General features: G+C 41.7%; 2 protein-coding genes across 2 annotated transcripts in view; one reads left to right on the top strand and one right to left on the bottom strand.

Moving 5' to 3' along the window:
- Positions 1 to 12,297: 12,297 nt before the first annotated feature.
- ASIP (agouti signaling protein) lies at positions 12,298 to 41,222 on the top strand. The gene is made up of 4 exons (XM_003211924.5): positions 12,298 to 12,536; positions 34,260 to 34,414; positions 36,958 to 37,019; positions 38,505 to 41,222. Exons 1-4 carry the CDS (start codon positions 12,457 to 12,459, stop codon positions 38,679 to 38,681), a joined length of 474 nt encoding a protein of 157 aa, XP_003211972.2. The 5' UTR covers positions 12,298 to 12,456; the 3' UTR covers positions 38,682 to 41,222.
- Positions 41,223 to 51,121: 9,899 nt separating this feature from the next.
- The window catches only part of AHCY (adenosylhomocysteinase), a 22,585-nt gene continuing 1,617 nt past the window's right edge, over positions 51,122 to 72,089 (bottom strand). The window contains exons 2-10 of the mRNA XM_085241372.1: positions 71,860 to 72,050; positions 69,082 to 69,157; positions 67,302 to 67,454; positions 63,542 to 63,654; positions 61,841 to 62,048; positions 60,904 to 60,991; positions 59,862 to 59,979; positions 54,933 to 55,127; positions 51,122 to 52,141 (exon numbers count right to left, since the gene is read on the bottom strand). Of these exons, the coding sequence (XP_085097498.1) occupies positions 52,010 to 52,141; positions 54,933 to 55,127; positions 59,862 to 59,979; positions 60,904 to 60,991; positions 61,841 to 62,048; positions 63,542 to 63,654; positions 67,302 to 67,454; positions 69,082 to 69,157; positions 71,860 to 72,050 (1,274 nt within the window). The 3' untranslated portion in view covers positions 51,122 to 52,009. The remainder of the gene's footprint in view (positions 52,142 to 54,932; positions 55,128 to 59,861; positions 59,980 to 60,903; positions 60,992 to 61,840; positions 62,049 to 63,541; positions 63,655 to 67,301; positions 67,455 to 69,081; positions 69,158 to 71,859; positions 72,051 to 72,089) is intronic.

Raw genomic sequence — 72,089 nt, 5'->3', positions numbered from 1 at the left:
AGGGCTGCTCTCAAGTCATTCTCTGCCCAACCTGTATCTGTGCTTGAGATTGCCCCAACCCAGGTGCAGGACCTTCCACTTGGCCTTGTTGTTCTTCATGAGGTAGGCATGGGCCCACCTCTCAAACCACAGCAAACTCTTTCCTGGTGAAAACAAACTCTGTCTTCAGCACTGTCTGTCACTACGAGTGATTTGTTAATTTTATTGTCTGACTTGAGCAAAGTCATTATCTCTGTAATTAGAAAAGAGAACAATAAGCTAGAAATACCACTAATCTACTAGCAACCAACTGTAATTCCTTTGCAATCATGAATCAAATTGAGGCTTATTTTATTCAGACTCTGTTCAGACATCACCTAACATCTGTGTAGGCAGGGATATTCTTCTCCCTTTTCTTACAGATTGATGACCAGAGCAGTAAGAGATAATACTTACAAAAATTTTAAATTACTCTTATCCTAGACTTCATATTTCTTGCCCAGTTGCAAGCAAGTGTGATTACTTCTGTTTCTGTCTACCGCCTTCTCTTCAGAGCTTGCATTACCTCCTTCTTCAATAAATCATGGAATGGTTTAAGATGGAAAGGATGTCTGGAGTTCATCTGGTCTAACACCTCTGTTCAAGCGGGGCCACCCAGAGCTATGTCCATACAGCTTTTGGATATTTCCAGGAACATTCGCTATGTAGTCAACATCACAGTGAAAAAGTGTTTCCTGATATTCAGAAGGAATCTCTTGTGTTCCAGTTTGTGCCCAGTGCCTCCAGTCCGAGCACCAGGCACTGCTGAAAAGAGCCTGGTTCTATCTTCTCTGCTCCCTCCCCTCAGGCATATTATAGGTGTTGATATGATCTCACTGAGTCTTCTCCAGGTTGAAGAGCTCATGCTCCTTCAGTATCTCACAGCAGAGGTGCTCCAGTGTCTTCAGGATCTTTATGGCCCTGCAGAGGGCTCTCTCCAGCACATCCATGCCTCTGTTGCACTGGGAGCCCAGAGCTTGGGAACAGGTGCCAGGTGCTGCCTCACCAGTGCTGAGTAGAGGGGAAGAACCATTCTTTGACCTGCTAATAATACTTTCTGCATTTTTTGCATATCTGTTGTCTAAGATATCCAGACATCTTTGGACATCTCAGTTCTCTCTCTGCTCCACATTCAGTGAACCAGTATGACTGATTTGCCTTTTGTACATTCTGCTGTATGATCTGGGCCTATCAGTCCGATGAGGAATACCATAGTTTTCTTGCTCAATTTGCATTTCTGATTATCCTGAGTTTCTAGTCAGCAAGAATTTACCTACCCAGAAACCAAGAATTCCTTAAATACCAGGAAATAATTCCTACCCCAACCTCCATGTGCAGTTCACAACTGCAGTACAACCAGTATAATTATTCTAGCATGGAAAGCAACTCCCATGCATTCCTGGATTTTTATTTTTTTTTTGTAAACCCCTACTTCTAGTAAAATTTAAAAGCATACGCACAAAAAAACACTGTTCCAAGCAGGGAAATGGTGGTGGGCTCTATGGGCTTTTATGGTAAGTGAAAACCAACACCCACATGAGGATAAAGAGGCAACCTAGACAAAGCATTGCAGCATTTGACAAAATCAAGCCCCTAAGGAAGAAGAAATTAGGAAAAAAAAAAAAAGTCACTTATTAAAAGAGCAACAATAAAGCACTGATTTCTTTGCAAAGAAAGAGGAAAACAAAGAGTATTCTTAGTCTAAGAACTGTTTCTCAAAGACTCACCAGACTTTTGCAATGAAGGCCTCCTCTCTGAGTCAAAATCTACCAATTCAAACTGACAAGTTACAAGGAGTTGCCACCTCTCATCTAGAAGTCAACTGAAAGAGTTTAATGTACCATCAGGAAGGGAAGCCCTCCCCACAGCAGGGTTTCAAACACTAGAATCTATGCCTCCTGGTTCTAAGAGGATATCAAGGCCTGGTACTGTTACAGGTAGTCCATGAAAAAAAGCCAATATGGTTCTCCTTCCATAGCACTTTTCAAGTATTTCTGCTTTTCTATAGACCTTGATCAATTTAGCCTTATGAAACTCAGTCCAAAGACATGAATATTCTTTTCAATTTAAAGAATAAATTAAAGAATAGAGCAAACACTGTTCTGGATCCTGGGAAAACAGAGCTAGCTATAGACCAGGACAAAAATCAAGAAGTTAACATAGGAGTTCCACTGTCTGAGTGCTTACTATATATGTTCCAACAAACGAACTCTTTCTGTAGCTTTGTGCATTATTTGAAATATTTGAATTGTTCATTGCAAGCAAGCAGTCTGTGCTTTTTTTTTTTTTTTTTGAAGATTCTTTTAGACATCTGCAAATACATCTTTTTATCTAATACATCTTTTTCTTTCCAAGGTGTGAGTCAGTGTCAGATGTTCCTTTTAGCAAGAGATACTCTATGGCAATTTTCCACTTTTTGAGTGTAAAAGGATTATGGGATGATTGATTAGCTTGGACACTGATATCAGCATTTAGCTACATTAATTTTATCCATATGGACCACAACTTTGGAATGAATCCTAAATATTTCTACTTAGTTTTAAAAGCTTCCTGATAGAGACAATAGTCTGCAACTCTCCTGTAGACACCATACTCAAAGCTAGCAAATTTCATTCAGGCATTCAGAAGTTGACCTCATCTCCAGAATGATAAAATTCTTACTAAGAAGCTTAAAGAGTGACTTTGGTGAGGGTAACCACTAGCCATGTTATTGAGGCAGCAATTAAAGCATGCTATTCTCATCACACTTATGTGAGACACCCAAGAATCAGTTCCATATGGAATGTATAGATAAAGGGGAACCAAGAAACTCAACTACTGAGCAGATCTCTCATACGTGGGGAATATTGCCTGGCCAAGACATAGCCTTCCATATTTATGGCCTCTTTATTTAGCCAGACATTAACAAAGCTGTACTGAATTTGTTGTGAACTAACAAAAAATCAGAGAAAAAATAAACGGAAATAATCAAATTCTCCGATTTTAAGGAAGCTCTACCTTCATATAGTCTGGTTGTATACATTTGTATGTAAGGTCTTTACAAAACTAAATCAATGTCTTCAAAAACTGACCTGTTCTTCTTTCATATTTTCCCACAGAAATAGTGGTACTACTGGGGTGAAACATGCTTCAAACAAAACAACAACAACAAAACAACAAAAAAATCCTTATAGCACTTGAGTCATATGCCTAGAAATGGGAAATTTGTCACAGACTTAAGAAGGAGGAACAGTAACTCTGTGATATATTTCTAAGAAGTATACATTTTAGACTAATAAACAGATGCAGAAGTATACTGATGAAAAACAAAAGTATCATGTGGATTTAATGATATCTACAAGTGCAGGAAGTAAGATGTGAAGTCTTTCATTCCTTTCAATGACATTAACCAGGCTCTCCAGTCACTGTAACATGATAAAAAGAGGTACTATTTTAAGAAATAGAATTCCTAGCAGAACTGATAGTAAGAAAACATAGTCCTTGAGACTCATCTGTTCCTCAACAGGAGCTGGTGTAAGAACCATCCCAGCACAAAGCAACCATCAGGGTTGGTTGGTTTTTTAACCTACCACAGTGGGTTAAAAAATCAAACTGAATACAGTTTGATGCTAAACAAAAGTACTTGTGTCACGGTTTTGTGATTCGTGTTATCAGTGTTCCATAACTGGCTGCCTGTGGCCTGGATGGGTATACTCTTCTTTGGATAAGGAACTGGGTAGAGGGCCGTGCCCAATGGGTAGTGCTTAATGGAGCTAAATCCAGCTGGTGAGCCATTACAAGTGGTGTCCCCCAGGGGTCGGTACTGGGGCCCATCTCGTTTAATATCTTTATTGAAGACCAAGATGAGGCAATTGTGTGTACCCTCAGTAAGTTTGCAGATGACAGCAAGTTGGGAGGTGGTGTGGATCTGCCTGAGGGTAGGGAGGCCCTACAGAGGGATCTAGATAAGGTGGATCGCTGGGCTGAGGTGAATGGGAAGAGGTTCAACAAGGCCAAGTACGGGGCCCTGCACTTTGACCTCAACAACCCCATACAGCGTAATAGGCTTGGGGACGAGTGGCTGGATGACTGTGAAGAGGAAAGGGACCTGGGGGTGTCAGTTGATGCTCGGCTGAGCATGAGCCAGCAGTGTGCCCAGGTGGCCGTTAGGGCCAACGGCATCCCGGCCTGCATTAGAAATAGTGTGGCCAGCAGGAGCAGGGAGGTGATCATCCCCTGTACTCAGCACCTCGAGTAATGTGTTCAGTGTTGGGCCCCTTACTACAGGAAAGACATTGAGGCCCTGGAATGTGTCCAGAGAAGGGCAGCAAAACTGGTGAGGGGTCTGGAGCACAGGCCTTATGAGGAGTGGCTGAGGGAGCTGGGATTGTTCAGTCTGGAGAGGAGGAGGCAGATAGGAGACCTCATTGCACTCTACAACTTCCTGAAGGGAGGTTGTGATGAGGAGGGGTTTGGCCTCTTCTCTCAGGCCACAAACAGGACCCAAGGAAATGGCCACAAGTTGTAGCAGAGGAGGTTTAGGTTACATATAAGGAATAATTTTTTTCTCTCAGAGAGTGGTCAGGCACTGGAATGGCTGCTCTGGGGGGTGGTGGAGTCGCCATCCCTGGCAGTGTTCAAGAGGCGTCTGGATGAGGAGCTACAAGATATGTTTTAGTGCTTGTGGTAGCAATAGTAATGGGAGAGCGGTTGGACTAAATGATCTTGCAGGTCGTTTCCAACCTTGCCTTTCTATGATTCTGTGATATCAGAACATCACATAGTGCACTGGGAGTTAAAGATTTAATGCTCCAGTTCCATGGATTATTGATAGTTCTGGGTATACCTTTCTCAGAAGAAGAACTACAAATGCTGGAAGACTTCACTGCTCCATTTCCATTTTCCATTTGGAAGGAAAGACAAACTGCTCATTAGTCACAAGATTGACCCTTCTTTTACTGCTCATCACTGTATGTTGCTCCCTAGCTGTGTCGCCTTCAGCAAGGCCTTCAGTTTTAGACACTCTCTCTCATTGTATTTGATTTGTTAGCTTCAGTTCCAATTATATTGTATTATATTTCTAAGAAGTTGTGTATATTTTAGACTAAGAAACAGATGCAGAAGTATACTGATGAAGAACAAAAGTGTCACGTGGATTTAATGATATGTACAAGTGCAGTAACTAAGGCCAATCTGGTGGCCTTCTGTGATGGAGTGACGGCATCGGTGGACAAGGGAAAGGCGAATGATGTCATTTAGCTGGACTTGAGCAAGGCCTTTGACATGGTTCCCCCCCACATCCTTATCTCCAAATTGGAGGGATGTGGATTTGATGGGTGGACCAATCAATGGATAAGAAATTGGTTGAAAGGTCATCAATGGCTCTATGTCCAGGTGGAGGCTGGTAACGAGCGGCGTCCCTCAGGGCTCTGTCTTGGGACCGGTGCTCTTTAACATCTTTATCAATGACATCGATGACAGAATTGAGTGCACCCTCAGCAAGTTTGCTGATGACACCAAGCTAAGTGTGCAGTTGACACAGTGGAAGGAAGGGATGCCATTCAGAGGGACCTTGAGAGGTTGGAAAGGTGGGCCCGGGTTCAACATGGCAAAGTGCAGAATTTTGCACTTGGCCCAGAGGAATCGCAGGCATCCATACAGACTGGAAGGAGCAGTCCTTGAGAGCAGCCCTGGATAATCTGGAGAGGGACCTGGGGGTCTTGATAGATGAAAAGCTGAACATGAGCCAGCAGTGTGCCCTTGCATCTTGGAGAGCAAATGGTATCCTGGGCTCCATCAGAAGAGAGGTGGAGAGGTGGCCAGCAGGGACAGGGAGGTGATCATCCCCCTCTCCTCTGCTCTTGTGAGGCCCCATCTGCAGTGCTGTGTCCAGGTCTGGAGCCCCAGTACAAGAAAAGCAGAGAGCTGTTGGAGAGGGTGCAGAGGAGAGCCACAGAGATGATCAGGGGGCTGGAGCGGCTCCCCTACGAGGACAGGCTGAGGGAGCCGGGCTTGTTCAGAAAAGAAGGCTGCGGGGTGAGCTCATTGCAGCCTTCAGTACCTAAAGGGAGCCCACAAACAGGAGGGGAATCAACTCTTTGAGAGGGTAGGTAACAGCAGGACAAGGGGAAATGGTATGAAGTTGAGGGAGGGAAGATTGAGGTTGGATGTCAGGGGGAAGTTCTTTACAGCGGGAGTGGTGGGGTGCTGGAACAGCTGCCCAGAGAGGCTGCGGATGCCCCGTCCATCCCTGGAGGTGTTGAAGGCCGGGTTGGATGGGGAGCTGGGCAGCCTGGTGTGGTATTAAATGTGGAGGTTGGTGGCCCTGCGTGTGGCAGGGGTTTGGACATTCATGATCCTTGAGGTCCCTTCCAATCTTGGCCATTCTGTGATTCTGTGATATTGTGTTGTCTCACATCCCACTATCATATTTAGTAAATTAGTTTTCTCCCTTAGCTCGTTGCATCTGTTTTCTTTTTAGGCCCATCTCTTTACCTTTACCCTTTTTTCCCTTCCCCTTTTTCTGGGTCAGTGTGTCCCTCTGACACAACTGTTGTGGATTTGGACTGAACTGGCCCAAGAAACCATTGACAAATTGCCATAATTGGAAGAGCACAAAACATATGTGTTTTCTTTGAGCAGGAAGAGATAATAAAAAATAATTCAGTCTATCAAACACTATGCAGATAAGGTATAGTGCAGCACAAAAAGCTGTGTGCTGTTATATAGATGTGATAAACATCACATTTCAGAGAGGTTCATCAGAGAACACTTTACGGAGGTTTTGATGTTAAACTTCACTCAGGTAAAATAAGAGTGTCTCTGTGAAAATACTCAAAACTGCCCCAAAACCAGGGAGAGAGCTGTGCCCATGAAAACCCACCATTCTCATTTGAAATTCATGAGTCCCTGTGCCTTACTCCCAGATTTCTGCCTATGACAATCCAGACCAGAATACACCCTGTCCTAAACAAAAAGAGAAGAATGTTATCTTTAATTCTTCTGCTCAGCAAAATTGAGAAAGCTCCATTCAATGAAATCTATTTTATGGTTTCTACTCATTTTCAGAAAGAAAAACAATATGCTTCACAGCTCAATAGTTTGATCACTCAAGCTGGCCTATACAAAGCTCAAGTGAGACTTTTTTGTTTTTCCCAATTCTCAACAAAGCACTGAGGGAGGATCTGCTAGCAGCCCCACAAGCATCCTAATTGCTTGGCTGTGGCTAACATTTTTTCCATACTCACAAAAGAAACCAAGCATTCATTTTTCATATGTAAGATTTTTTATTAAATGAATGTGATTTTGTGGCTGACACTAGTTATAAATAATACCTAAAATCAGCTTGGAGTCCAGAGAAGCAAGTTAAATTCAATGAGCCCTTGTGGTAATAAATCTAGTTATTTTTTGGTTCAGAGGGACAGCTCATAGACTAGATGAATGTGATATTCTATTAATAGAAAATTGATGTAAAGTAAATTACTAAATGGTTAGGGAGTTAAAAAATAGTTCTTAATCCCTAGGATAAAGTAAATAGGAATATGGTAAATAGAGAGGAGCTGTAGTTGCTGAACCTTGTTTATTGCACTTGTTTATTGCTCTGCAAGGTGCAGGAGAGGTCCCTGAGCTGTGTAGACTAATCTGCCCATATTATTTACACAATCACACAACCATTTTACAGTGCTTCATGCATTACTCCTTTCAACAATGCAGCCATTTTGTCCTGCTGGCATTCTGGTCGAGTGAGCAGTGTCAGGGTCTGCCAGCTGCTTGATGTCAATTAGCAGAGAAAATATCAGACATCTTTGGCCTCTACCAAGGACAGGTATGTTTCTAGGAAGAGTTCCAACTGGACAAACAAAAGTCTGGAATTACCTCCTCTGCACTGGGGCAGTGCAGCCATAGGGAAGACAGAAGAAGACACTTAGGCTCTCATGTACAGTGCCATGACAACATGCTGCATTGGATGCCGAATAAAAATTCCAGGTATATTTGTTTGACAAATACACAGACATATCTTAGTTTTAAGGAGTGTATTGGACCTTCACAGAGCTGAGGTTCTTCCACTTTGCAGAAGGTGATTTGAGTGATGAGTGTCCAATTCTAGAACTGGGCAGCTGAACTGATACAAACACTAGCTTGTGAAAGTAGAACTTATTCTGAAAATAAAGAAAGAAAGGGAGGGAGGGAGGAAGGAAGAGAGAAAGAAGGGAGGGAAGGAGGGAAGGAGGGAAGGAAGGAGAGAAGGAGGGAAGGAAGGAGAGAAGGAGGGAAGGAGGGAAGGAGGGAGGGAGGGAGGGAGGGAAGGAAGGAAGGAAGGAAGGAAGGAAGGAAGGAAGGAAGGAAGGAAGGAAGGAAGGAAGGAAGGAAGGAAGGAAGGAAGGAAGGAAGGAAGGAAGGAAGGAAGGAAGGAAGGAAGGAAGGAAGGAAGGAAGGAAGGAAGGAAGGAAGGAAGGAAGGAAGGAAGGAAGGAAGGAAGGAAGGAAGGAAGGAAGGAGAAGGAAGGAAGGAAGGAAGGAAGGAGGAAGGAAGGAAGGAAGGGAAGGAAGGAAGGAGGGAAGGAAGGAGGAAGGAAGGAGGGAGGGAAGGAAGGAAGGAAGGAAGGAAGGAAGGAAGGAAGGAAGGAAGGAAGGAAGGAAGGAAGGAAGGAAGGAAGGAAGGAAGGAAGGAAGGAAGGAAGGAAAGAAGGAAGGAAGGAAGGAAGGAAGGAAGGAAGGAAGGAAGGAAGGAAGGAAGGAAGGAAGGAAGGAAGGAAGGAAGGAGGGAGGGAAGGGAAGGAAGGAAGGAAGGAAGGAAGGAGGAGGGGAGGGAGGGAGGGAAGGAAGGAGAGGGAAGGGAGGGAGGGAGGGAGGGAGGGAGGGAGGGAGGAGAGGAAGGAGGGAGGGAGGGGAGGGAGGGAGGGAGGGAGGGAGGGAAGGAAGGAAGGAAGGAAGGAAGGAAGGGGAGGAGGAGGAGGAGGAGGGAGGGAGGGAGGGGAGGGGAGGGAGGGAGGGAGGGAGGGGAGGGAGGAGAGGGAGGGAAGGAAGGAGGGAAGGAAGGAAGGGAAGGGAGGGAAGGAAGGAGAGAAGGAGAGGAAGGAAGGAAGGGAAGGAAGGAAGGGAAGGAAGGAAGGAAGGAAGGAAGGAAGGAAGGAAGGAAGGAAGGAAGGAAGGAAGGAAGGAAGGAAGGAAGGAAGGAAGGAAGGAAGGGAAGGAAGGAAGGAAGGAAGGAAGGAAGGAAGGAAGGAAGGAAGGAAGGAAGGAAGGAAGGAAGGAAGGAAGGAAGGAAGGAAGGAAGGAAGGAAGGAAGGAAGGAAGGAAGGAAGGAAGGAAGGAAGGAAGGAAGGAAGGAAGGAAGGAAGGAAGGAAGGAAGGAAGGAAGGAAGGAAGGAAGGAAGGAAGGAAGGAAGGAAGGAAGGAAGGAAGGAAGGAAGGAAGGAAGGAAGGAAGGAAGGAAGGAAGGAAGGAGTGAAGGAAGGAAGGAAGGAAGGAAGGAAGGAAGGAAGGAAGGAAGGAAGGAGGAAGGAAGGAAGGAAGGAAGGAAGGAAGGAAGGAAGGAAGGAAGGAAGGAAGGAAGGAAGGAAGGAAGGAAGGAAGGAAGGAAGGAAGGAAGGAAGGAAGGAAGGAAGGAAGGAAGGAAGGAAGGAAGGAAGGAAGGAAGGAAGGAAGGAGAGGAAGGAAGGAAAGGAAGGAAGGAAGGAAGGAGGGAAGGAAGGGAAGAGCCAGATTTTGAAGGGGCTGTGAAGTAAATTGAAGGGGGGGAAGACAACACCTTTTCATGTTACAAACTGATTCCTCTGTGCTTATTTGCAAGGAAATTATTAGTTTCTGTACTAGCTACAAAGTCCTTTCAGATCAAAAGTTACAGCTGGCATAACTTCGTTTGGACCTGTGAACTTCAATCACTTTCTAGGCTATTAGAGAAATAAAATGATATCTTTATGTTTTGTAATAAGGGACAACAGAATAACATATAGCCTGTGGAGAGAAGAAAGATGTTATCTTATGCAGTCAGAATGAAAAAGTAAAATTGAGGTTTTACTTAAAATAGTCTCAGTTACAAAAACATGTCTGTGTCTTTCTCTGCTTATTTTTCTTCTATTATACAATTGAAGAGGCTTGTTTGGTGAATAAACTACCAACTTCCCTAGGGAAAATTCCTGGTATAATCACTGTAAGAGGAAGCTGAAATAATCAGAGGTTTCAGGCAAATGTGAGGAGCCTCCAGCTGCAGGGCCATATGTTACGCCAGGTTCAGCCTGATGCAAACCAGATAAACTGGATCAAGACCAAAAAGCCAGGAAAATACAGAAAAGGGAAACAAACTGTATGGCTTCCCTTTAAAAGTGAAATAAGGATTTTACATGGCTACATTTCAAAACTAAAGCTCAGATGAAGTATAAATCTAATATTAACTGTTCTTTGTTCTGGACAATTACAACTGAGGTTGTTCCAAAACACTCATCTAAAACTAGATTGCTTATATGTGTAGTTCAATCCCTGCATTGAGCAAGGAGGGAGATGCTTCCACAGCCTATGGCTGGTACATTCTGAACTGTGAGAAAGCACAGCCCTCTCTGTGCAATGTCCAGCACTGCTGTCATGCCTCTAGCAAAAAATAAGAATCAACCAAAGAGAAGGATTTTTTTTTTCCTAAGTCTACACAATGTTTATTTGTGCTTAATAAATATTTCCTCTCAAATTAATACCCTACATGTTCCATAGGCGGAGCTGCAGAAGGGCAAATGCAAGAGGAGAACCTACTCTGGTCCCCACTACAGAGGCAGAAGGAACTTCAACTAAGCAGGTCTTGAAGGACAGAACGCATTTCACCAAAATGTCCTATCCCTAGCCGGTAGGTAAGAGGAAATTGTTTGGATTCTGTAACTCCAAACCTCATCCTTGCCTTGTCTCAGCATCAGCCCCTTCTTGCTCACCAGTACCACATCCATTTGGTAGCTATGAAGAACAGGGTCTCCTCCCAGTCCTTGACTCATGCAATGTTGGGTGATGAAAGAGGAAGGAGAGGGAGAAAGTTGTATAGCCCCTATATAAATGTCCATACCTATATTTTCTACAAGTATGACTCACACAAGCAGAATGCCTGGCGAATCAGACTGTACAAAATGCTGTGGGCTCTTCCCATGCTCCCAAGCAGAAGAGCCTGACGGTCAGGGCCAGCAGCACTCAGGTACAGCCATGCCTCAGGACAGGTCCAGTACAGGATAGAGCACACAGCGCTTTCAGTGCAGCAATAGAGAATGTGCCAACACCACAGTAGTGCATGATGGTGGCTGCACATTACCAGTTTGTGATATGAGGTAAGCATACAATCACACTATTCGCTATGATAGCTTTCTGCTTCACCCTGCTGCCCTACCTGACCCACTCAGACCCTCTTTTGCTATGCTAACCCTGCTGCATCCCTGCTCCAACTTCTCTCTGTCTCCAGAACCAATGTGGTTCTTTCCTATTTCAGGAATGGAAAAAGGAGAGCAGATGGAACCAGGCTCCTCCAGTCCCCCTCCTCTTCTGCTAGCCACTTGTGGTCCTATGATTCCTGAACTGGTGGAGCACTTGTAGGATCAGTGAGGGCCCTGTGAGGAACCACCAAGGGATGTTTGCCCACTCTGCAATCTCCCAGAGCTCATCAACGTTTCTCCCCCATCACACACTCCCCTTCATATCTACAAAAAAGAAGATAGCAAACCAACAGACTACCTCTCTCAATAGGGCTGTAGACATAACCTGCTAGAAAAAGAATACCAAATAAAGCTTTTAGGCCTTTGCTTTCAATTTTCAATAGGTGCCAATACCAAAGGCACAAGACACACAACCAGCAGGACACAGTTGCACCAACATAGCTGTACAACTACACTGCAGCCTTACTGCTCCTCTAGAATTGCATTCTGGGTCTTCTACATCCTGCATACCTGATGTACGAATTCTTATTTTCAACATACCAAGGACCCTGTGAATTGACAACATCAGTCCTATTTGACATTTCCATTGGAGAGGGAGGGAAAAAAATTATAACCCTTTCGAAGTACCGCCCCTGCCAACATGTCTTGAATATTCAAATAAGCAAGACCTCACATCTTTAATTCACTGATTGAAAGCAAACTTCTGATTTATATGAAAAGGAAGCAGAACCAGAGCATTGAAAATACAGACAGCTGAAGACCTGTAAGAAAGGTACGTAGTAAACAGTTTTGGAGGTTAATTTCTAATGTAGCTAAACAAAGTTTATTCAGCAGATCATGCTGTCCTTGCTGCCCTCAGGCACAGCAGCAATGCCAGGATGCCTCAGTGCTGCAGCTGCTCTTTTACAGTTACCTTCTGTTTATCATTAACTTATTTTTAACAGAAAGAGAGGCCTTAAGACCTTAAGTACACACAAAGCTCAGATAAATCGAAGGATTTAGCAAGATTAATTTCACTTGATTCGCAGTGAAATCTCCTGCACTCAGGAAAGCCAGAAATGCCGATCAACGTACAGCACTCCAGCTTTGATTTTTTAAATCTGTCTGGAAGTGCATTCTCCTCAGCTACATGGCTGAGGTGAGTAAAAGTTTTATTATCTCAGAGGATGTTTTCTTTTTATTCATAATTTTGCCATACATTTAAACTTCCGTGTTTTTATTTCTAAATTAGCATGAAGTACTTTAGGAAGACTTGTGGCTCCAGCAGAACTCTCCATGCATTATGGAGTCGCTTAGCAATACAAAATGAAATTACAGAGACCAAAGAAATCTGTAATTTAAACTCTGCTTGTATTTATGTACGTATAGAAATACGTCATCTACTTTGAAAGCACTAGCATGAGGCAGTGGGAATATGAAGAGTAATGAGTGTTCACCAGTTTTATGAAACAAAAAGTGAGTATACTGAGATAGAATAAGTTTTAGCTTAATGAAAACAACTTCTCCAACTGTCCTTTATGTGCAAAGTGGTGTTTTCTTTTTTCAAATTATCGTTTTGTCTTCAGAAATGGGATAGTTGTTTGGTGTACAGTGTGCTTTAGTATGCTCAGGTTTGTCCTTTAATGGCCTCAATCTCTGTATTTTTTGGTGATAAGAAGGGAGCTCAGAGTTAAACCTTCATTGTCCGTTTCAGGACAGATTTCATCAAATGTTGGATTGTTTGCTGGTGGGATTTTTTTTCTTGTTTGTTTGGGTTTTCTTTTGTGGTTTTTTTTTTGTTGTTGTTTGGTTGTTTTGTTGTTGTTGTTGTTGTTTTAGCTGTTGCCCTCTTCCAGAACCAGCAACTCTTATTTATAAATGTTATACAGCGTATATGTTCAGATTTATACAAGATGTTTTCATGGTATGCATAGAATTCTGAGTCCTGTAATGCCACACTGATGGCATTAACAAGGACCAGATGTCAGTTGCCTTTCTCATATAGAAAACAACAAGGTAGGAGTTCTGAATATTTGAAGAATTTAATGAATGCGTCTCTAAATGTATGGCTCGGTTTTGTATGTGCACAGTTTTGTGTGCACATGTTGTAAAGCATAAAGGCAGAAGCTTTATGCTTTACAACAAATTCCACCAAGGTCCCAGTAATCTTAGTTCTGTTTGTTGGCAGACGATGGCAAGTTTAGATAACTTTTTGTGCTGCAATTAGATCAACAATTCGTATAAAGTAGCTTTAAGCTTTAAATTGTAAAGGGAGGAACAAGAAGAGTTTGTGATAAAGGGGCCTTTGGGGTTTTTTCCTTCCTTTGATATTCCTCTGCAATGAAACGCGGATCAGATTTATTCTGAAAGCACAATAGAACTGCTGAGAACTGTTTGATACGAAATGCTGTTGCAGCAGAGATAAATGAGGAACTGTTACTGAATGCTCTGGGGTACTTAAAATCATTTTCTGTGTTTAGTTAGAAGGTGCAGTAAGACAGCTAAAATGAGTTTCAGAGGTTCCAAGGCACTAATGTTACAGCCTGTTTTCGTGCTTAAATGCACCCTTCGCAGCACACCAAGTTGCTAAAATGTGACGAGCGTTGACTGTAACTCCAATAAACAAGTCTGTGAACGTAAATTAGCCCTTTATTTAAAATACTGTTCTTCCTTACCTGGTCATAAATATCACTAGAGTTTCCAATTTGAAATGCAAGGAATTACTGTAGGAAGCACAGTGCTTTCTAAACCTCAGTTGTACATGAAATAGACGCAGTTCTGCACTCGATGCAAGTGAGCTGTATTTTAACTCAGGACACATGCTTGAGAGCTTTCCCACTGGTTTCAATGAAAGCAGACACAAGATGAATGCGTTTATAAAAGAAATTTGAAGTATTTACTTCTCACTTAAACCCCTTTCTGATTAAATACAGCACAAAAAGGGTAGGATTAACTCTTAATAGGTAAACACCATTATCAAATGAACACAGTGAGAAATGGTATGGATTTATTTATAAGATCTTCAATAGTGAAGTGTCTAATATTCTTCCAATCTGAATGTTTTGACATTTTCAGTATTTCTGTGACCAAAATACTCCCCATATTAATTTTCTCTGAAGAACAAAGCATTTAAATTGCAAAGCAAAAATCATATATCAGCTTAGGCATCGGGGAGTAAATTGGGAAAGATATGACAAGTAAAGCAATCAGTTGAAATCTGGCTGGAAGACTTTAGGTCAGGAAGATGAAAGACAACCTGTGTTATTAACTTCATAGAAATGAGAAGGAAATGACTGAATTCGTGGAAGTAATGACCATGTCATCAGTGGAGGAACATTACTGACTTCTAGTGCTGTTTCTTTTTATGGCATAAAGACAGAAATAAAACTAGCCCAAGCCTGTAACTGTGTGCCGTTACCCATTCTGACAGCTTCCACTGAAATTATATTCTTTGATTTCTCAGCTTTGAGGATAAATTATGAAAAATAAGACCCCTCAACCTAAGGATAATGCATTCCTTGGAATAGATGTAGAATTTCTTTGCCAAAATGTTCTGAAACTATTCATACACGTTTACTTAAAAGCTTGGTTCATATTTTTTTCCCTTGTAAGCATCATTTCACATATGGCTCCTGTAAAGGCTACGGCTTCTCAAGCGCTCTCCAAATACACCTGTCTTCTCCATTGCTTACTGCAGGAGGAACTCTAATTTTAAATCAGTGCAACTCTGCAGAAGTTGCAGTGGGAGGTACCCCAATGAAACCATCCTAATCTGCATTCCCTTTTGCAAAGCTAGCTGTGCCTGCAGTGTTACTTCTCGTGTTTCTGTTGCATCTATTCACACAGAAACTATAAAAACTAGATCAGAAAACAAAGCAGTCCACTTTCAGGGATCAGGACCTCATGTTTAAGTGAATGAGAAATGCTGCTGAGAGATCCTTCTGCAAAGGAACTCCTCGATGGCTGATTTTATTGTTCTCACTTCATCCTATCCGGATATTTCAGATGCGTCGTTATTACTCTACTTTTTGGAATGCTAATAATTCTAATTATTTTATCATGCATCGATAAGGATTTATTTGCCTGTCCCCTTATTAAAATACCAGTAAAAGGAAAATATATATATATATATTTGTCTTGAAACTTTCAACAGTAGAAAACATAAGTCAGACAGGGAGAGAATAAAACACTGATTGTGATCAAACAGAGCCAAAACAGAGACAAACAGAGGAAGGGGCATACAAATGCAATCCCCACTGCCCAGATTCTTCCCAGGGCTGTGTGGTTGGTACTGTGAATGCAAACCAGCATCCCTGCATCACATCTGACAATCTAAACCATTCTGCAGAGTGACAGCTGAGCTTTATTCCAAAGCAACACAAACAGATCCCTCGGATTTCTTTCTCTTTAAAAGGAGAAAATGAATTTGTCTACAAAGGAGATGTAAATTTGGTGCCTCAAGGCTGGAAAAGAATCTAAGAAAAGAATTATGCTGTAATTCAGGTAACAGCAGGGTCTGAAAAAGTTTTCCTATAGGGAAAGTTTAGACAGTGCTCTTTTTCAATTCAAATGAATAAAAAAATCAGAGCATTCTGGAGTTTTGAAATGGGAAAACAAGAACAGCATTTTCAAAAGAAAGGGAATTGTTTATACTGTAGATTCCCCCTGCAGCTATCACTATAAAATCTGAATTGAAGCTGTTTCTTCTGGAAACATTTAGTCACAGAATCACAGAATCACAGAATCACAGAATTGTAGGGGTTGGAAGGGACCTCTAGAGATCATCGAGACCAACCCGCTGCCAAAGCAGGTTCCCTACACCAGGTCGCACAGGTAGGCGTCCAGGCGAGACTTGAATATCTCCAGAGAAGGAGACTCCACAACCCCCCTGGGCAGCCTGTTCCAGTGCTCCGTCACCTCACCGTGAAGAAGTTCTTACGCACATTCGTGCGAAACTTCCTGTGCTGCAGCTGATGTCCATTTCCCCTCGTCCTGTCTCCACGTATGAAAAGAGACTGGCCTCACCGCTATGGCCGCCACACCTCAGATATTTATATAGTCGCTTTTGCCATTTTCATTTGTCAACTTTAAGAACTGAGAACGGCCCGACTGGTAAAATTGAACCAGCTCCACCACTGTGTCACTTCTTATTCATCACTCAGCAGTGCTGCAGCAAGATGAGTAGAGAAAGATGAAGAAAAACATCTGTCTGCCCTTTCAAAAGCTCCAGCAATATGTTGTGCTCCTGTCAGCCTGTCTTTGTTCCGCTGTTCCAGGCTTCTCCCCAGAGCTACTCGTAACCACACCACATACTTGCTCATTGCCTTCATCTCAGATGTCACTTCTCAAGCATGTCAGGCATGTCAGGTTCTGGTTCCTTATCGAAGACACTTCTGCTTGGTTTTTGGTCGCTGGGCACATTTCTGCTTTGCGCAGGTACTGATGGAACTGCTCCCTAAGCGCTCCAGCACAAGCTAATGCTGTGGATGGTTTTTGGAAAAGCGGAGACCGTGCAACATGCATTTCCTTTAGTGGGAACAGAATCATTTTCAAATGTTCTGCAATTTCATTTTGCTAATATTGTAACGCCAAACACAACGGCTTCTGAAAACCTTTTGTTCTTTTGCTGTAAAAGCAGCTAAGCAATGTTCAAACTGGACTTACTATCCTAGATTGATGTCACCAAAGCAATATAAAGATACCCAACTTTGCATTTGATGTCCAGAGGATTGCAAGCAGAACAACCTATGCATATGAGATTGCCTCACATATGCTGGTTTCCATGGTGCAAAGCATGCCATCCCACACCAGCTTGGACGAACAACTGGCTATCTATTGGTTGGCTGACTGCTTGTCTGACTCCACTGGCTTGCAAACCACCAAAGCTTGGCCACAAGTAGCTGGTTTCACATTTTAAAAGAAAAACAAAAACAACCACCAGCAACAAATAAAAGAAAACTTAGGGGGAAAAAATGTGACAGGAGCTATTACTGCCATATTGAAGCAGCACAGTTTTAGTAAAAAGCATTAATATTATGTTGTAAAAGCAAGGCAGGGCTGCCTGCCTTATTCTTTTTTTGTATATAAGTACTGATTTCTTAACTACTCCTCCTCTGAAAGCATTTAGAGATTCTAGTTTGATAATATCAGGGCAAAGCATAGGAAAACACATTTCATCATCTCCTCTTCCAAGAGAGACATCTTAGATGCAGAAGGTTTTCCTTCACTTATAAAGTCATTCGGTTTGAAGCAAAAAGATGTTAAAAGCAGCTCCCCCTCATCCCCCTCCACCCCCCTTGGGATTCAGTTTAAATGCTGAAAGGCTACAGCAGTGCTATCAGCATGCTGCTAACAGCGATGGCCCTCTGTGCTGCATTTTTATAGTGACACTAAATGTTCATATACATTTTCTCTGAAAAGCTGGTCTTTATTCAAATTTTATTCTCTGGCTCTGATCATCCCCATGTAAATCTAGAATTGTTGCCATAGGATTTAACAACTGCTCTGACATCTGTCTTTGCAAAATAAGATGACCCATAGTCACTTTTAAGTGTTTAAATAGCTTCACTCAGTTTACATATTGTCAAGATCCTTAGAAAACAAGTAGCCTGATGTGGGATGTACGTTAATATACATCCCATGCTGGTGACAGATAGCCAGCTGAAACATGAGATTGCAGTGTTTTAAACCCAGCAAATAAAGAGCTGCAATCAGACAAGAGTTCTTCCAACCTGATGATTTGTACAAAGTTTTCCAATAGATGGGCTGTGTGGGGCTGTTCCCACACCAAACCAGCATTTTCCATCTCCCCATGATTGCTGCAAGTGCTTACAATTTCATAAGCCTACATTGCACCCTTGGCCCATGTCGTCTCAGCGCCTTCTTGCTCACTGAAACAACCATGCTTAAGGCTACATATCAAGGAAGAAAGAAAAAAAAAGAAGCAAATGCCAGGCTGCCAAAGGAGATATTTTTCCTATCTAAGAGTAATTCCGGTTGTATTATGAAATCCTGATGGAACACTGAAAGGCTGCCTTCATACAGAGCATGGCAATCACACAGGGAGACAAACGGAACACAGTTCTGCTCCATAACAGGGCCTCCCTTGCGTCTATCATCTTTTTCACATAAACCCTCATAAGCTGTTAAATCAAATTGGATCCTTTGGTTTACAAAAAAACCACTGACACTTTGTCACTTACTCCAGTCTGAAACATTTGGTGCCCTAGGCTGCAGCAGCGGCCAAGCAGCTTCATGAACAGTTATTCCTGCAGGATAGAGCTATTAAAAAGAGGTATTAAAAAAATACCCACCACATGGCACACATAACACACATGGCTGTAAAACAGCCAGCAAAAAGTGTTAGTACTCCATTACAATGTAAAGTTGAAAGGTAATGTGTGAAATGTACCATTGGACCTTGAAATTATAAAGGGACATGATATATTTCAAACACAGTGTCCCTGTGCTGGTGAAGCCATCTGGTTTTTGTACGAGCAGTCAGTCCATTTTAAAACACAACAACACAAACCACTTTTCCTCCCCTAGGTCTCTGCCTTTTGTTGCTCCAGCTATAATTATCTCATTGCAGCGGGGCTTAAAACACCGCTGTTATCGCTCTTAGGCATCTGCTGCAGATCTGCTCCTGCACATACACTGCAATTGCAGGGATCCCTCCGGAGAACAGAGCTGCCAGACACAGAGCCTTGCAAGAACGGGCCCTGAGCAGGGACTGAGGAGCAGGATTCCGACAAGAGGTCTTTCTGGTTGTTCCCATCGCACACCTTTTCCTACTTGGGTGATAGAATAACCCCTAGCTGCCATTCAACTGCTGCCATCAGCTGCAAACCTCTCTGCTGGAAGATTGCTGCGACGGGACCTTCACCCTGCTTTTCAATTGGGGAGGAAAAGAAAAAAAGGAGATGACACCACATTTTTTCAGAGCAACAGTTAGAAAGGAAGGGTAAAAAAAAAAAAAGAGAGAGAGAATGACGGAGAAGAAGCAAAAATTGAAGTAGAAAAGGCAGTTTGCCATAGTTATAATTTTGCCAGCTAATGATAGGAAGCACTTCTGAACTGCTCTGGGAGGAGGTGGTAGTTAAAAGCAGGCTGCTGAGGAGTCAAAGGGGACTGAAAACAGCTCCAAAGCTTTGCCTATATTCTCTGCAGTTCAGCAGAACAAGGGAGACCAGCTGTTTTGGTTTCCGTTAGATCTTGATAAATAGAATAACAGCTTGTTGTTTCTGTAGGACCAAAATATTTAGCCTCTTTGGCAGGGCACTGACTGCTTTGCTTGGACGGAAACAATCGCATCTCACTGCTCCGCGGCACCGAGGAGATTTGTCTTTGCATTCTGATCTGTCGCATAAATCTGTCTTTGTGCTGTGGAAAGCGGTGAAGTTTTAAGATTATTTTACTATTTTACCTCTTTGCTCTTTTGCGTTTATTGGCTCCCGTTCTGTGCTTGCTTTCCAACTCTTCTTTTCAGCATTGCCTGGGATTCAGGGCGCTTTGATTATGTTTGACATATATGGGGCTTGAGTTTTGGTGCAAGTTTTGCTTTTCAGTTCAGTTTACACTTACCTATGTTTTCTCTGCAAATAATTATTTTCAGTGCTGAATCATCTCCATGTGCCTTAGTTCTGTGGTTTTCATGTTAACAAAGTACAGCTCCTATGTGCTTTTCTATTGCTTGAAGTAGTTGGCTAGGATTTTAACTTTTGCTCTCCAAGGTAAAGAGATTGTAAAATGTAGATCTTCATCTTCCTGGAGTTTTTATAATTCCTGAATGATTTACAGGGTTTAGATTTTATTCTGTGGTCTGGTCATGTTTCTCTTCACACTATGGATCGTAATTTCTTTTCTGATTTGCTCTAAAATATGTTCTTAAAAGTCATTTTGTATTAAACATATTCAAATGGCAAACCCACCATCAATATGCATAAAGTTCATGTATAATTTTAGGTGAATTAAGCAAGCAGTAATTGCTCTATGTAATTGAATTCAGAGATAATTTACAGTTGCCATTTGCAGTGTCAGCATTTTTCTCCCAATCTCCGTTCTAATTTGGAGCACTTCTTGATTTTTACAGCGACTTCATTTGTTCATTTCACTGCATTTGTAACTTCCCTAAATGGATGCATTTCTTACTGCTATCCCTGGTAGATTTTATTTTGTGTGTGTGTTTGAGAGACAGATGTTTGTGTTTGTGTTCTTCACTCCCCCTCTCCCCTTTTATTTCCACCTGTGCACTGCACAGCTCCCTGTTCTTTTGGCTCAGTCGCATGATGGAATGGCACCTTATCACATTCAGAAGTGACTTTGCTTCTTCACCAGCATTTTCATATTTTCTGGACCATCTTCTTAATATCAGAAACAATTCTGATTGAGGTAGGATGAAATTTTTGGATACATTTGACTGGAGAGTTTGACTTTAAATATATATAGAGATTGGAACCTGTATCTTATTTGGATAACTAAAATCCACTTACCAAATTCTGGACAATTGTTTTCATGCTCTTTCCCGAAAAGCATTCTTGAGGCTGTTTGGTATGCTTCCTTTGGTTGTTCTGTTGTGTTTGGTTTGGTTAGTTTTTATTTTTTATTTTTTAAATCATCTCTCTTGTTTGGGTTTCCATACATTGAAGTTGTACTCCCCCCTACATCTGCTTTATGCAGTTTGGTTTTTTCTTCCATACCAAAACAGCCTCAGAAAGCTTTTGCAAGTGTTGCACCCCAGCTGTAAAACGGGGGAAATAATCACACCGAGGGAAGATGCAAGATAAAAGAATCACAATTGTTGTATGTGGAAAAAAAAACCCTCCACACTTTGAAAACTGAGGAAAAAATGCCAACTTCAGTGTAGGTTTTATCATTAATATTTCCTTTGACCTTTTATGAGTGACAAAACTCAGTATACCGAGACTCATGTAAACAATATGCATAAATTAGTTCTCAGTACACTACAAGGTGAAGATCTACTGAAAGCTTTGTTGATGTAATTAACACCGTGTTAATTAAGCATATATCCTCGTGTTGAATGCATATTGCACAGAAAAGTTACTGCATTGCTTTTTTTCCTTGTTACATCTTAAGTCTGCTGTTTAAGAAATATGGCAATGGGAAAAGCCACTGACTTCTTGCATTTGCAATTTATTTTTCAAATCACACTTTCTTTTCAATCTTTCTTTAGTTGGGGGGTGTGGATTAAAGTCTGATTTGATTTAAACATACATAATATGAATTAAGTTCTAAGGAAGCAGAAGGCAGTAATGGGAAATGCCCATCTCTGGCATCTCTTTCATTCACCCCTCTCTGCATCTCTAATGACTCATTCTGTGAAAAACGTCTCAGAAAATCACTCTCAATCTGTAAGTATTAAGGAAGCCATTCTATTATTAATAGTATTTAAATAATAATTTCCAATCTATTTAACACAACCCTTCCAACCATTCAGCAAAACATTAAGCATGCTTTCGTCGCATCAATACAAGTATTCCATTTTCAAATATCTGAGTGTTCCCATATAGACTTGTTGCTTATCTGAGTGTACCCATATAGACTTGTTGCTCATTCCTGCAGAGCAAACTCCTACAATGGGCTTTGCCATGTGTCCACCACTGATGCATTCCCTGCACAGCATCAAGCACTGCTGACAGACGGAGCCGCGCTCCAGGCAGGCTGTGGGTGCAGGAGCTGCTGATGTCAGCAGGGCTGTTCTTTCTGGGCAGAGCCCTTCAGGCTCTTTGCAGCCAGCTGGTAATAAGACATGCATGGACCTGGCAGTAATAGATCTGCCTTTAAAAAAAATAAAATAAAATGGTTAAAGGTGACAAATTGCACTGAGAGGAGGCATCCGTAATGAATCATCAACTGTGACGTTTGATAAAAGATCGTGGCAGCTCTGCTGTGCCCGAATGCAGCTGACACCTCTAACCAATTTGGGAAATTTAGAAAGAATGTGGACTGATACCTTTCTGAGCCTGAATCACGCCGGGCCTGCAGCAGCTTATATCCTATCCTCCTTACACTAAGTGGTGTACAAGCAGATCTGTATAAATGATCGGAAAGCAATACAGACTGCATTTGAGGGAACACAAAAAAGAACTAACACTGTAATTAATGGATACACACATGCTGTTTGGGGATTCATTCTCAGCGTTTTGTCTTTTCCATGCTGAATTTCAAAGCTTCTTTAGCTTGTTTTCTCAGTATATATTCCATAGCACTCAGGAATGGGCTGCTTCACTGTGTTTGACTCAAAGCCTGATGCTCAAGATGAATACGATCAATTTTCTTGGAGTTAAGGGGGTTTTAGGGATGTCAAGATTTAAAAAACATTTTGAAACAACAACTTTCCAATGAAGTAATAAGTCGATATGGTTGAAAATCAAAGTGTGGTAGTGCAACAACAGTAAACACAGCATCTTTCTCTCCAGGATTACTCAGTGAGAAGTGCACTCCTCACACACCTGAGCCGAACACAATCCTGGTCTAACTATTTGTTACTGCAGTAATACAGGGAATGACGAAATGAGCAGTAGTTTTGCTTACAATTTGCATTTCCTAGTTTAAAAATAAAGAAAATCCATTGTTTGAAGTCTTTGTAGTGAAAAAGAAAAGAAGAAGAAAAAAAGGAAAGAAAGGTTTCAACCTTTGGATGGTCATTTTAACGTATAATTACTAGTGAACCAGAACAGTTAAGATGTTTATTTTTTAGTTCTGACTTCTTCTTATGATTTCATCTCAATATATCTTTGCTGCTTTGCTTGAAAAGTCTTCTGTCACTCCCTCCCCCCAGTTCTACCAAGTAGGTTCAGTGATGGAGACATTTACAGTTTCTCTCTGATATTAAATAGATTGAGCTTCAAGAGCTCTTTTCAGATGTACTTTTCCATTCCTTTGATCATTTTTATGTTTTATCCAAACTCCTTCCACTCAAGAGTGTTCTTCATGGAGTGTCTTCCAGTAATAGTCATACCAGTATTAAATAAATACTCTCTCCTATTGAAGTCAGCCCTGTTTTCTCATTCAAGAGCTACATCAGTACTTTCGATAGCAGTGTTACAATGGGAGCTGATTTCCAACATAACTCCCAAAACCTTTTGATTCACTGCTTCCTAGAAAAGAATTTCCCCATCTGAATGTACGATGCTAGTTTTTCCTTAGATGTTTGGCCATAAGTTTCTGCATTCTTAAAACACATATTGTTTTCCTATGTGTAGTTTATCAGTTAACACATATTTCCTCCATTTGTCTTCATGCTTATTTACCACTTCTGGGTGACACATGGATTTCCCTTCTTCTATTAAATAAAATAAAATAAAATAAAAAAGCTGTGCCTTGCAGCATTTCGTAGAGGCAGTCCAGAACTCTCATTGATCTGGTGCAGATACCAAAGATTGTTCCAGTGTCTTTCTCCCATATGGTACACTATGTCGAGTCACTGATGCCAGGTTTCTGCACACAGAGACAAAAGCAATGCAATTTGACTTATTTTCTACTTACTCATTTCTAAAAGGGTACATTACTGTAACAAATAGCAGCAAACTTCAACGGCTCCTACAGTCATCACTTGTACAGACCACAGCCACAATAACATGAACTTGACCTATTGTATAAGGAATATCCAGATATCCCAGCTTCTATGCATATACTACACAAAAGGAACCTCTTCTAGCAGTACATCTAGTATTCACTTCGCTTTCCATTACCTGCAAATTGATATCACATGACTTTGAGAACTTCTTCCAGTTCTGTTATGTTCCCTATGGAACCTCTTTGCCCTCTGATTTTCCAGCAGATGTTCAAAAATTAATCAACAAGAAAGCCAGAGAGATATTTTATTTCATTTTTACTATCAGATATAATTTAACCGTTGCTCTGATACGACTTTGCCATCACCACCGGGGGAACTGAAATTGCCCCAGCAATTCCTGAAGCTAATTCACTGCCAGAAGTGGATCAAGTATCTCATAGCTTAGACCCTTGAAAATAAAATAAATCACTTCTTAGATGTATTGGAAGTAACATAAACTGATTTGTTCCAGTATACAAACATAAGACAATCCTCTTAAGTAGCATAGGAAAAGAATAGAGGGACTTGTCAAAAACATCTCTTGATCAAAACAATATGTAAAACTCTTAGAATATAATAAGGAAATGAGTACTTCATATAGCAGTTTCTCTAGAAAGTGAACGTAGGAGCAACCACAGTTTCACAGCTCCTGCTTTCCTACATTCTCCAAAGATATGTAACTTTGTCCATTTCCTCTTCTCAGAAGAAATGCACCTCCTGGATGCATTAGACACGCAGATGCAGTTAAACACACAGACAGTGACAGGCCAGAACACTTAAAGAATGCGTAATAAAACGACCTGAGTCCCAGCACCGAGCAAGAAAACCTTCTCAAGCAGAGTCCTTGCTCCTGACATTCAAAATAACCGAGTACCAGAAAGTTGCTTTAAAGTAATTTCAGAAGCATAGAATATTATTAATATCATTAAAAATAAAGCAGAAGATTAAAATTGCTTACAAACAGGAAGCAAAGTTTTAGTCTATGATAGGCAGATTATATTGCAAATAGGGCTTGTATGGAGAAAAGACCACAACCGCCATTACACTGCAACTATTACATGAGAGAATATGACTTCAATTAAAGCCAAAAATAACAATATGGAAAAAATAAACTATTTTTTTTTCTTAATAAAAAACTATTTGATATAAGGGTAACAATACAGAAATTAAAACACACTTAACCTTTCAATAGTTACTGAGAAGTTATTTTAAATCATCCAGGCTAAATAATTTGCCACAAAGTAGTTAGCATCCTGGCTTATGAGCAGAACATTTCTCAGCATCGAGCACTCCTTCCCCCGTAGTGGTTAAGACAGAAATCTGGAGTTCCTTCTGTAGTCAGTGCATCAATTGATTGATCCACTCTCACACCCACTCATCTCCCCATGCTCCCATGGTTTCATCCTTTTCCTGGTGGAAGCAGTGCCTTTTTGAAGGGCGAGATAACCACTTTAAAGCAGGTGCTATCTCTTAAACTGGGGGAGCTGGGTGGGAAAAATTTCAGTGAGTCACAGAACAGCTTAATCGTTGCCCACATGGATAATAAAACTACTATTAAGTGTTGGTTTGACACAGATCCTTGAAAAATTTTGGAATAGGACTTAGAGAACTTGATTTTAAAAAAACAGAGCACTGTATGGGGATCACTTGTCATCAGCAAGGTCAGTAAAAGAATACTGCCTCTTACTCTACTGAAAAATTAGATAATGAATAGGAAAGCTATGAAGAAAGAAACTGGAGAAATGTAACTTATAAATTCAATTCCTGCGGTGCTAGGAGAATATTAGGAAGTTACTTGGTCATCCAGCCATCTCTCAGGAGAAAAAAAAGAATAAAAACAAAAGAATTTCTCACAGGAAAAAGAAAAGTTTCAAAGGATTCCGTTCCTAGAAATTGAAATAGGACCAGTTCAGATCGACATATTACTATAATCATTAACAGTTGGTTTAAGTAAGAATAGAGCAGTGAAATCCAGGCAGGGTGCGTGGGTCCAGCAGGCTCTGAATGAGCAACAGCAGAGAGAACAAGCAGTCACATGAATAGTGAGCTATGACAAATAGGGTGGGCCTTCTTCTAAAGCCCTTCTTCTAAATAAATGAGACTCTGCATTTTTTATCCTAACACAGCTGATCTCTGAGCCCCAGTGAGATATGGATTCTAGCTGCCATTGATTCTCACCCTTCACTGCACTGCACTCATGGCACAGGAGGCTGAGCTGAAAATCTTCAAAACACCCTTAAAACTGTTCAGTTCGAGAACGTAATAACAGTGTTAAGATGTGCTGTGTGTTACCCCGAGCTGATCCCACATGGGCTTCACACAGCCTCCAGCTGCTTCAGCACTGCTCCATGCCCCAGAGCCCATCCTTCAGGCACAGAAGTGGGGCTGCCCTCCATATCCTCACCCATGCTGATGCCAAACGTAAGAACATTTTATTTTCAGCTGTGATAAACATGAGAACGACGAATCTCGTTCAGGATCTAGAAACAACGCAGGTTTTTGGGGGGGTCAGCTATGTTTGAAGTGTTTAAGGAAGGCTGTGCTGGATCTTTCTGGCAAGGAGCTGGCAGCAGCCCACTTCTGTTTTAAAAGTCAGGTGGAACATGAAGAAATGGGGTGTATAGGACAGTATCATACAAGACATCTGCTAGATCACACAGTATCTCAAACAATGACATTTTTAAATCACTTTATTACTCTTCGGTGGTATCCATTCTAACTTAAATGCATTTTTACTCCACATGGGTGACCAGCATGGAACTCAATATTCTAAATGAACACCAGTGTCCTGCGCAAAACAGTATGAAGTGCTTTCATATTTCTGTTACAAACACTTCTCTTAATACATCCTGGGAGTACATTTGCCTTTTCCACAGCTGCGTCACATTGTCACCCTTGGTCATGCTGTGATCAATATACCCAGTTCTTCCCCTTTTATTATTTGATATCCAAATGCCTTTACATTCAGATTTTGTTGTTGTTGTTGTTGTTTTTGTTTTTGTTTTGCAGCCAAGCTTTGGCCTGCGTACTGTGGCATCTCATTCAATTTCATTGTTTCGTTCCTCAGGAATATCAGGCTGGGGATGATGAGAACAAGATAGGGCAGCAATGAAATTGTACAAATGAAAAAGAACTATCTGAATGAAAGGCAAAAGAAATCCCTGGGTGAAAAGCAACAGGAGACAGTGGATCGCTGTAAATGAAGGGAAATAGAAAAAAAGAAAAAAGAAAAAAAACACAATAGGAGGAAGGAGTCTGGAAAGAAGAACAAAATGAACAAAAGAAGGCCTCCAGCTCCACATGCCAATCTGACATTACTCAGCAGCATTTCATAGCCTTTCTTCAATTTAATAAGAAATGAAGCAGAAATTCAGATCCATCACACTGTTAGCCTGTGAGTTCGAGTCATTCCTTCAATTAAAAAAAAATCAAGAATTGCAGTATTTTCTGCAGGTGAATAAGGATTTACCAAAACCCATTTTATAAAAAGGGAAAATTGAGCTCTTGCTGCTACCTGGCCACAGCAGGGAGTGGATTGGTGTCCTGCATAGCAGGGGCAGCAGGAGGACATGCCCACCTGGCAGCACTTTGGGCAGACCAATGAAATCCCCATGAAATGAAATCTGCAGGTGCACATATGTAACCCCTGAGCTTCACTGGCAGTTCTGCCTCCAGGGGTACTTCTGGAAAGACTAAGAGAAAATACGTAGGCAGGAGAAGAAACAGAGCTGATAGCAACAAGTATTAAAGAAGAACTATAGAAACAGCCCCAGGATATTGCCTAAACTTACTCTCAAAAGAAAACAAAGAAAACAAAACCTTGGAACTAAATTTGCTTTAAATCTGAAAAATAAGCTTGCTTTTCAGCTACAGACATGTTCATTTTTATACACAGCACATGGAGTGTTTTTTTTTTTAAACAAACTGAGGATATATTTAGACACGAGCACCATAACTGCATGCTTTGTATTATTTTAAACACTGCCTGAGAGTATTTCATGGCTTCCAGAACAGCTGAGGTTGGCATCTGCAAAAAACTGAGGGCAGAACTGCTTAGCATCTCTATCAATTATTTATTTAATGAGATAGGGTGCATGCTAAGTAGATTTGCTGGTCATAACAACTTGGGAAGAACAACTGATAAACTGGGTAGCAAGGGGCAACAGGTACTATTTGGAACAATGAACATTCCTGCTAAATGGAGGCAATAAAATGAATTTTCCCATGGAGTCAATCCAATTAGAGATTTGGAGAACTCCATCCTTAGAGATATTCAGGTCTCAAGTGAAGGAGTTGTCAGTCAATTTAATCTTTTAATCTACACTGGCACTGGTTTGAGCAGGAGGTAGGGCCACGGACCTCTGTAAGTCCTTCACAGCTTAAATTACTTTATGACTCAATGGCAAACGACTCATCGAAGTTGATATAAGGAATAGAATTCCATGGCACCACAGAGATTAAAATGCAGGTGATGTAATAAAATAAAGACAAAGGACTGCACAGTTTTCTCTAGTAGCTGAGAAAGAAAGGAAGAACAGATAATTAAACACTGGAGGATAATGGTCCAAACATACATATCAAACACTAAATTCAGGCTGAAAATTAAAAAGTTTAATTTCTATACAGAAATTAAGGGGGGACATATAGAACAGTTTCTCAGTCAAAAGCATCTACCTAGTTTTGAACCTATGAAGTGGTCAACTTGTGCTGGTAAGTGTATTAGACTCATTTCAAGAAATTCCTCTGTTTTAGTTTCTCTGGTTTCGAGAGGTAGAGGGTTAAAATCACATCAACTGTCTACCAGGATAAAAAATAAAATTAAATTGCAAAAAAATCAAGCCAAAAAGCTTTGGAATCCCATTATTTCAAAGATAGCAAGGGGACTAAACTTGTGTCAGTTTTTCTAAGGTTTGGTGTTTTGTTGTTTCTTTTCCTAACAGATGGTCATATATTTCTTCTCAGTCATTTGATTCAGTTTTCTTCTAGCTTTCTAACACAAATTAACTTCTAGAACTCTGTTTTTGTTTCTTTTTCTTCCATTGGTTGGTTGATTTTGTTTGTTTTATTAAAATTAGTGTTGTTATTTTCATTTGCGTCAGTTTTGTTATTTTTCTGTTTATTTTGCTTTTGTTTGTTTGTCATTTTTTGTTTTGGTTTTTACTATGGACTTTTTTCTTGCGGAATTTTACCTCTCATTTCTTAACTCACAGAAATCTGCTTTCTTGAAGTCCACTGTTTTAGTTTGCTATCCTTTCTCTTTTGTTTCTGAAAATGGGACTTTCTCAACCATCTCTACTTGCTCTTAGTGGTACCTCTATGCTATGATATAATCTTTCATGGGATCATGAAAAACTTTGTTTCTTTTAATCACTTTTGGTCCACTGGCTGGCTGGGTTTTTGAATTTTTATTTTTTAATATTTTTGTATGAGTTTTGTATGTGTGCTTGTTTTATTGTTAGGAATTTCAAAGTCCTATTCAGTCCTTGAAACACAGATTTCTCTGTTGGAGTGGGAGATTAAATGGCATTTGTTAAGGCAGTTTCAGACTTCTAATTTCTTGACAGCTTTTCCCAACAGTTGTCATTTTGTTCAAGATAACACCTTAAAAATATTTGCCACAATGTGTTTCCTTTACCATTTCTCTATAACTTTACTTTCACTTATACCTTATCTAATTAAGCATTTCTCAGCAGCTGAACACCTAAACAGCATCAAGACCAAGCAGAGTCACTGAAAGTGATGGAGATTAAAAGGCATTTAGACAGTGAACTTTCCTGTCAATCCCAAGGAACCCCTTAACCTCAGTCTGGAGCACAGGATATAAAACAACTCGTGTTGGTCCTCCTTCAGTTTGATCAATGCATCACAACTACCAAGTTGTACCCAAAGCAAAGTATTAATAGATCAGAACTCTGAGAGAAACATGTAGCCTTATATCTCTGTTCCTGGAGCAATGTTATTAAGTCTTTCTTGGTTTTATGTTGTTTTGCTCAAGTATTTGGCCCTTGGCTGTTGCAGTGGAAAAGCGTGACGCGTGATTCCTAAAACTCAAAGACCAGAACACAAGAGAGGAATAGAAGCGTGCTGTAATTTTCGTTCTCATTCTTCTACGGTCTTACCACAAAACATACAAGGACTAGAAACCACTCTAAAGTAACAAGAATTCAATGTATGTTAAGCACATAAACATACCGCATGCCCACATTTTCATTGAGCAGCTATTTCTAAGCTAGAGAAATTTTTCCCTATATTTCAATTGCAAAACGAAGGTGGATGTGTTACAATTTCTTTTTTTTTTTTTTTTCTTGCTTGGAGCTTTCCAGTGAAAAAGGAAAGGTCATTGGAACGGAAAATTTGTCCTTACCAGAACCTCGGAAATAATAAAAGAGGTAGATTAAGATTTTTATAGCCCATTCTCAGAACACTAAATGAAACAGCTCAAACACACTGCGATTCAGGGTTGATCTGAGGAAAGATTTGTGTTGGTTTATTCCAAATTCTCTTGTAGTTTGAGGATGAGTAGCAGGTATGCTTGTGTTTAATTACCTTATGAGTTTTTTGGTGTTGACAGTGCCCTCTGAAGTCTTGACGAAGTCCAACAGTTGCATTCTGTATAGCCAGTTGCAAATAAACCTGCTCTTAGCACTGCAGAGCATTCCCAGCAGAGGCCTGCCTGCAGCACTGGTGATTCCCATTTGTCTCAGGTGATTTGTTCCCTTCCCTCCCAACACATTCTCATTGCAGCTCTTCTACTGAAACCTGATGGCTGAGACAGGATAGTGCTGTGTAGCAATAAAATGACCACCCAAAACATCAGGGGGAGCTATGCAGTCATTTTGTTGTACTTTACATTCAATTTTTTTCCTAAATATTTCAAAGATTCTCTTAAAATCTTGAATTTTTTCAAGGAATCTGCTAATTCTTGTGGTTTGGTTGTTTGTTGTTTTTTTTGTTTTTTTTTTTTTCTTGCATTCCCTCATTCCATTCCAAATGAAATTGGAAAGAGCAGCAGAGCAGAACATATGTGAAGATTTTTTGAGTTACTAAGTAACGTAACAGTTTTTAGTACTTCATTTTCCTTTGTTCACCCATTTTAACATTTCATTTTTCTAAGCAACACTTTTCAACAAGCTATTTAGAGCGATCCCAGCTTATTTTTAAGTTGGTCTGAGTCTGTTAAATGTCACAAGAAAATTTAAACTAATCCCTTCCAGTGTTTAAGGCAATCAAAGTCTCCAACTGCTCGCTCTGCTGTTGGATGAGGATAAATCTCAGAGTGGGGTGGAATCATCTGTGGCAGGAAAGAAGCTCCTCTCACAACTGTCGAGTTTACAGGGTACAACTGAAGAAATCAAATTATTTCATGAAGACATTTAATTCAAACTCATATGTTAAGATGGATTAGAAAAGATAAAAGCTCTTTCACATCCTGCACCATTTGCTATTTTATATTTGAAAAGAATGCTGTTGAGACTTAACTGTTGAGGTGAGTATAAAATATATTCTTTACATATTCAGTAGTATAATCTGCACTTCAGAGGAAATTGCATAGAAAAGGGCACTGCAATCTCTGATGGCGCTCAGTAAATTTATTTGTTTTAAGCTTTTAAATGTTTGCTTTGTTTTTGGTTTTATGTGTACTTCTGTGATTCCCTTGAAAACTAAAGGGCACTTCATATTTTAACTGTTTACTCACATAATTTGCTGAACTGTGGCTGAAGTTCAGTGATTACTTCTCTGCTTGCAAGACCAACTCTATGTAAACTAAACTAAAAAAAAAAATCACACTAAATATATCGTAGTACATTGTAGTCTAATTAAATCAATAAGTGGCAACCCTGCAATAATATATTTTTTTTATTTGTTAGGAATCTGCTAGGAAAATTAATTCCTTTAAAACAAAGTCTTCATAGAAAAGCAGATGTGCAGCTTGCCAAAATTAAGGAAAATAGTTTGATTACCTTACAAAGTCTCTAATGAGACCCAGAAGGAGAATTAGGAAACTAATGAGCAAAATTAGAAAATAAAAACTCTTGTAATGCCAAAAAAAAAAAAAAAAGGGAAATACATGCATCAGTTTTGTGACATGATGGAAAAGAGTATCAAGCCTACCAGTACCTTCATTTCATTTTCACTTTTGACTCCACTTTCCGCTCACTTTGTCTTTCTGTCAGCTCTGCTTGCATGCATCTAGCAGACTGCAACACCCAAGCAGGGTTATCTGGTAGATTCTGTGATCAAAATACATGGGCTGCTCTGAAAGTAATGCCTCCTAACTCATGATGTTGGCCCACAACGTCAGAGGCTGGTGTTGGTGGGATGGCAGTAGGGGTTGAACCTTCCCATCAATACCCCCTTCCATTTTGTTACCATGCAACAGATGCCAGTAGAGAGGCAGTCTGGCAAAACGGTGTCTGACGTGGCAGTGTGAGCGGAGCAAAGGTGTGTAATTGAATTCCTCCATGCTGACAAAATAGCACCCAGTGAGATTCATCAACATTTTCGGGACGTTTATGGAAGTCAAACAGTGTTTATGAGCACAGTGACCAGGTGTGTTTCAGCAGTGGTGACGGTGATCTCTGCTGGTGCGGATTTTGAAGAGCTCAGCACGCAAGCTACTGTTCATCATTAACAGAAATGCAGAGCTAATGGTGATGACTATGTTGAAAAATACTGCTTTGTAGCTGAGAGTTTGCTCTATCAAATAGCGTTATTATGCTCTTTGTATTTGTTGAAATTGCCATGAATAAATAGAAGGCATTAATTTCAGAGCAACCTACATATATCACAGAATGGCCAGGGTTGGAAGGGACCTCAAGGATCATGAATCTCCAGCCCCCCCCCAACATGCAGGGCCACCAACCTCCACATTTAATACCAGACTATATCTGTAATCAAATTTAAGACTCCTCCCATTGCCTATTACGAAATTTTCATCAAATCATTTAAAGGGTACCTCTCTCCACAGCCCTACTTTAATCCAGCTTGGGTCTCAACTTCCATACAGCTTTGAGCTCTACCAGCTGCCACTGGAGATACGGACACAGCAGCACAGTGTTCCCAATAGATCCTTCCTGCCCATCTCCGTATCCCTTCTTTGGACACTAATTCTTCATGCACTTCTTATGGTGCCCAGAACTCCTCACAATGCTCGAGGCGATGCCCTATGAGCAGAGTGGAAATGCTCTACTTTGAAAGCAGAAGCTCTTAATCTTTTGTCTCCACTAATTAAACTGTCACAACCAGAGTAATTTCTTGAACTACTTGGTTTTACTGCCTTTTTTTTTTTTTTTTTTTTAAATACTGCTAGTAGCTTTTCAGTGACAAAAAGCTACACATAAATCTGAAGACTGGCAGAACATCCACAAGGAATGTTCCATAATTCTGACACATCATAGAACTACTGCACATGGAAATAATCATTAACTTTGAACTTTAACAGCATTATAAATCTAGAAGAAAATGAGAGCAGAATGGTAATTGGGTTTGTGTACCCTGTGTTACTGCACAGAGTCACTCAGGGGTTGTCCACGGCCAGTGGCTTTCATCCAAGATACACGGCCAGATTCAAGAAAGGGCTTTGAGCCCTTTCTTGAGTATGCTCAAATCCTATGGACATTGCTAATCTGAAAAATTAGCAAGTATATACTAAATCCTTTGGAATGTAAGTGCCTTTCAGCCCTGAGGCTTTTATAATTTGTTTGAATTATGGTTATGAATCAATATGCAAGCACAGCAGCCACATCCAGGATATAATAAAATATTTCTTCATTATTTGTTTGTAGACAGAAAAGTAATAGCAAACATAATTTGTTTTTATTGCCATTATTATTACAGGTTTTATGGCACAAATCTGTGAACAGTACTTTCTGGGAAAAACACCACCATATGATGGAGCCAGTCAAAAGTGAATGCAGAAATTTGTCTCCCCTTGGTTATTCAATAAACAATACTGTTAAAGTCAGTGGGGAGAACTCTTCATGGCTTTTTTTTTTTTTTCCCCTTAGGGGAGGAAAGAAGGGGGGAAACTTTTGAGAAAAGAATCAGAAGAAAAAAAAAGATTCTCTAGAGGATTATTTTTGAGAGAATTTTTTTGTCCCCCCACTAAGATAACTGCAATCCCAGGTATCAAGGAGAAAGAAGTAGGAACGAGTAATTGTCAAAATCTGTTCATAAAACTGCTCAACATGACAGAATTGCTGAGATTCATCTCCTTCTCTTCTGCCACACAGGTACCTCTCTTTTACACGCAGGTTTTAACCATGGTTTGGTTTTTATAAACAGTGGGATTTTTTTTCTCCCCAGGATGGAAAGTAAGAACGTCTTCCTAAGCCTACTGCTCTGCTACAGTTTGCTCAGAGCTGCCAGTTCTTACCTGGTAATCGAGGAGAAGACAGAATGCAACCTGTCAAAGAACAACAAAATGAACCTCCCAGATCTCCCACCCATCTCCATCGTAGGTTGGTAAAATTTGCCATTTGATGCCAAATTAACAGGACTTGAAGAAAATGCAGCTGTTGTTTAATATGGACTATTGAGATAGCTCATGATTACATTGCAATTTCACACAAATGCCTTAGCGTTACACAGAACTGCAGTGGCAATGCAGCCACAGTATTCAAGTATGGCAGTGTGGCAAACCAGAATTTAGTGTTAAAAAAAAAAAACAAACAACAGAAAACCTGCTTTTAGGTTTGCAGTTTGCTCTGAAGTTCCTATCATACCGTATGTCTTCCTATATTGAAGAGCAAGGTTATTTCATTAATATGGGCATCAATCTTCCTTTGAAAGTCCAGTGCAAATAGAAGAAGTGAATATAAGCACTTTTTTTTTTTTCCGGATCAACTCTTGTAGTAAGCTGTTGATTTCTTTGCTGAGATATTAAATAACGTCAGTTTACCTGTGTGCCAAGTGATCTTTAAGAGAGGAGAGGACTACAAGGGAGCTAGAAGTCATCAGTGTATCCAAGGCAGGACAGGATATGCCCCTACCATTGCTGACAGGTGCCCATTGGTCCCGTGATGAACTTTGTCAAACAATGCTTAACATTATCCTTCACTAATATTGTTTTCATAATCTCAACCTTGATGCATTCAATGCAATTTAATCAACTTTCAGTTATCTCTTGAGAAACTGTTGGGTACTTGGGGATGGTCAGCTGAACAATGTCATAGAACTTCTATTGTTCATCTCCCTTCCGCAGGCTTCTAGGACTTGTTCTCACATCAAATGAGTTTCTTACCTTTTATTTTCTCTGCCCTTTTACTCAAGGGCAATGTTTCTTTTAGGTGAGCCAGCTGTCCCACGCAAGTCTCTCCAATGAAATCCAAATCTCTTTATCCCCGAGTTAATCAAGTTGGTTTAATGACACATTTGTTAAGCTCGTGCCACACCATTCCATGTTGCTTCTAATCCTACACTCCCCACACTTCCAATTTTTTTTTTTCCCCTTTACAACTAGAATCAGAATTATAAAATGCATTCCCTTTGGTTAACTTTTAAGTCTCCTTGGAAAAATGTGGACATGCCTTGAACATAGCAGATAGGTTATCATGCCATACTATTTTGCCTACAGTCAAGACAAGAAAAATCTCCTAATGCTATCAGGCCTTTTTGCTTTGGATGGCTCTGAAATGCCTCACCAAAAGCATCCCTCCCTTTCTGCACAGCTTAATTCTCTGCAAGATCCACATCATCCCACCATGCTGTGAAAAAGCCCAGTTTTGCCACTTTCCCATTTTAGAGCCAACGGGGAAAAGAAACAATTAGCCAAAGTAAGAAAAGAAATTCACAGCAAACTAATGTGGTAAATGTAAGCAAACAGCGTTCATCCTTCTCCTATATGCATGCAAAAACAATGAGCATTTAACATCCAAAATTAAAGAATAACTTCAGAGGTTTGTAAGCAGCTGGTCAATTAGACAGCAGTTGAAAACACAGTAAATAAAAGATGAGGAATATGAAATTATTGGCTGGTTGGGAGAAGAAGGTGTTGTCTAAATACAGAAGGAAGAGGCAACTACAGTATTCATCTATTTAAAAAAATATATTTCTATGTTTCCCTGTTGTCTGCCCACTGGGCAACATTATCGTTACCAAAAATCTCTAGAATAACTATTGCATATTTGTGTTACACCAGTATTTATATCTCAGTTTAATTATATCACTCCATCTTTAACTGAACATTACCAAAACAATTTTATAAGCAAAGCATTCCAGAACAGTTGCAGACATAAAAAAAATCAAATTGCCACAGAATTGGTTGTCACTGAGGTATTTTAGCTACCACCAGAAAATTTCGAGGGACAGCATAACAAAGCCAACACAACATGCCAGATGAAACTAAAACCAACCAACACCGGTGGGTGCAAGCCGTGCTCTTCTCAAGTGGCCTGAAATTCCTTATGCCTGAAATACAGTTTTTCCACCCATTGTTACTTGATGATGGATGTGTAACCTTAAATCCATAATGATGCTACAGTAATAAATGAAACTGACAAGTATTCTTAATTGTGTAATTCTGCAAATTCTGGTAAGTATTAAGTGTTCAAAAAGATTTGGGTAGCAAATTCCGGAGCAAACAAGGAGCCACTATTCATAAGTAGGTGTATGCAAATCTTTTTTATGTCAACCACTCATGGATCTTATACTTAATCCAAAGCTCACAATGTACAAAATTATTGTGATATATTACTGAGAAAGGCAGTGTTCACTCTTTAACAGAAAACTCCTGCTGTGTTAGATCCCAAGGCAAGTCTTAGTTATGGAGGTAATATCAAATAGTAATTCATATTAAAGATGATACAATAATAATGTTAATATTTCTCAAAGGATAATATGAGAAATTTCACAATATTATTTTAAAAAAAGAAAAAAAAACTTTACAAACTTCCATCACAAAGTCTGAAATCTCCCCTTGCATAAAAATATTATCAAGCATATCTGTTAAATAATATTTGCTGTAAGACTGATTTAATGTTATGTTTTGCTTTTCTCTTTGAAGATTTAACTAAAAGATCCCAGAAAGTCAGCAGAAAAGAGGCAGAGAATAAGAAATCTTCCAAGGTAGGCAGCTGCTCAGAAAATATCATCAAATTAGACTGGTTTATTATTGCTATACTTTACCCCAGTGCACTTTTCTAGAAAGTTTTTACAGTCATTATGTGACTCAACTTACATAAAGTTTGAAGCTTAATATTGTAGAAACAGATGAAAAACAAGTGATGGGGAAAAAAAAAAAAGCATGATTCTATATTAGCTACAGATTATTGGCTTTTGGTTTTGTAGTTTGTTTTATTTTACAATCCTCTTACAGAAAACATACCTTAGACTTGAGATGCTCTAAGTATTTGCAACACGATTCAGGTATTGGCCAAAAAACGATTCCATTCCCAATTGCAACATGTGGGTCAACTGCCCAAGCCCTGCAGCCCAGGGACACAAACTCTCCTCATTTTTAACTGCACGTGCCAAAACATTGAAGTAGAAGGATCCAAATAATTTGGTAATTAGTTGAAAACATCACCTAGGAATTTTATCCCATCATTTGGTTCAGATTGGAATTTTTAAGACTCTCTAAGAGAGTAGAAAATAGCATTTTTTACTTCATTTTTGGGTTTGACGTGGCAGTTCTTTTGAAGCCAAACCAGTCATTGCTACAACCAGCAACATTTAGAGTTTGTTCTTTTCCTTTCTAGTGTTTTGAATGGTCAGTCTTCTCTGAAACATTTCCTAAATGCCCAGGATGACTCAGGTTGTTAAAGGCCACAGGTCCTACTGTTCCCACTGAGCTCACAGCACGTCATTCTCGCAGTCAAACTCAAAGTATCAAGCTTGAAATCTAAGGCACTTACAGGCCACATCAATTTTTAGCTCAAATTTTACTTCAATTTTACAAATGAAACTTCTGGTAAACTTACCAATTTTAAAAGATTGCCTGGGCCATTTGTGGGAGGCTCCAGAGGCCTTGCCCAGGTGCCAGGCACGTGCTGACCAGCCCCAGGTTTCCCCTCTTTCCAAATCACAGGGAAGCAGCACCCCTCAGGTAGGCTAGATCTTTTTCAGCTCACTCACCTGTGTCTGCACTTAAGGATTTCTCAGATACAAATCTGATGCACAAATGATCACTGAGCTCCAAAAGCAGCTTGACAAACAAGCTGGGCATCCAAGAGTAATTCATTACCTTGTTGAACCTGTAACAACGTCATCTTCAAAGATTCTGGCATGGCTTTCTTTGCTGCTGCTATGTTCTTCCACACAGTATATTTGAAAGGTCTTTCAGTCACATTTTTAGGCACTCATAATAGGCAGTGCCTGTTCTCTGCACATACACATGCAGCAAACCACTTTGCTCCATAGGCAATCCAGCAGTCCCCGTAGCCCAGTCCCACCACATCAACTCCATACTGCTACTTAATATAGGTCTCACTGCCAACAAACACTGACTCATCTCAAGCCAGAAGTTCCCATAGTTCACTTTCTTTGCATCTGTCCTTTATCCTGACCCATAATTGTTCTGCATTTGTATGAATTTTCATGTTTTTGTTCCAGAAAAATGCTGAACTGAAGAAACCTCCAAAACCAAGGCCCACACCTGCTGCTGACTGCGTGCCAAACTTCAAAACCTGCAAACCACACTTGAATTCCTGTTGTAACTACTGTGCCTTGTGCAAATGCCGAATTTTTCAGACGATCTGCCAGTGTCTATTGTTAAACCCAAAGTGCTAGACCAATTTAGGAACATATTAAGGCCATTATCTTTCATTAGCTTCTCGAGTGTATATGTCAAACTGCCTAATGCACGTAGAAATCAAAGTAGAGAGCTTTGAAGCTGGTAGGTTGGATTTGTTTCTCTTCAATGGACAATTATTTTCTTCATGGGATTGATGCTGTCATAAACAAAACGGGCTTTTTAGGAAGCTGACAACCAGGAAGATAGACTTTGAACTGGCATTCTTGGCAAAATTAACTTGCATTTAAGGAGAATTCTGGGTCTCAGTGTTTGCGGATTGTTAGAGTTGTAATTTGGCTTTTGTTGTTTGCTTGTTTTTCTTTTTTGGTTGGTAGCTGGGTTTTTTGTTCTTTTCTTTGAGAAGGGATTTATTAACCAAATATTTCAGTACAGTCTAACCAGCACAGCAAAACCTGCCCACAATCTGCCACACTGAAATAGGACTTCTCAACTCATGTGAGACCAGAGCTTAGGTTTGCCCTCAAGGACAGCACAGCACAGGCTTCCAGCAGATCCAATATGTAAAACTGAAAATGCAGGTTTCCTGGTTAACTCCCCCCTCACACATTCCACAAAAATTAGGACTAAAACCTTTGTAGGTTACTCTAGCTGAAGGCTACAGCAGCAAACTTTGGCTCGAAACAAGACATCTTCCTCTTCTTGTGGAATACTGATTTGTCCCAGATGACATAGCAGAGAATCTTCCCTGGCTAAGCTACCAGGAGAAAGGTCATAGGAGAGCAGGGAGGAGCAGACCTAGAAGTGCCCAACACTGAAGACTGTTCATCTGCCAGACTCCAGTTCTCCTGCTTCCCACCTTTTCTGTTCTGCATCTGCCATATTCCTCTCTTTCCCCAGAGTGCATGCACTCTTCTTCCTCCCATGGGCCTCTCTTGATTTTAGTCTTTTCCCTTCCTCCCACCATTATGGTTAGTCACCTGAGGATCCCTGAATTTTCCAATGATCTGCAGTTGCAATTTGAAGGAAATTTCTCAGCTGATTTCTTTCTAAGAGCAGCTAAGGGCTACGAAATTGCCCAGGCGGGCAAAGACAATATAGATGATAAATAGTCCCTAAAGTGGCTCAAGCCTTCTAACATCAATTCAAAGCCCAGAGCTTTAAATTTAGGCTGGGTATTGACAGAAGTGTCCGTTCACCTTTTTAGAGAGATATACAGTTGACAGAGAGTTTAATTTGAGAGCACGAATGATGGCAGGATGTCACTCTGTTCCTCATCCAGCTGTCATATATGATGCAAGTTTAGATTCTTTTAAATGAGTGTTACTCCTTCTTTTAATCAGATATCCTGGCTCAGGAATCCATGAGCTGTGGTACAAAGAGGATGAGAAGAAATACAACATGGTGGTGGGTTTGGGAACAGAATTTGACCCCTTCTTTTCCTAGGGGAGCTGTACATTCTTGACAAGCTGTTCCAAAGTTTTCATAAGAAGGTGTCCTCCGTTGATACTAAAATGATATCCATAATCACACAATTTCTACCATGGAAACAAGTACTTGTCTAATCACAAGAGGCCACAGAAACTGTTTTAACAGGGTAAGTGGAAGCAGTGGAGGAAATGGAAAGAAAGAGAGCCAAAAGTTAAACAGCTTGTGCTGTTCTCTCAACAATAGCTCCCACTTCAGCTTGGCTGTCCGCTAAGGAATTGGGCAGCGCTGAGACCCAGAGTGAGGAGTGAGGGACATAGAAGCTGACCCAGCTTGTCCAGGGCATGAAAGAAAAAGAAAGACTTCCACATGAGAATAATGAGATTTGTTGTGAAATATAGAGCACTTACTTTATAACATAGCATTTATGAATAGTGTGTTTTGACAGATTCGGTTTATTAATAAGACTTCCTCTTGTTTGTTGGAATTTATTAAGAAGAGATTGTGCTTTCTTTGCCATTCATCATCACACCAAATAATACATACAATCAGGTACTGAAATCGTTAGTAGCCTACTTTTCTGGCTAAAGATCACATTGCATGAGGGTGGAATACAGAAATCAGTAAGATATCTACTATTTGCTTCCTGTATTTAGTTTCAACAAGTATTTATGCTAAAGAGTTGGTTTTATATGTAAGAGCGCCCTAAGGGAGATGTCATCAGCACAGATGATAAAACACATGCATGACAAACACAGAGTTTCATTTTATCACATAGGAAAATGGCTTCACAAATAACTTACTGAAATATAAGTTTAGAAACAGACCCAGCAATGCTCTGAGATGCAGAGAAACCTCACTCCTGGAGACCAATGGAAATGTTATCTTGATTACAACTGAGTAGCATTAAGTACGAATAAATTGTTATTAGCTATTCCAAATATTGCCTCTCTTATGGGAATTTAAAACAGATATGGTATTTTCCCATCTCAAGCTCCAACTTGATTTCTTACTGTCACCTTCAAAGACCAGAAAATCCAAGTTGATCTGGGTGGCTAAAACAAACGCTAGAATTAACATCTTAATGACTACCAGCTCCAATACCTCAGTAATTATCTGGGGAAACTGTGAAAGTGTTGGTAGACCCCAAAAGGAAAACAAACAATTTCTCATGCTACTCTTTAGGATCTTCTCAATAAAACCTTTTCCAAGTTGTCTATACATGAGTCATCACTATCTGTGATACTATACCAGCTGAGCGTAATAAGAGCTTTAACAAATACCTTTTAGACACAGAAATAAGGTTGACTTCATGATAAAATTAGTTAAAAGAGAACACTTGGAGGCTGTGATCAAAGTAAGGAGCCAAGAAGTACTTGCATGTGCCATGCCCAAAGCTGACTCTGTAGAAGCCCTATTTTATGTTGCAAAAATTACATCATCTTAGTCCCATGGAACATGCTTCTCAGTACTGTAAGAATGACCATTTGTGAGAAAGCACAGCCTTACAATCACATTATTTGTGAGTGCAGGCATTAAATAACATCTAAAACAATACTAGATCATAAGATTTTTCATCAAAGCCTTTCAAGCTGAATTAGACCACTTTATGTCCAGAATTGACTCTGTGAACATTAAACAGACAAATTCCGGATTTGTTCACATCCCAAGCCCAATTTTACTCAGACACTTAGGACTGTGATTTGTAGAATCAGGTGTAAAATTTTTAAAAAACTCTGCTAACAAACACATAAGCATTTCAGCTTTTTTCTACTACTTAACTTTGAACATCCACCCTCCTGGACATCTTCCCCCCCACAAAGATCTCCAGATCAGAAAAAAAGATACACAATTGCTATGGTTACAACACTGCAAAATCAAATTGCCACTATAATAGCTGGAGCAGATCTGTCACAATTTCCAAAACTAAAATTGCACATTTAACAGAAACTTCTTTCCAAACAGAGACAATCTTTGATTTGTTTGCATTTTATTTAGTAGTTTACAAGATATAATTGACCCTCGAATGAGATGCAAATTGCCCTTATCACTGCCCCTGTTTTCTTTTTTAACAATACGGATGAGACAGTCCCACGTCTTACACGATGGGCATCCTATCAGCTTTGCTGAACTTTGTGCCACTGGTGGTTTCCCAATGCTCCCATCAATCCAGATCTTCCTACAAGGCCTCTCGTCCCTCCAGGGATCAGCACCACCTCTCAGATCTGTGCCATCGTCAGATGTGCTGTGGATGCATGTCTGTATCCAGTTAGTTGATAAAAATGTTGGACAGGACTGGCTCTAGAGTGGAGCCTCAGAGAACACCTCTGGTAACTGTACACAGCCAGATGTAGCCCCATTTACCTCTTGAGCTCTTCCATCGAGTCAGTTCATCACCCAGCATAGTATGAACTCGTTTGTCTCACAGTAGGACAATCCATCCAGAAGGGTGCCATAAAGAACTGTATCAAAGGCCTTACCAAGATCTAGAATCGTGACATCAGCTGCCTTCCCTTCATCTACCACTGACCAACGCCCAATCAGTCTCCGAGCAGTGGCCATACCCCCAGTAAGCGTCCCCAGTTCTATCATTCTGAATAACACCATGTGGCATGGAATGTCCCTTTGGCCACTTCACATCAGCTGTCTGGTTCTGCCCCCTCCCAGCTCCTTGCACCGCCCCAGCCCCCTCACTGGCAGGGCAGTACAAGGAACAGAAACTGTCTTGGCTCTGTACAGTATCATTCAGCAAAAATTAAAACAACACTGTGTTATCAACACTGTTTTTTCCTCAATTCAAATCACACAATAACTACAAGGGAAATTAAGTCTAGCCCAGTGTACAATCAACAAAAACACAGATGGTATAGTACATCAAGGAGCTTGGCTGATGTAATTATTATATTGGAGTAGAAAAAGAAAGGCACTCACCCTATCCTGAGCTCACAAAATAGACTCCAGATCTCCAGAAGGGATCTTTCCCCACTGGTGGTCAGCTCTTAAATGGCTCTAGGAGAGGTGGAGCCAGGCTCCACACCTTCTTGCGGCACAGCTGAATTGCCTTCACCTGTGCTCCCGTGGCTGACTCACTGCTCGCCTCAGGTGATCAATCAGAGGTTCAGGCCGTGATTCAGCAGCCCCATACACCCAGATAAAACCAGGACAAAATGTTGGTATAGAAGCTCCTGAAACTGCAGCCATTCTGGATCAGCACAGATTCTCCCATTTGCCTTGTCATTCTCTAACAGTACTGCACCATCCTTTAGTGTAACCTCGGTGTTCTTAATGGTATTCCCTTCCCCAATCAATCCTGGTTTAAAGCCCTCTCCATCTGCCTTGCCAGGTTATGGATCAAGAAGCATTTCCCCCATTGAGACAGGAGGGTCCCTGCAACCTTTCAGCCCAAAGTCTTTTCCATGGTTATACAACTCAAAGTTCTGGCACCAGTCTTGAATCCAGGCACCGATGACCTGAGCTCGCCTGTTTCTTTCCCTGTCTCTCCTTATTAGTGGAGAAAAACACTGTCTGTGCTCCAGAGTCCTTTAGCTGTCTCCCGAGAACCTTGAAATCTCTTTTGATAGATCTCAGGCTTCCTGCAGCTACGTCATTGGTACCCACTTGAAAGAGGAATGGATAATAGTCTGAAGGCTGTCTTATGCTCAAAAGCTTCCTGGTAACATCCTTGACCCAAGCCTTGATGAAGTCTGGCCTGCAGATGGGAGCCCCCATTCCCCAGAGGAGGGAGGGAGTCATCAACAACAACACGCCTTCGCTTCTTCGCAGCATTGTGTTGATGCTGCACTTACTACAAGGCCTCGGTCGGTCACACCTTGGAGGGAGAACCTGCACGAATGCTCTTCCTCTTTTTCACAACTCCCATCTGCCAGAACCTCATACTGCCCAGCTGAGCGGGCAGACAAGCGCTCCTCTCGCTGCTCTGCAGAAACTTGCTTCCACCCCTCAGGCTCCCCAGGCGGCTGCCATTACCCTGGTGCGGCCCAGATGCCGGGCCTGCCGCAGCAGTGGCAGAGCGTGGCTCCCCTGATCCATCTGTCACCTTTTCAGGCTCCCAGATGCTTCTCAGTCTCCCCGCTGCTTCCTGGAGCTCAGACACCAGGCAGAGCAGCTCATCTCCCTGGGTACACTGTGCATGCTCTTACCCTCCATCTTGGGGCAGCACCACAATCTGGGTGTCCGCATGAGGACATCATGAGTCTCTGTGAGTCCTTACAACCTGAAGGAGCTCAGAGAGATGTGAAAATGTATCCCCTTGCCTTCTTTCCCTCAGTAACAGACTTCCACAAAAGGAGCAGCTCAGCAGCATCGGTGCCCAGTACCATTTTAGACACACAGGGGTACCACTCCAGGCTGGCAGATGTGACACGTGTCCTAGAGAAGACTGTCCCCATCTGGAGCAGCAGCACGAGGCCAGGACACACTGAGCTTCTTAAAGAGCAATTAATCAAAGTGCCCCTCCTAAATTTGTGGTGCCTGCAGATTACTTTCTGAGGTAATACAAAGATTTTATTTGCAGGCTTCTCCAATGATATACAGATGGCCAACATATGGCCAAGTCCTACCTCTCCCAAAAGAAAAATGAGGTTTTAGTCATTTCTGCAAGATTTCTGAATAAAATGAAAAAGAAAAATAAAGTGATTGCTGCATGACATGTGCATGCGTATTTCTGTCCAGGAAATCTTGAGATGATGAAATCCTGACCTCAGACACAGGAGACACACTTGAATTGTGTTAATACAGGTAAAGTCAGGAAAAGACAAAGTATCATACAACAGTTTGAGTTGGAAAGGTCCTTAAGCAGCTTCCAGTTCCAATCCCTTCTGTGGGCAGGGACATCTACCACAAGGTGTGCTTATCCCAACAGGGCAGTTCCGGCCCCTTCAAATCAGTGGAAATCTTCTATTGGCTTTAATTGACTTCTATGGCTTTAATTGTCTTCAGCAAACTTTAAGAAATACTTAGAGTCACTCTCTTTAGCATCTGGTGAGTCTAACCAATAACTGTTCTTTTACCCTTCCTATTTTTGTAGGCTCCTCAACCAAATGTCAGTCATGACCTCATAGGGTATCCCATCAATCTGCACAGCTGCCTCAAGCAGGAAAGCAGCAGCAACGCAACACTTCCAGCAGTAATGGGCAGAAGTCAGCCCTGAGAATACACAGCATCCCTCTTCTTGGCATTTGAAAATAATACAAATCAATAAAGACTAATGCTATTCATCTATTGATGGCTCATAAAAGTGAATGCTTCCCATTTGGGAACAAAATATTTACAGCACTAAATGAGCACAGCAGATGGTTCGCTTCCCCTTATTCCCTCCAACTTGTTCATCTCCCTCCATCACTAACGCTTCTTTCTAAGCACATTTGGTGAAAGCTGTCACTCTTTACCTACACAACGACATTGTGCTGGGGGTTAGACACTATTTCATCCAAAGGCTTCACTGCCAGGACGGGTCAAAAAGAGTTTGAATTCTGCTGTTTAAAAAAAAAACAAACTCATATAGAGAACAATTTCAGAAAGGAGGAAGAACAGGACCAGCAGATAGCTGTTCTGACTGGGAATCAAGCTAATGTGAAGCAGATACCTACAGCTAGCGCCAACTTGAAACAAAGCTCGAGATGTCAGCCTCCCTGCTGCTTTAAATGTTTCAAAAGGTGCTCCCAATGTGTGCAGTGGGGCAACTGCTCAAGGGAAGAGACAACATGGCTATGAACCTAAAGCCTGTCTAATATTCTGTTACAGAAATTATTTTCCAATTACGAAATCATAACCAAAGTGCTGCAGAAAAGTAGCAGGTTTGCTGAGGAGTGTCTCTCCCCTCTACAGAACAGAGCAAAGTTTAAAAATTTAGTTACAGATTTTCTAAATACCCTCACAAGTTTAACCACCTGTAAGAGAAGGACAAGGAGCCAATGGAGCAGAAGGGATGGCAGTCCCCACCCTGCTCAAAGGAATATTACAAAGCTGTCAATACGTTTTGGTTTCATTCTGGAAGTATTCTTTACTCCTGGAAATATTTGTCCTTTTTTATTATGACTTTTTGTTGAAGAATTAGTGATTTCAAAAAAGGGAAAAGCAGGTCATTGTAGTCAGCACTTCTTACAGCTGTGCCAAGTCATCCGGGGCAAACTGTGTGATGGAAGAAACTACCAGGGCTTTACAGCATACAGGTACTACATCTGATTGATCTGAACAAAAAAGCACCAAAGGCAAAAAAGATACCACATCTGGCCCATGAAATCATTCTCAGGAAGAACCACTGTCATGAGAATGGGCACAGCCACGAGTCATACAGCCATCAGTGGGACTTCCACGTGCCCCTTCCTTCTTCTCAGCCAGAAGCCATCGTTATTTCCTAAGGCTGCTCCCCTCCATCCATCTCCATTTCACAGAACATGAAGCCACATCAAAAACAAAGAACAGGATCTACCCAAGCTGTACAGCAAATCAGCTGCTTTAATAAGTCATGGAAAGCAGTGTTATCTGATTGAGATAAATAAAATCTGGTAGTAAAAAAATATCCGGTTGAGATAAAGTAAGAAGATACGGACGGTTCTCTCACATTACTTTTAACTCAGTGCTGGAGGAATAAATACTACACTGCTCACCCCTTTTGGAAGAACAGCATTTTTACTAGCAATAAGGAAATGATTAACAGAAAATAAATCTGACAGCCAATTGAGGAAATATGTTATTGCTCTTCCTGGCCAAATCAAAGACCTGTCTAAAAGCTAGGAGGACAATCCTTCACCATCAGCCCCATTTTGCCAACAGGTTTGGTCACTGCAGGAGCAGCTGCCACAAGTGCAGCCCCATGCAGTGGGCTCGTGGGAGGAGCTGGAGGCATTAAGAAACAAAGGAACATTGGATATAGGGTAGAACTGAGAACTTCTCCCAGTGTGGTAATTAGGTTTATTTTAGTGCTACTTTCTTACTGTTTGTTTGGGTTCTTTTTTAATTCCTGACCCACTTAAGCAGCAGCCAGGAAGAAATAAAGGTGAGGAACAGCAATTAACTACAGTGGCCATGGACATTTCCCACCTCTCAGCCCACGGCTTCCAGCATTCGGGGAAGAGGGGGAAGCTGTAAATCTGAGTGAATTCTTATTTTATAAAAGACAGCACGCACCATACTCCATATTTAAATTTATTTTTAGATCTTCCTCATGCTCTCCGCATTCCTCTGACATACTGTACACACTTTCCCAAACCAGACCTCCTGTGTGCACGGTTAGGAACCTCACCTCCTTTCTTTTCTTTTTGCGTTTTAAGATGAGCCTGCCAACAAGGCTGAGCTCTCCAAGGCACACTGCACTCAGCCAGCCTGGGCGAGCACTGAGCCCAACGAATGCCACAGTCGAGCTCCTCATTGCCCCTGTCAGAGAGAGCACATACAGGCGTACGGCTGAGCCCATCACCCTGCTCACCCATCTACCAGACCTGGTTCACAAGCTGAACACCCAGCACGCCTTTGTTCCTCACCTCGCATTCCCCCTTGCACACGTGAAGGTCTTTCCCACTGCAACGCGGTGCAGAGATCCGTGTCCCGCTTCTCTTGGGATCCAGACCCAGGCAGCCCGTGGCTCACATTTCACCCCACTTCTGTGATATCTGCTGTGCAGTCACAAAAATGAGATTGGCTGTAGTCCATCACAGTCAAATGACCCAGCAGGCCAGATGTGGAATTCCATGCATAGGGCTTCAGTACTGGGGAGGGGAATGTGAGCCTCAGTACTTGCAGATGCTGTGCTCTCATCGGTGCTTATGTTTGTTTTGTTAGTCATTGCATCCAACTCAAACCATTGTAAAGGAATTGTGATGGGACTGACATCTGTATTGAGAGAATCACAGAATGGCCAAGATTGGAAGGGACCTCAAGGATCATGAAGCTCCAACCCCCCTGCCACACGCAGGGCCACCAACCTCCCCATTTAATACCACACCAGGCTGCCCAGCTCCCCATCCAACCTGGCCTTCAACACCTCCAGGGATGGACGGGGCATCCGCAGCCTCTCTGGGCAGCTGTTCCAGCACCTCACCACTCCCGCTGTAAAGAACTTCCCCCTGACATCCAACCTCAATCTTCCCTCCCTCAACTTCATACCATTTCCCCTTGTCCTGCTGTTACCTGCCCTTTCAAAGAGTTGATTCCCCTCCTGTTTGTGGGCTCCCTTTAGGTACTGAAGGATGCAGTGATCTCACCCCACAGCCTTCTTTTCTCCAGGCTGAACAAGCCCGGCTCCCTCAGCCTGTCCTCGTAGGGGAGCCGCTCCAGCCCCCTGATCATCTCTGTGGCTCTCCTCTGCACCCTCTCCAACAGCTCTCTGCCTTTCTTGTACTGGGGCTCCAGACCTGGACACAGCACTGCAGATGGGGCCTCACAAGAGCAGAGGAGAGGGGGACGATCAAAATGCTCAGCTTCAGACCAGACTGAATTCATTGTATGTAGATTAAAAAAAATAAGAAAGAACAAGAAAGCTGTTTTTAAAATTGCAGGTGATTTGGCACAACTCAGCAGCAGCAGACGTGCTCTTGACAATAGCAAGCAATCCAGCAATAAGGCTGTGTAATTTCCTTCGCTATGGATCAGGCACCTTCTGAGAAAGCAGCAGGGTTTGGGACACAAGACAATGTTTTTTTTCCTTAGGAAATAACAACAACAAATAAAAGGAAAGCAGCTACTACACCACAGGTCATGTTTCAAAGCCTTTCGTCTATTCTGGAATGCTGCTAAAGCAGAAGTGAAATCTGCACATTCTACTGTGAACATTATGCAAAACTGCCCCTGAAGAAGAGTTCAAATCAGAGCACTGTCTACGTTCGGCCAAAGATGCTTGCACCACAGCAAGAGAGAACAAGACTGCTTTTAGAAAGGGAAGCTGCTGAACTCTAGCTGAACAGCCACACAGCACACAGTGACAGCTGGGCAGAAATATGAAATGCCCCCTTGCAATAATGCTGCTGATTCACACATCATACTGTCAACAGGAACTGGGCATAGCATTTCTTCTCCAGGCAGCAGTAAAACCACAGCAGCACTACAGGAGGTGGGAGGGAGGAAGAGAAATTCTACAGCAGTTTTATTAGGGTGTGTGTTTGATCTAGTCTTCTTCAACCAACAAAACAGAAGATCTAGCAAAAAGCATTCCAAATATGATTTTTATATTTTATCAATTCAAACCACATTTGAGTCAAACTCCCACTCTGTTAACTTGCTCAGGCTACTGTATTTTCAATAGTAAAGCAAAACTGCTTGGGATCTGTCAGTGAAAGCACTGCAGTAGGAAGCCACTGGTCTGTTCTCTTCCCTCTTGGCAGCAATGCTCCAGTGCACTGGAACACAGCTCTGCAAAGCAGATACTGCAGATCTGGCCAAGCTGCCAGTGCATGGACACCTCCCTGACCCACCCATGGAATCACAGTTTCATAGGCTCAGTCTCTGAAGTTCCAACAGAAGCTGAATGTCAGGAGTCTGCACTGGGCTTTCCAGACTTAGCTTTGCACACAAACTCTCCCTTGAGACATTTTCTGAAAGTCAGCAGCTGCAGCCCCTGAACCCAATAATGTGTATCGGACTTCCTCAGGACTCCAATAACCAGGAAATGCAAAATTTCAACTCTTTCTGTGGAAAACAACACACACACGTATATATACACACATGCAAATAAATTCCTCTATATGCTAAACAATTTCTGTAGGCAATCCATCACTAGCAAATAGCAATGAGAAATGAGAAACTGACATCCAACATGCTGCTGCCTTTGACTACTACAGGAGCACATAGCAAAGACAGAGTGAGACCATTCCCAGGTGCAGAGGAATAAAACAAGGGGCGATGAGCATAAATCGCAACACGGGAAATTTTAGTTAAATATACAGAAAAAAAGTTAATCTAAAGAGTAGTTGAATATTGGTTGACAAGACTGAGGAGGTTGGGTAATCTCAAACCCCAGAGAAGACTGAAACTCACCCATGCAAGCTGATCAGCAACTCGACCTCGCTAGCTCTACTTTGAGGTGAGGGATTGTCCACCAGACAGGTAGGAAGGGCTAAACTATTTGATGAGTCCATATGGAGAGGCAGTCACATCCAAAACATAATTACAACCCTAGACTTCAGAACAGCAGGCTTTCAGCCAAGGGATGGGCTTAGGGAAGACAAAGCCCAGCTTTGAAGAGACTAACAAGGAATCTGAAAGGCGACAAAAAGGACAACATCCAGCTCTTGTTTCCCTACTGCAATTATTTTACTGACTTGATATATCATCTTTATTCTGACACCAGAGCTGTGTGTGATGTAGGGTGACCATCTCCTGCCATCTACATTTAGACACAGGTGCACACATTGGGGTGGAACGCTGTATAAATGCATATTTAAAGGTTAACTCATACTGAATATGGATTCATTTATTGGGGCTGGTTTCGTGAGACCCATACTCAAAACTGATGCTCTTCAGAGGCTGACAACAGATTATTTGCAGAATGGAAAGCAATAAAACAAGCTGCATACCAAGCAACATTTGGTTACTCATTTCTTTTTTTGACTTATCCACAGTTCATACTCCACACCATCTGCTTTAATTGCTTACTGACACCTGTTGCTCGAACATGAATCTCAGAGCTGTTTTTTGGTGGCATTTCTTCAATACATTCTACCAAATTTTTCATTTTCTTACATTCAGCCGGCTGTACAATACTGACTGAAGAAGGTAGTGGAAATAGAGGTATTTCATAACACGTGGAGATGAATCTGGATAGGCAGAGCTGCTAGGGTTTGTTCCCTTTGGTTGTTATTTTGCCTGTCCCCCATTCCCTCCTCCCACCACCCCATCTTGTAACTCACAGCCCTTCAATCATAACTAAATAACTTCAGGAACAGCATTTCTCATCTCAAGTACATGACATGGCTAGCCACAGCACTGGCTTTTGCCAGGAAACCACAAGTGGACACACAAAAAGGTTTGATTGATTCAGTGAATACGCAGGACCAAATAGATTCATGGCAAAGCCTAAAGCATCTCACTACACAAGTCAGGCCACAGTCACATCTTTAATAAAAGCACTCTGAGTCAGTGACAGAAAAGATACAGCAGACATGACAACTCTGAAAAAAGAACCTGGGGGTAAAAGCGTGCTGCTGGTGTTTTCCTAGGACCAATCAAGAGCCCTAACCCTAACCATCTCCTCAGTGACTCCTCAGACATTCACCAACACTAGAGGACTGCTAAAGTAAGTCACCTTTGCCTCACACCCCTTCCACTGTTGCAATGGAAGCAGCATAGAAGGGTCTTGGTTCTAATTAAAATCACTGGAGTAGATTAATCCAGAGAGAATGCCAGCTCTCATCTCTGCATAGGAGATTACATTGATTATACAGGAGGCAGATCAAGCAACCTGCAGAAATACTCCTCCTTAGTTCCCCGTTTCACAAAAGGTATTTCAGTTAGTGCACCTTCATGAAGAGAAGCCTGACACCACCAGCCTTGAAACAGAATTCAGCTAATTCCCACAGAGCATGGCAGAAAGCATCTCTCTGCAGAAACAGTTCTGCACTCCACTGATTAGCCTGCTCAAACAGCTGGCCACATGTTTGACAAGAGCAGATATTTAATCTAGTATTCCCTTTTGTCCAGCTCTTACTGGGACATTAGGGGCCAATTAAAGGTGCATAGGATCCTTTTTGCTGTGAATTTAGCTAAGTACCAATTCTAATTCCATGAGCCAGGGTGATCCTCTTTCTTTAAGGGAAAAAAAAAAAAAAAAAAAGACTAAAAAAGCCCTGAAGCTCCATTGGTAAGGGCACAAGTTCTGCAGCACTGAGAGGATGATGGCAAAGGGCTTGTTCTCAGAAACCCAGCACACACTAGAGCTTTGGAAGGTTGCATCCCTGCACTTTGGTCTTTGAGTACTGCCACCTGCTCAGTATCGGTAGTGGTCTGGCTTGAAGGGCCCATCCTTTGACAAGCCCAGGTATTTGGCCTGCTTCTCACTCAGTTTTGTCAACTTCACACACAGTTTGTCCAGATGTGCAGCAGCCACAGCTTCATCCAGCTAGAAAACAAAGCATTGAAAAAGATTAGTAGAAGCTTCAGTTCAAGAAATCATGGCTGACAGTAAGAAATGAATACCTGAAAACCAGTAGCAGCTCCAAGGACAATTTAACAGACCGATGCAACTCTTCCTGTCAACATACACCAACTGCTTGAGTGCAGAACCATCTAACTTGAGCACAGAATCATCCCCAGATGGAAAAGTCCCAACTTAATTTGACTTCCTCAGAAGCATGAGACAAATATATCATCCAGCCCATTTCAATCCCATTTACACATTCACATCCATCCACAGGTAGAGAACAGATATCAAACTATTCAAAGATAAGAATGTCCGGTTTGGCAGAAGGGAAAAGCCCCAGTCATTTTCTGCTATGAAAACACCTGGACATGGACATACTAGACTATCATAATGTTTTATAGAAATTCTAATACGTATAAATAAATTAATACATCTCCCCCTTCCAGGTATACTTTCTCTGAGATATGTATGTTAAGAATATTCATTCCAGAATCACTAATTCATCAACAGCTCTATTATCTATTGTCATGGTCTTCACGAATAATAAAATACTTTATATCTCACTTCCTGATCTTTTCTTCATTCCAGGGGAGTCAGACAGACATGCAAACTCAAGGGTCAGAAAAATGAGCAGAAAGTTAAGAGGATATTTAAGTCTGAAAACAGACAGCAACATGGCAAACTAGCTGCCATGTCAACAGGAAGGCAGAGCTGTGAAAGATGTTCAAGGAGACAGGACAGCACTAGGAAAGGACAAGGTGCATATAATAGAAAGGTAAGTTATATCATTTGCAATTCCTGCAAGATACGAATGATCACTGCTAAGGAAACACAGATGCAAGATAAGTCTGAACTGCTGCAGCAGAGACAAAAAACTGGTGCTATCTCCTCTATGTATGTAACTGTTGCAATATATTTGATCACCAAATCAACAAAACAACCAAGTACTACATCTTCAGCATCTGTCAACCAGCACATCCTAAGCAGAAGTGTTCTAACAAGAAACTACTCTAAAGTAACCCCATCATAATAAGCATATTAAAGTTGTATTTGTGCTGAATAATTCAGTGCAGCTCAATCTGTTGGCAGCTTGGTGTTACTCTGAACATCTACGGAGAACCAGGGAGGGCAAAGATGTACAATCCAAACCATTAAAAAGAATAGATTAAGTGGTTGAAGAATGTGGAAGCAAACCATGAAAGCTATAGGATACTACATAAGAATCAAGAAAACCAAGAAAGAAAACCCAGCTGGAGGGACTGTGTCTAGAATGGGAAACAAGTATTTAAGCTTAGTAGATCATGTCAGAAGAAAAATGTTAAAAGTCAAATACATATCAGGTTGAACTGTAGTGATATATTGAGATGTGACAGGTGCGTTTCCAGCACAACTGAGACAGATTAGATCTACTTGAAAAGGAGCTGATACTGAGTCACCAGTATCTCGCAAATCAGGTTCTCAAACTGCAGCAGAAAGAAGCTGTTTCACAGTTGCTTCAGCTTATGGACTTCAAGATTTAGAGAAAGGCAAACTGACATTCTTACCTACTGCACACTTCGAATCAAGCAGTTGAGCATAAGGAAGGATACATCTGACAGCAAGAACATGGATGCAATACTTTGCTTCAATTTCCAGAAAATCGTATTGCAGAAAAGCAGGCATGTTTGTAATAGCTCATCACCAGTTCTTAAATTTACATTTAGATCTCAAAGCCACTATGCAGAACAAGGAGAGGTACTAGCCAAAAATCAGGAAAGAAAGCCCTTCTATCCATCTTTTGTTGTTTCTGACAAGAAGGCAGCTTTGTTCATTGAAATTATCTGTGGAGCCCAGTGGGTAAAGATCATTTTGCCACAGTACGTGAACCTGAACACTGCATTGCCATACAGTGCACAAACACTCAACTCCATTTGTAAGTAACAGATCTAAGTGTTATTTCTCACTTTCGGTTCAAGTATGATTACTAAAAACTGTTGTTCTAGAAGAGAATGAAGCCACATTTTATTAGCAACATCGGGCTTGCTCTTTTTCCTAGGAATTGTCAACAAAAATTTTCTCTGAAGATGACTGTGTGTCAGAGAGCTGGCTGATCAGCTGCAGATACACTTTGCTTGATCATCAATAGGCAGTTTTGGAAACTTAAGTTCTTCAGCAAACATTTCACAAATAAGCCCAAACATACACTTTATACTTCCCAGATGAAAAGTATTTTCACATTTTGTCCCACACCTGGTTCTATTTCAAAGCAATGGGATTTAACCCCAGTATCCTTTTCAATGAGCAACTGAAATTCTCATGTTTGTTTTGCAAAATTAAAACCAGGTTAGTTTTATAAAGGAATTTGCAGGTTATGATATGACCAGATTTCTCCGAGAACAAAGAATCCACAGATAAGATTAAAGGGAAACACAAGGGAATTTGTGTCATTAATATTTTGTGAAGCTATTAGGATCAGATTGTAATAAGCTCTGCTCAGGTGCAAGAGGGACCCAGATTCTCTCAACCACAGTGAAGATTTTTGATTTCACTCCAACTCTTCAGGAAGGAGCTTCCTGACTATTCTCAGACAGCAAAGGCTTTCCCAGCAGCTTAGTAAAGAGCTGCAAATCAAGGGGAAAAAAAAAACAAAAAAAAAAAACAGGACATTCCTGTCACAAACAAGTTCTACGTCTTCACACTGTCCTAGCTACAAAAAAGAAAGAAAAAAGCTCACTTCACATTGTGTGACCGAAGCCCTACAAGTTTGCACTTTTCTGCCATTCTAACTCACCTTCTTTGGCAGGAAATGGACTCCAACAGAGTATTTGTCACTATTTGTCCACAGCTCAATCTGTGCCAGCACCTGGTTGGTGAAGGAGTTGCTCATGACGAAGCTAGGGTGACCCATGGCACAGCCCAAATTGACCAGTCTGCCCTCTGCCAGCAGTATAATATGACGACCGTTCCTCAATTTATAGCGATCCACCTGGGAAAAGAGCAGTGAAAGGTGAGGGCACAAGCAGCATTTGAAGTCACAGAATCCTCAAGAGGTCCACAGGGACCTCAAGAGGTCACTGAGTCCAATCCCTATCTAAAGCAGTACCCTACAATAGGTCGCACAGATCAGCATCCAGACAGGTCTTGAATATCTCCATAGCACTCATGTAAAACTCGGTGGGCTCCCTTTCCACATCAGCAATTCAGCAATGGGTTTACGATGCAGACTTTCATTACAATCAAGATGCTCCTCACCATTCCCAGCCAGAGTTCAGTAAGGCTCGTAACTGCTCTGGACTTCACACTACATAGATCTTAGCATCTGCTTCACATTTAATCAGTTATCCTGTTCTTCTGGTTCTTTCACATGCATACCATCTCAGGTGTCTGTGGCATGGAACGTGCTGCCTGCAGTAAGATGTAATTCATATATACTTAATTGTAACTGCTGGTGTGGAGAGAGAGGTGAAGCAGCACCTCTGTGTGCAACAGCCCAGAACATTTGCACCTGATACACAGGTAAGGGCCAGATTTTGCTCAGCCTTCTGAAATTACTCCCCAGTGAATCCTCCCACCTCAGTAATGCCTTGATTTACAGTCAAGGCATGAGCAGTTTGTCTTCCAGGGACAGGCTACTGTAGACATCTACCAAATCTTCAGCACCACCTTTTAGGAGACCTGAAAACACTTGTGGTTTGACAGCTCACCTCCCACAGTGACACCAGGCCTAAGTGAGAGCAAGACAAGTCCCAAAGTCAAAACACAAGGAGATCTATCCACTTATCAAGCAAGTCAAATTGCATGCATAGCTGAAAAGAACTGGTAAATTAAATGGCTGTCCTAGACTCTGGTGCACACTCTTTGCTTTCAGGGAGAAAGATTCAGTCCTCCATTCAGGCTGATTTCCAGGGACAAAAGGACAGGCAAACAAGGGCTAAGGAGACAGGTGCTCAGATACACAAGAGCCCAGAGATCAGGAGACTGTCACTTCATATGTGCCTCAGCTGTCTGGGCCAGACTGGAATCCCACAATGCCTATGCTAGCTCTGCTTCCCCCTCCTGCCAGTTTCTAGCTCTTCTCTCCCTTGCCTTCACCCTGTAGAAAGGAATTATATTAAATACTAAAGCCTAAAATGAAATTACAATCTGGACTGTAAGTTGTAAGAATGTTCATTGTTCCCTGGTATTTACTGTTCATCTATTATGTCAAGCATGTGGAAGCAGACTAAAGCTTTGAAAAAGAACAGTAAGCTTTGTTAAAGGTTAACAATGTTTTAGACAAATTTTGCTGCCATAGCATAAAGACTTAAAAGGGTTCCTTTCCTGCAGCTGTATTTATACTTTATGTCTCAAAAGGGAATATGAAGCAAAATACAAGCCACTCAATTTTGTTCTTAAAGCTTCAACCTATAGGTTAAAAGCCATTCTGAACTCAGTTTTGTTCTTAATAATTCTGCCTTCAAAAAAAACCAAACTTTATTCAGTTTAGTAGTACAGATGTGATAATTTAAACTAGCAATGACCATTTTCCTAGAACTGGTACTTCACTTTCAGACAAGATCTGGGCCTCTAATTATCTTCCCCAGCTGTGATTCAATCCCAATACTCTATTTCTGGGGTTTGTATAATACAGATTACTGTCTTTAGCACACATGTAGGCAGTAACCATCTCAAACAGAAGCTCCAAATAAAACTCTTTATTTTTCCTACCCAAGAGCTGTACAGCAAGGTAAGGTTAGCAAGAACTTTCTTTCACTGAGCAGCTGCAGTATATTTCTTATGGATGCTAATTCTCCAGTGTGGATCACTAGTGACAGCTCTCAGTTCACCCAAAAAATACCACATGCACCACCAGAAGACTATGGGAGGGAGAAACGAAACCAAGCAGACAAATCAGAACGCTAAAGAAAAAAACCTACAACAACATGGCTGATAGTAAACACTGTTCACTGCTACAATTAATTTTCAAGGTTGAGGTAGTTGGGCTTGTTTAGCTTGGAGAAGGGTCAGGAGAGACCTCAATGCAGCATCCCATGACTGAAGGGAGCTTATAAGCAGGAGGGGAAGTAACTTTTTATATGGTCTGATAGTGATAGGACAAGGGAGAATGGCTTTAAACTAAAAAAGGGGAGATTTAGGTTAGATGTGAGGGAGAAATTCTCTACCCAGAGGCAGTGTAGCTCCAGCACTGCTGCCAAAAACTGTGGGTGCTCCATTCCCGGAGGTGTCCAAGATTATGGCTGGGCCCTGGGCAGCCCAAGCTGGGGGGTGGAGGCAGCCAGTCCGTAGCAGGAGGGTGTGAGCTTGATGATCCTTAAAGTCCTTTGCAACCTAAGGCATTCTATCATTCTATGATTCTATGCACGTGTTTGCACATTTCTCAGTCCACCACTTAAGCCAGGGCAGATTTCTCAGTTGTGTTCAAATTCATTAAAGGAACACTTTTGTCACAGAACTGTAGAATCATAGAAAGGCTTAGGTTGGAAGGGACCGTAAAGACTATCTGGATCCAATATCCTTCCCACGGACTTGGTTGCCATCCACCAGGATCCACCAATTCTAGTTCCAATGCAGATGAATTCCCACATTGGTTGTGAGGGATTGAAGCTGCAGGACACTTCCTTGTTCCTAACTCCAAAGTTATCTCCTATCTCCAGCAGTAAGCAGCAGATAAGGAAGAATACAACAAAAGCCAAATTTCCCAATAAATCCTCTCAGCTTCATCTATCTCTAGATCAAGCTGAGACAGAGGTGGTTCATTCAGGGATGGTTGGTTGTTTTGTTTTTTTGTTGTTTTAAAATATGTACAAACTCCAGCTAAATATTTTTAAACATACATTTTCGTGTCACCTACAGCACCCTGGATGACATCCTGTGTTAACAGGTCCATTATTTTGGGTCACTCTGGACCTCCTGCTTGCAATAGCAATGTTTTACAACACAACAGAGAGATTTAGGATAGGAAGGAGGTAACTCTTCAGCATTAAACCGTATGGGCTACTTTGACCCTAACTCCAATATTTTAAAAATAAAACATTTGTTTTGAACCAGACACTTAATAGTTTTCATGCCTTGCACTACACTGCATCTCACTGTTCAGGGCACCTAATATATTCATGACAGGCCTGGCTCCTGACAAGAAACAGGACTGCTGCTTTCTCAAACACTAATATTCAATTTTTCACATGGATTTTAAGAGCCACGCTCAATAGTCACGGGCAGGTAGTTTGTATGCTACTACATTAATAGCCATTTCAGTCTTTGACAACGTTTATAAACAGTCCCAATTTTAAAACCTTTTAAAACCTGAGCTATCCAAAAGCAAGCAGGCTCTTCTAGGACAGAAGCTAGGGTGAAGTCAGCCTTACACTAAGGTCATGGGCACAAACATAGTGAGAACTTGAAAGTATAACTTCATACTTCACATTTAGGGCCACAACAACAAACGTGACACTGAAAAGAGGCTCACAACTGCTTAGCAAGAGTTTGATGTGGGTGGCCAATGAGCCACAGGAGGGTCATCTGGAAGGGCAGACAGATCTACTAAGACATACACCTAGGTATAGTTAAAAGAAAAAAAAAAAAAACCTGTCTGAGAATCCCACTGTGAGCAAAAGTTACCTCTTCAAAAGGTAATCAGAAGTTCTATACCAAGTTAGAAAGAGACTGGTTAGCCTCAGGTGATGTCCTCCCTCAACGTCTGTGTTACAAACGAGTTTTAATTTAGTGCTGTTTCTCTGTTTAAGGATACAGCTGAAGAGTTGGAGTTTTCAGAGCCCTACTTTTCCGTGTGACTACTGCCATAGTTTGAAGTAAATACATTGTGGAAATGCAAGCTGAGCAAGGATAAAATATCCTGCCTTCTCTGCCCACACACAGACTTCTGGTCTCCACAGGTTTCTAAAATAAAGCCACTGAGTCTGGAAAAGAAGCCTGAATTTAGCAAAGCTCCAATAGGCTTCACCGAGGCTTTAATTTCAGAACAAAAGTTGCTTTGAAAACAAAGGTGTGAATCCTTCAACTCTTGGCAAAACCCAAGAATACATTTCCTTGAGATTCATTCTAATACCAGCACTCTGCATGAGACCTAAGACTCTTCTGGTGCAGGGCAGCTACACGAGCAAGCAACTTCCTTGGAGGAAGCTGAGATCAGTCAACAGAGAATCCATAGGCTCTGCTCCTAAGAAGTTCTATATGATCTCTAATGATCTGTTCTGTATTCATCATTCAGCTTGTTTTTTAAACTGAGTTAGGGCATTACTCTCAGATGGTGGCTATCAAAAAGCACATTTTCATACTTTGCCAAACATCAAGGTCGACCTCCTGTAAGAAACTAATTTGATGCAATCAACTATGAGACCATAACTAAGGAATAGGTTCCTGTTTGTCCAGAAGGAAAGAATACACAGATGTACCCATACTAGGCATCTCTTCTCAGAGACCATGCTCTAAGTCCTGGGCACTTGTTGGAACCAGTTGTTTTAATATCAATGCAAGAATATTACATGCAGCTTGTTACAGACTAACAGGGCAACAGCAGAGCAGAATTTGCATTAAGATTAGCCCAGAACAAACCTGGCTTCCAAAAAAATCAATTAACAATATAAAAGCTAGAATGTAAAGAGTAGAAGCATCTGAAAGGAAACACTTTCCATTCCGGCAGCAGACACTGACTTGTAATCACTCTGTTCTATCAGGATGCCTTCTACATGGGCTATCTCACCTGAGGTTTAACATTCACCACCTCTACTGCGTTTTGATTCAGCCACTTTGCATCAACTTCCACATCAAAATGACCAATATTACAAACTATGGCATCATCTTTCATCTGCTCGAAGTGCCTGAAGGAAAAAAAAAAAAAAAAGAAAGAAATCAAAAGTCAATGCACAAAAGAAATGTGCCTTTTCCAAATCCAGGAGGTGCTTTGGCCCATAGCTCTGCTCAAGGAGAAATGAAGAGCTCCTGGATCTGCAGTTGATTTTCACAGACATGATGCGTGGGTGCAGTAATCATCTAAACATGTAAAACCTGCTAGGAAAAGTTTCAAGCTCCTAGTAAAGGACTCTTCCCAAGGATGGAAGAGGCTATTGAAGATGAATTGTTGTCCCAGTATAGAAAGTTGAATTAATTTTTTAGTTGGTCACTACTAAAATATCGGCAGTTATTCTGTTCCTTCCTACACAGAAGGAATCTCTTTCTCCATTACTTTAATGTTTCCAGCAGTGTCACATTCCTGGATACTAATGCCTTCATCTCCTCCCACTTAATCTGTCCTCATACTACAACACATACAATCCTAATGGCAAAAATAGGAATGAGTTTGTGTAGAGCAGAGGGACTATAAACTGAGATCTAGGAAGTGACAATAAAGAGCCTGTAGGGCAGTTTATTGAGAACAGATTAGTTTCAAGATTGTTGTGTGTATTCACAGATGGAATCACTTTCAATCTTTACCTACCTCTCCTTCCGTTCACATTTATCAATAGAATTCAGAATAACAAAATTAACAATCAATAACAGAATTCAGGCCCGCCCTCCCATTTTCTTAAAGGTCTCTCTGTCCATCTATGCTTTTTGTTTCTCCACCATTAGACATTGTAGGACAGGAATAATTGCAACGTGGCAACAATCAACAGTTTAAAAACTGAAGTCTCAGTTTCTCATTAAATTAATGCTATCTCTCACCACGTTGCTGACAAGTTATGACTATATAAAAATCAAACTGTAGCAGTGTGTTTTCACTGAAGCAAATGACTAGATCATACCTGCCCTGAACAATGTCAGTGCAGCCAGTGGTTGTAACAAAGATATTGCCTTCCTTGCAAGCCTCCTCCATTGTAGTAACTTCATAACCTGAAAATGAGAGAAAAAAAAAATTATCTCCCTACCCAATCACCAGACATTGTTCAAAAATGAACTGCAAAACTGAGTAAAGCATTAAGAAAAAATTATGAGTAATAGAAGGCTGTGCCAGTGCTTAATCTATGGCGAATGCATGTTAGCAGATGTACTTTCCTTACACTAAATACCGAGGCAGCACAAAAATATCTGTATCCCTCACCTACTTCCAGTGTGAGGATCTTATGCTTCCAACTCCCTGCAACCAAAGGTGTAGCGTCTGCCACAGCTCTTAGATTGGATTCAGGGTTTGCTTCCAAAGAAAATGTATCCACAATACCTGCAGATTCTAATCATGTATGAAAAGAAACGGGATAAACTGGTACTACCCAGAGCTAAGTGAAGCAGCCACAGAAGAGTTGGAGTACAGCTCTGAGAGCGTGCTGCAAGCACAGCTTCACACTGGAAAGCAGAGTTGCGTTCATCTACAAAAGCATCTAATGAAGACAAGGTCTGCTGTTTTACTGTGGAAATATTCTAGTAAGTCTTAACCTACACTGAAGGTAGAGTTGCCCAACTTGAAGATAATTAACCCATTCACAACCAGACTTTCAGCATTACGAAATAGCGGGCTTTCCCCACTAGAGTCTTTTTATCTGTGACTCCAAACATATCGTCAAGGCCTACAACAACTGAAGTTGTAAGGAAAGAGTTCACTGTATGCTCAGTTAAACAAGAGGTGTGTCACTTCTACAACAAAGAGGCTGAAACCCACTGAAACTTTCTCAACTATCATTTATCGCTCTACACCAACACAGAAAGACTCCCTTCAGACGCAGTAATTTCTATCCCTTCTGTTCTCACCTTCCATAGCTGCCTGCAGTGCATTGATGGGATCAATTTCAGTGATGATGACTCTTGCTCCAAAGTTCCGCAGGGCCTGAGCACAGCCTTTGCCCACATCACCATAACCTGCCACCACTGCTACTTTTCCAGCAATCATGACATCTGTAGCACGTTTGATACCATCAATGAGGGACTCTCGGCAGCCATAAAGGTTATCAAATTTGCTCTGAAGAAGAAACAGGAGCCATTTCAGAACAGAAGAAAATTCACTCAAGCAAAAACTCCTTAGAGAAGCAAAATGGATTTGTGTGTGCATACATAATCAGGAGGCAGACAGTCAGCTAAACATTAACTACAATGAGGGATGAGAAGATGATAATCTGGCTTGATGTTTTTCATTTATCCTTTTTCAGTCTACATAGTTATGCCACATACAGGCTTCAGCATGCCCCTGGTGAGAAACATTTCATAAATGAAATCAATGAAAATAAAGGAAATCTCTCCTACCAATAGCATAGGAAGTTGGCATAGAGTCAAAATATCAAACTGAAGGAGCAAAAATCTGTCATTCAGTTGCATGTCTTCCTGGAGGTCTGTAACTGCAGTTCATACAAATCTTTCATTGCACAAATCCTCAACAGTATTTGAAAATAAGCACTTGTTTGGCACTAGAATAAAGTTAGCTCAATTCAAATCCATTTCAGAGGCTTTTTTTAGAAACATCTGAATTTCTAAATCTACTAAACAGTATTAGTAGTTATTATGCAAGAGGCAGACATGGGTGAAAAGGATGTAGAGGAATGTCCAAAATCAACTGGTTTCCAGTCCACTAGCTATGGAATAAAAATGTCAGACATCTTTGTGAACAGAAACAAGATAGTCTTCAAACAACAAGGTGCAGAGAAAGCAGACCAAACCATTGAGAAATGCCATTCCTGACAGAATAATATAAGAGACTGAGGTTAGTCTCAGAGTATTAAACAGCCAAAAAGTACTGAAACAGTTGTGCCTTAAAGTGCTACTCTTCACAGGCACACTACAGGCAGGAATTATTATCACAGTGCTTCACTATGAAAACTGCTTAGAACTGCACACGGTGACTCAATATATACTTACTGACTAGTTTTAAAAACACCTGGATACACGAGCTTCATGCACACCTGAAAATCACTCTATAATTCATCTGCATTCAAAATCATCATCACGCTCTCAATACCATTCCTTCCTCTTTCCTAAAGGACTTGTCATGGGAAGCAGAAATATGATTAAACAAAGGATATAAACACTTTCTTCTCTATCCTTAGCAACTGTTGCTTTCAGAAATACCTTTACCTGCCAAAAGCTCATGCAGGTCATTGAGTTTCTTTTCCAGCTGTTACCTGCCTGTGGCTTTAAGCCACGCAGTGATGACCTGTTTCTTGACAGAGGAACTAACTGTAGGCTAACACAGCTATAATTCCAGAGATGTCTTCATTTCTTTTGCATTTTAATAATGTAACACACATCCTTGCACACAATTAAGCCTTGAACATTCTAAAAATGGGACATTTACGACACATCACACCAGAGACATCGTGGACTTACTTCAAGGATGTGCTGAAAATCTGTTCAGTTCCACATCTAGAGTACCTCAGCAAGAGAAAGAATACTTGCAGGGGAATAACATCCCAGCACCAAACCTGTTAGCACAGCATAGCGTAAGTGCTTTAACTGCAGTACCTTGGTGACAGAGTCGTTAACATTGATAGCTGGCACCTTCAGAGTCCCATTGGCTTTCATCTTGTACAGGTTGTGAACTCCAGTGGTTGTCTCTTCTGAAATACCTCTAATTCCTATGGGCAGAGTAAAATGATTTATGTTTGGTTGGATTTAATGTCACTGCAAACCAACACATCCAAGTGGCAGCAGTGTCTTCCAGAGGTTTAAGCTATAAAAATCTTTGCAGGAAGCAGGGACGAAATCAGAACCCTCATTTGGATCCTCAAATGGCACTCTGAAGCTTCAAGAAAGTTTTCCCCCACACGGCTATCAAAGCAGCAGGACAAAGAAATCGTTGGAAAAAAAGAAGGGGCCAATTCTAGACCAGGAAGTCAGGAAAGACAGCTCTAATCTATTTTCTCACACTGAGCCAACTGCAAAAAGACTTGAATGTTCAGACTTTCAGTGATGTTTCTGAAGTCTGTTCCATACCGGCAAGGTGGCCTGAAAGGAGACGAGAGATAACCACACTCAAGTCTAAAGCACTTGAAACAACTAAGAAAAATTCAAATTCAGTTTGTTGTTCTCAATCCTCCTGTCAGTAATCAGCTGCAGCTCTGATTAAACATTCTCCACATGCTCCAAATCTAGACATTAACTGCATGAAAATTCCGTTTCAAGGGTATTACTAGCACATTCACAAAGTATCATTTCAAATAGGCCCTTGTTTGAAAACAGTCCCAGAGATAGAAGCCAGCGACAAACGACTGCCTAAAAATACAAACATCGGATAAGGGAACCAGACCTTAATATGACAGTAACTGTCACAAAGTAACCTCACTTCAAACAACACGCAAAAGCCAAATTTGTAAACGTGTCCCTGTTTACCCTTCATACCACATACAGTATGAATTCGGGGTATTTCTTCCCCTTACCATCTCAATAATATCTCGCTGCATGCAAGTTGTCTAATTGCTATACTGTAAGCATTCTGGGTGTTGCTCAAAGCTTATCTGCACAAAAGAAGTGGTGGCAATTTGTGACAGTCAATAAACCTGAGAATCACCTATGCAGTTGAGCTGCATACCCTGCACAGGTTACGGTGACTAAGTTTGTTCTTTGATCTGGAAGCATGCTACAAGTCAGCTAATCTGTCACTGCATGAAGTACTGGGGGAAGATAGAACAAATCTGCAAAACCAAGCTGAAACCGCCACCAAGAGCAATATCTCTGCACAGAGATCCATACGACACTGCAGCAGCTAATTTGGACTGCCAGCCCTTCCTCCTTCACAAACAGCAGCAGCAAAGCAGAGATGCCAGAGGACCTGTCCCACAGCACAGGGCAGCAGCCGGGCTCCCAGCACAGCACCCTGACCGGCGGCAGAGGGGAGGGCACAGCACCAACGATCCACCATCACTTATCCGGGCTTTTACTTCTGGGGACCGAAGCGCCCCTCGGGAAGGCCGGCACATCCGGGACACGCGGCCCGGCCCGGGCAGCGCGGCCGGAGCCGCTGCGGAACTATGGTGCCCCCTTGCGGCGCGCCACGGACATCGCCGCCACCTCCGGCTGCCGCGCGGCGAATCAGCGGGGAGACGCGTCTCGCGATGCGGCCGCACCGCCTGCAGCGAGCTGCCAGCACCGACCGCGCTCCAGTGCCTCGCTCCTACTCGGTCACCTGCTGAGACGGTTAAGTTGAGGCTTGGCACGCCGAGAGCTCGCTGGTAGGGGGCAGGACAAGCTAAAGAACATCATCTGGCGCGTGTTGAAATCTAGCACCTTTCCCCAAAGCGTTCTTCCAGCGCAATTCTCTGAGCAACGAGTGACTCGAGAACAGAGGAGGGCCTAAAGCGTGGAAAAAAGCTGAAGCAACATGAGGAATTCTTGCTGAACATTCAGACCTGCCTTACCTACCTGAGCAATGAGCAAGTCTGCCCCATGGATCACCAACAATACAGCCCTCTCTGAACAGCAGGCTTCAGCAGAGATGCCAGAAATGATCTTTGCATGAGTTCAGGTGACTTTGGTTCTGAAGTCTTTCCTTCCCCTTCTTTCATTATGTTGGTTTTAAGGGCATTCAGCCTAGCAAAACATGGCAGTAGTACAGAGGCCATTCTGCCCTCTAACAGCAATGGTGCTTAGGGATTAAGGGAAACTTGCTGAGCATTTCCATGCACAGGTGGTGGAATGCTGCAAGAAGGCTTCTCAACTCCAGTCAGTGCAGATAGCACATATTTTGGCAGGGGAAATGTTGACAGGTATGACATTCCATCTAGGTCCTTTAAAAACCCAGGTGAAGGGCCACTCCTGTGAATTGGGATGGCAGACCAGAGATGGATGCCAATACAGCAGACAGCCACTGTCCTGCTGAAACATATCACACTAATTGCTTGCACAACAGGAGTGCAAGACAAGTGAGAGGACTCTGAAGAGCAGATAACAAGGCTGCAGGTGTGAAAAGTTCAGCACAAGCACCCTCAAGAACAGACACAAATAGACACAAATTGAGGTGTTAGCTGCATGTGCTTGACAGGGGAGCAACCCCATTAAACAGAACTCAAGTATGAAAAAATGCATTTTGAAGCCTGTCACAATTCCAAGGAGGCATGATTAGCTGTGGCTTCCTTGGTCATGAACTTCACACGGAGGCAGCCCAGAAGAAAGAGACCTCTAGTAAGCAGACACCAATTTCCACTGCATTACAGTTCACTGCTGGAGATCTAATGACATGAGGATGAGGGTCAAAGAGAAAGCAAAGCATGTCACACAGTTGCAGTTTCTTCTTTTCCTTGCCACCCTACCCATACAAGCACACAGATGGGCAGTACGGCCCAGCCTCCTTCCTTCACACAGCCCTGTGTCTTGACTACTTCTGATTCTGCCTATTAAGGCAGTACAGCTCAGGAAAGCTGATTCAGCAGGTTTCTACAGCAACCCCACCTGCAAGGGCCAAGAATGAACAGCAGAACAGCGATCAGTAATCAGTTTAGTTTCCCCTCCATATGCCTATTCAGTTATCTCCAAATCCTAGATCAAACGTCCTTCAGGAACAATAGGCCTCTGTGGCTTGCAGCAGCACATATGACGAAATCCAGCAGAGCAAAGAAGCTGCTACAGTTGCCCAGCACAGATCAGCCTGCTACTGCAAGTCGTGCCAAACTGCCCTCAGATAAGTCTTTTTACAGATAACACGTGCTAGCCACACCATGCTGTTTTACTAGCTTATACTAAAGGTAATAAATCAACAAAGCAGGAGTCACAACCCTGGCTATCAGCATCTTTACTGATAAATAGGACAAGTTGATGCCTTGCAGTTCATGTACTGTGAAAATTTAATTCCTTTCGAAGAAAAACTACAGGTTCTCATAAGCTGATCTAAAGGTGTATTGAGAGTACAGGGAACAAAAAAGCAACAACATTAGATAATATTAATTGCAAGCAGACATTAAGCAATTCTAAAACCCAGCCCATTTACAGAAATGTCTTGGCCAGACAGCAGCCCTACTTGTTATTCAGGTAATGGATAATGTGAATGAAGGCCAGAAGAACAGTCAATGTAGTATAGATACTACAAAGCAAAGATGGAAACAACAGCTCCTGCAGGAAAGAGATTCTGCTCTTGCATTGTGAGCAGTTTTCACAGACACATCCCATTGCCTGCTTGCACATGCCTTTCCAACCTTCCCACATCCCTTTTACCAAAGCAGGGAATTCCCACTGAAAAAGTGCCAAACTGGCCTCCCAGGTAGAACTGTACCTGACAACAACTGCAAGTTACCTTTCAAGAGCTGTGGATATTTGGTATGAACTAGGTTGGTAAGATCTCCACCGTCATCCAAAATCATGTTGAGGGGCTGCCCGTCCTTGAAGTACAGGGTCTGCTCAATGCACCACAAATATTCCTCGTCCGTTTCTCCTTTCCAGGCAAATACTAAATAGGAACAAAAAAACAATTAGTTTCTTTCTGAGCAAATAGGAAAGCAGCAAAATGAAGATCTCACTGGCAGCGCTCAGCAGCAGAGCTGACATGTAGATGATTATCTGTGCCTGCAAGCCAGAAGAGACATTTTCACTGGAAAGAAGATCAAAATCTCAAAACGAGCAGAAGTTAAAACATTTTGCCTTCTGTTCCAGGCCACAAACTTGATTAAAACTGAGACTTTCATTGCCCTCCTCACTATTCCATATTAAGAAAGAAAAATCAAAGCAAACCAAAGCAGACGCACATCCACAACGCCCCACTTACTCCCTTAATTCACCACGGAATTACAAACAGCCACAGGATATATTGATACAAACAAACAAAAACACAACTCTAGCATTTCTAGTATAGCAGGAAAAATGCACCAGACTTTGGCATGAACAAAGCACCAGACCAGAAACTCTCCTGCAACTTTAAATTCTAGTTTCTAGCACAGTGCTAAAATCCATGCTGCTGTGCATCCTCTGCTCTTATAAGGGCAGATCTCAAGATCAGCACATTCTACAACATTCAACAACATTCATCAACAGCATGCTCCAGCAACTAACACATATCTATCAGTACCTTTGCCTTTCCAGCATTTGTAGCTGCTTCATGCTACGCTCAAGCCCTGTTGATACTCAGTTATTCAAACATACTGAGCACAACTTACATAACCTAACACTGGACACCAGATAAATTGCCATGTTTCTGCTGTTTATACAGAAAACTTCAGCTCTGAAGCCACCCCTGCAGCTGCCCCTTCTGCAGAAGGGTGCATCAGTGTCCCTCATTGTCTACAAAGGATCAGCACTCCTCCCACGTTTCTAGATTCGCTGTGTGAAGTGTAATATTAACAAAAAGTGCAAGTTCCACCAAGCAAAGATAACAGGGGTGGAAGCCAAAAGGTCAGATGGATGCTCCACCCACAGACTGCTCTTCAAAAGTTGAGTTTTGAGTGTTAAGAGCAGTGAGGGATGCAGTTCTCTAACATCTAGATCCAGGAAGTTGCTGCTGGCTCTCTCACACTGCACGCTAGAGGCAGGCAGGAGGTGATGCTCACAGCCAGTAATACCATAAGAACCAGGGAAGGGATTTTTCTTCTTTACTTTAAAATGGATCACAACTGGGGAAAGACTTGTTGCAACAGCTAATTATATCAGTAGCTAAAGACACCTCTAAAGGAAAGAACCAGGCTGTCAGAAAACATTTTTTGTCTCTGCTAACAGCCGGGCTCCTTTCCCCAATCGCTATTAGCAGCAAGCTTGCTGGAAAGCACCAAACACCTTCTGTACACACCTACACACCAATCTCTAATTACCCAGCCCATTTAATCATCTTAGTAAACAGGCTTAAGGCTGGTAACTTACAACCCAGCTCTTTTGTAGTCTAACACCAGATCAGCCATTGTTAGGCATGCTAAACTGTCCGATGCAATGCAGCTGGAATCAAAATTTTGTTTTGTAACAAACACTGGCTTTCAGAGGCTACTTCTATCCTGAAGTTTATTCAGAAAAGCTAGATTTGTACAGTTTGATTCAGCTAGAACAGGCCCTATACCCCAATTCAAAGCCCAATTAGAACACGGAGAACTTACCAGGGATGCCAGCTTTTGCAATAGCAGCTGCAGCATGGTCCTGAGTGGAGAAAATGTTGCAGCTTGACCATTGTACCTGGAAAACAACTCAAGTTTTATTTGCTGAACAAAGTTCTGAGATAGGAACTCTATTTAGACACAAAAGGGAACAAGAGCAGAAAAGTACATTAGTGCAAATTCCTGCCTTTCTAAATAGCTCTGTAAAAGTTAATAGGAAAACTAAGTATTTGACTAGGACAGGGAGAATAATGCCACCTCAAAGGATAGCAGAGCTTCAGCTGTGCCACGTATTCAGCCACCTCTTTATTCGTGAGAGCTTGTGCCAGACACCCAAAGAGTATGTTCAGCTACAGATCTTCAGGAAAAGCACAGTATGATGGGTTCAGAAAGTCTGCATCACTGAAGTTGAGATTTTTAGAACAGCCACGTGACAAGTGTCCAGTAAAGGATATGGCCATGCAGCAATACACCAAGAGGCACTCAAGAAAGTCAGAAACACAGCTGAAATGCTGCATGCTATCAACAGGCATTCTCATGAGATTATGCTCAAACAGCTCCCACTCTGTTCTCCAGTCATGGAAGCTTTTCCAGCTGAGCTAAGCACTTCCCACGGATTTCATAACTAGGCTCGGGCACCTAGAAAAGCAACAGCACATCGCTGAGCTGCATTAATAGGGACCTGCACACCCACTGCAGCTTCACAGTAGTGGCTCCCAGGTCCGTTCTGTTACCGGGAGCCACACACTGGAGCTCTCACTCTGTTCCTTACAGAGCTGACCAGCAAGTGGGTATCTGCATGCTGGTTTGCCAGAGACCTTAAGGAGCTGACCACAAATATTCTAGGGAGCAAGCTGGCTGGGTTGGTTAGCAGGGCTTTAAACTAATTACAATGGGGGAAGGAGGTGTACTGGGTTACAAAGAAGAGCGTGGGAATGCTGTCACCTGGGAGATGGTAGAGGAAAACCCCAGACTTTCCTGGAGGTATTAGGAAGGGCTTCTCCAAGAAGGCAATGAGGCCAACAGCCAAGCTGAAGTGCCTCTGTTAGAAACCACAGTGCAATTGAGAAAGTATGATCTATTTGCTATCATGGAAACACAGTAGAAGGAATACCACAATTTCTAGTGAGTTATGTCCTCATTATTATAGTATAGTTTGGGTTGGAAGGGATCTCAAAGATCATCTGGTTCCAACCCCCAGTCCACACCCCCAGAGAGGCTGGAGAGTATCCACAGAATACGGTTTGATTGCAGTTACCTTCCTTCCTTCCAAGCGCCCAGACTGTGATAAAACAGATGAATCAGAGTTGAATCCAAACTCAAAGCAGTCTGAACATGCAGAACAAGAAAGGAGCTCACAATCAAGCACCAAGGTAATACAACAGCACACATCTTCAAGGCACAACCCCAGCTTATGCTTAGAGGAATCACATCACTGCAGGGACCTCCCTGAATGACTTGGATGTGTCCCATATGACATTGAATTTGGCCTGTATTTAGCTATATTTAAGATAGCACACAACTGCTGCCTAAGCCTGCCATATTAGGATACAGCAACCAACAGGAACAGCAAAGAACTTCCTAAAACTCAGCAAGTACTGCTTGCTTTTAAATCCTAAGAAAGGACAAAGTTATATACATAATAGTAGAAACAAAGCCAGGGCTAAATCTGCATCAAAGTTCTCCTTCAGCACTGCACTAGCACAACAGCTCTGACCAGGACAATCTCCATACACAACAGCACACACTGCCCCTGCATCCTGACTAGATCTATCCCCCCAGTTTTCACTTCTTTTTTTTTTTTTTTAAAGAAATGCTTTATCTGTTGGAGAGAGCTTCCCCTTTTTCCACTGCCTCTGGGTAAGCAGGACAGTGCTCAATAGTTTTAGTCCTTCCCAGGCTCATACTCCCAGGAACAGATCCCATACAGGACTATCTCTGGGCAGGCCAGAGTGCATACAGCTAAACTTCAGGACAAAGGAATTTCAGATCACAAATCATGCTTAACATAATCCACCACTGAGCTCCCCGCTCAGTACACAAGCTATTTGGATTGTGCTGAGATGTCCTGTGCAGTGATCACTCAGCCATGATGTTTGGACTCATTCTGCAAGCCAGGCACATGGCATAATGCAGTAAAGGGCTTACAGGTATCCGAGTCTTTAAGATGGACCGGGATAATTGGTCCAGAAACACAGTGAACTTGAAATCAGTGGAATCCCCACCTGCCATCACTGAACCACATTGCTTCTACAGTATTTTCTGCACATCTGAAGGGCTAGCAGGAGCTCTCAGAGGTTTCGTAAGTTTTTGCTGAATTTGAAGGCACAGTGCAGTTCTTAACACAAGCTAATCCATGCTGCAGGCAGTCACTAGAGCCTCAGTATTAACAGCAACAGCACAATCAGCAAACACAATCAGCAACAACACTGCATGACCAAGCACAATACAACACATGAGAGCAAATCCTAGCATCACTGCTCAGGGAGCTGCATGCAGCCAAAGGAGCTGTTTAAGCCAGCAACCCAGTCCAGAACTGGCACTTCTCAAGCTGCAGCTTGTCCAGAGAAAGGACACGTACCACATCCTAGGGGGTGTGCATTACAGCTGATGAAGTTTTTGCTTAAGGGAAGAAGAAATAATCCATCCAGAACTGTGACTCTTCTAAAAATGCAGAAGAATTTGCCAGATTCCCCTGTGATAGTTATATAAACTGAAGCAGTGCCCCAGGCAGAGCATTACCTAAGAGCATGCTGAAGGAGAAACTCAGAGCCACTTTACCTCAGCTCCCAGCTTTATAAGGGTCTCTATGAGAACTGCTGTCTGCACAGTCATATGGAGGCAGCCGGCGATCCGCGCACCCTTCAGGGGCTTCGAGGCACCATACATCTCCCGCATCTTCATCAGCCCTGGCATCTCATTCTCTGCAATCTCAATGGCCTTGCGACCCCAGTCAGCAAGGCTGATGTCAGCTGCAAGAGAAGGAGGACAGGTGTAAGAGTTTAAATAGC

The sequence above is a fragment of the Meleagris gallopavo genome, chromosome 22 (assembly GCF_905368555.1).
Source record: "Meleagris gallopavo chromosome 22, MGAL_WU_HG_1.1, whole genome shotgun sequence".
NCBI classification, from domain to species: domain Eukaryota; kingdom Metazoa; phylum Chordata; class Aves; order Galliformes; family Phasianidae; genus Meleagris; species Meleagris gallopavo.
This window is presented reverse-complemented; position numbering and strand designations above follow the sequence as displayed.

Coding starts and splice junctions, on each gene's coding strand:
- ASIP (XM_003211924.5), top strand. CDS start 12,457: ATGCCGATCAACGTACAGCACTCCAGCTTTGATTTTTTAAATCTGTCT. Junction 12,537..34,259: donor TCCTCAGCTACATGGCTGAG/GTGAGTAAAAGT, acceptor TTTTCTCCCCAG/GATGGAAAGTAAGAACGTCT. Junction 34,415..36,957: donor CCCACCCATCTCCATCGTAG/GTTGGTAAAATT, acceptor TTCTCTTTGAAG/ATTTAACTAAAAGATCCCAG.